General features: G+C 45.2%; 1 protein-coding gene across 1 annotated transcript; it reads left to right on the top strand.

Moving 5' to 3' along the window:
- Nucleotides 1–23,038: 23,038 nt before the first annotated feature.
- On the top strand, nucleotides 23,039–54,385 carry LOC148509395 (prophenin-2-like). Its single transcript, XM_088443118.1, has 4 exons — nucleotides 23,039–23,281; nucleotides 26,621–26,722; nucleotides 42,603–42,656; nucleotides 54,167–54,385. The coding sequence occupies exons 1-4, from the start codon at nucleotides 23,093–23,095 to the stop codon at nucleotides 54,251–54,253; spliced, it is 432 nt and encodes a 143-aa protein (XP_088299244.1). The 5' UTR covers nucleotides 23,039–23,092; the 3' UTR covers nucleotides 54,254–54,385.
- Nucleotides 54,386–72,089: the final 17,704 nt, after the last annotated feature.

The following is a 72,089-nucleotide window of genomic DNA, read 5'->3' as shown; positions in this document are numbered from 1 at the left end:
AAGCCTGCAGAGGTGCAAAGACCTGCTGGTGAACACACTGTCAGCTGAAGCGGAACATGACACGTCAACGGCTCCTTCTTCATTTTCTCCCGCAACTGGGGCTGCCAGGAAAAAACTTAGGTATCCTAAGCAACCCGCTGGCGGTGATGCAGGGCAGGCAGGACCAAGTTTGGACATCTGGTCCGGACTGAAGGACCTGGCAACAATTTCTGACATGTCTACTGTCACTGCATATGATACTGTCACCATTGACAGAATGGTGGAGGATTACATCGGTGACAGCATCCAAGTAGGCATGTCAGACAGTCCATACCTGTACTGGCAGGAAAAAGAGGCAATTTGGAGGCCCCTGTACAAGCTGGCTCTATTTTACCTGAGTTGCCCCCCCTCCAGTGTGTACTCCGAAAGAGTGTTTAGTGCAGCCGGGAACCTTGTCAGCGAAAGGCGTAGGAGGTTGCTTCCACAGAATGTGGAGAAGATGATGTTCATCAAAATGAATTATCAGCTCTTCCAGGGAGACCAGCCTCCAGAAGGTACAGAGGGACCTGTGGTGGTGGATTCAAGTGGGGACGAGTTAATACTTTGTGAGGATGAGGATGTACACACTGAAGAGGGTGAGGAATCGGTGGATGAGGAGGATGAGGATGACATCTTGCCTCCGTAGAGCCAGTTTGTGCAGGGACACATTAATTGCCAGCTTGTTTTGTGGGGGCCCAAACGAACCAATCATTTCAGCCACAGTTGTGTGGCAGACCCTGGCGCTGAAATGATTGATTTGTTAAAGTGTGCATGTCCTGTTTATACAACATAAGGGTGGGTGGGAGGGCCCAAGGACAATTCCATCTTGCACTTCTTTTTTTTCTTTGCATTATGTACAGTTTGGGGCCTAGTTTTTCTAACTGCCATCCTGTCTGCCACTGCAGTGTCACTCCTAGATGGGTCACGTGTTTGTGCCGCCCACTCGTGTCGCTTAGCATAGTCATCCAGCTACCTCGGTGCAACCTTTTGGACATGAAAACACTATTGTGAGGTGTGAGGTGTTCAGAATAGACTGGAAATGAGTGGAAATTAAGGTTATTGAGGTTAATAATAGCATAGGAGCAGAGAAACCAACAAATTCTGTGATTTTAGCTGTTTTTATGCTTTTTTAAAAAAAAATACAGATCCAAAACACAAAACCCAGAACCCAAAACACGGAAGGGTGGTTTTGGCAAAACCAATCCAGATCCAAAACACGAAGAAAGATCCAGATCCAAAACCAAAACACAAAACATGAAAAGTGGCCGGTGCACACCCCTAATTAATTCTAATATTGCGTCTTTCCGAGTGGGCTCCCTCACCAATTGCTGGAGAGAGGCTCCCTGCAATGAATTCAGGATGTCCCTACTTCTAGTGGAACTTGCCACAGACACCTCTCAGTATATATCGGGTAGATTAATATCTCCCATGATTATAACCTCTCCTTTTAATGCCATTTTAGTGATGTCCTGCAGTAGTTTATTGTCCAGTTCCTCTTCCTGACCTGGTGGTCTGTAGATCACCCCAATACGAAGAATCACTTTCTCCCCTGTTCCTATAGTCACCCAAAGGGTGACTATAGGAATTATGTATTAATGTAGTATTTATGCTTTCCTTGACATACATTGCTACTCCTCCGCCTATTCTTCCCATTCTGTCCTTCCTAAATAAAGTATATCCTGGTATAGCTATGTCCCAGTCATGATTTTCATTGCACCATGACTCTGTAATAGCCACAATATCCAGATCATCCCTGGTCATTATTGCAATTAGTTCAGGGATTTTATTTCCTAAGCTCCTGGCATTTGCACACATTGCTCTTATAGTTTTCTTTGTTTGCTTATTTCTCCTGTTCCTAGATATGTTCATCTCTCTGCCTATGTTTATTTGGTTTTGTTCTGAATTTTCTTCTGTTGCTGTGGATATGCTTCTTGTTCCATTTTCCAACAGAAATAATACCTCTTCATTGGATGAGATAGCCAGGTATATACTGCAATGGTCATGCTTCTGTGAGGGAGGGGATGTGCGGCCATTAAAGGGTGGAGGTCAGCCTGGTTGATTTGAATATAGAGTGCTGAAGTAGCACTGACAAGATGACCGCCAGTGTGAAATGGCAGCCGGGCCCACCGCAATAGCAGGGCTCCGTGACCACCTGCAGCCCAGGTCGGTGCCATGCGGTCTGAAGACCGCATGACTTCACGTAAACGCCGGTGGGGGAGTGAGTTAAGCAAAGTGGCGCGCAGAGGGGATAAGTGCTGCCAACATGGCAGAAGTAACATGGCCACCGGGCTTGTCCCAATGGTGGAGCTATGGGCCCATGCCACCCGGGTAGGTGACGCGCAGTATGGAAGGGCGGCGGGGGAGAGAATAATGCAGGGAGGCCAACGGGAGCCACCACTCCCATTGGACGAGAGGGGATGAGCGCAACTGATAGCATGGGAGACCTAGCATAAAAGGGGGGCTCATAAGGAGGAGGGGGACCGAGTGTGCAAAAGACCGCACAGTGAACGAAAACAAATGGCTGAGGGGAGGGGGAGGGGAAGGGAGGGGTAGTCTACATGTGCAGGGCCAAATGAAATAAAGCCAGGTATGGACATGAAGGGAAAAATAGAGCCAGGGACAGCCATGAAGGGAAAAAGGAGTACAAGGGAAAAGAAACAGAAATAGCACAGCTATAACACAATAAAAAAGACAATGGATCAACAGTACTCTAATTTCAAAGACCCATCACCAAAGAGGCTTTCATCATGCAAAAAAGCCAATATATACTGATAAACCGACCACTCCCTCAAGCAATGTCATTGGCTCTACCAAACATCTGACTAGCCAGTACTATAAACTGCCCAGCAACAAGGCTGTCATAGCCAGCCATACAGCAAAAGCACCAGTAATCTTACATATTCTCACGCTTATGCAGCTTTCGCATACTATAGTGTTCCCACTAGGATGATTTAGCAGGGCACTGCACCATGCCCAATTTTAAAGGGGCAAAATGTACCCTGCCCTGTGCCTTCCCCAACCACAGGCCGCAGGGCCCTGCAGGCAGGGCCGGATTAACAATGGGCTAGATGGAGCTGCAGCTCCAGGCCTCCCATCAGAATAGGCCCACAGCAACTGCCGTGTTGTTTATGCTGCTGTACACAGGAAAAAAATGTTCCTGCTGCAGCAGCCTGTCACTGTCAGTGGACATTTTAGGCCATGCCCCCCGGCCGCAAGTCGTAACCTCTTTCCCCGCTCCCAGCCGTGGCACCAACAGATCAAAAAACTGCTGGGGACATAAATTCAATAAACATGGCAGCGCGCACTGCACACGCAGTGACCCGGTGCCTCCTCTGTGTCACCACGTGATGTCAGGACGTGTGACATCACCAAGGTGCCACCCAGCCATTGGCACGCCGCCCTGAAGGAAGCAGCAGCAGCAGCAGCAGCACAGGAGTCCTAGTAAGCCCCATGAAGTTGCCTTGAGCACGGTATGGTGACTGAGCCTCTTGAGGTGAGGTGTCAGTCCTGCTTATTGCCAGCCTGGCTGCTGCTCCTGAAATATTAGGTATATATGTAAGGAAATGCTTTCTCTATATTTTTAATATATACACATACACAACAGCCTGCACTTGCACTGCAGGCTGAGGTGTGTGTATATATGAAAAATATAGAGAAAACATTTTGTTATATATATATTTGTGTTTAAACATACAAGTGTGTGTGAATGTATGTATATATATATATATATATATATGTATATCATAATCCTGTATATATTTCAAATATACAGGGCATGTATGATTTTTCATATATATATATATATATATATATATATATATATATATATACACACACACATACACTGTATATAAAAATGGTCTGCAGCTTATTTAAACCAATGTTTCAATGTTTATAGAATTTTCTTCAGTTTGAACACAAACCCAATAAGCTAAATACCCACACCAAGACTGTCCATGGTACCGCTTCGCCGCAAGACCCCAATCACAATATTTGTTTACAGCTCACTTGTGATGCTCCGTGACGACGAATCGTGTGAGATCTGTGATGTCACCACGCAGTGTGGAAATCTGCGGTAAAGCGGCACCATGGACGGTCCGGTTGCTTGGTAAGGTATTAGATAGCATATAAATATATATATAAGCCACGACTACTGAGTCTTTATTTTGCGTGGAGTGCCACACAGATGAGGGGTTTTTATATATATATAATATTATTATTATTTCATGGGTGGTTTGTTTTCTAATTCTCTTTCCAGAATAGGGTTTATAAATGTAAGTTGTAAATTATACTGAAATTAATATCTCTTGAAATTATTGATTGTATGGTTTACTCTTTAAGGGCTCTATTTATTAACATTATTTTTACTAAAATAAAGTGATAAAGGCTGTTTTGTGTTTTCACACCCTTTTCACATTATTTTAGTATCACCTATAGTTACTATAGGGCAATTGGAGTAGAATTCATAAAATTCTACTCCAACCCATAAGTATCACTTATTTTTAGTAATCAGATCGCATTTCCCATAACTGTAACGGGAAATGTGATCTGACCAGAGTTACTAAAAATAAAATGTGAAAAAATAAATGGGAAAGCCCTGTGATAATAACGCCACCTGGAGGTGGCGTTATTCAGGGTCTCCCACGGTTACCGGCCTCCTGCCCTGCTCTAACGGGGAGAGCAGAGCCGGGAGTCGGTCCCTGTAATCAGCTGTGAGGTCTAAACAGACTGCAAGCTGATTACTTAAAAAAAAGAAAAAATTTCTAGTAAAAAAAAAAATTACTTACCTGACTCCAGGGACCGGTGATCGGGCCTCCGGTGATGTCTCCCCTCCGGTCAGCTGGTCTCCCACAGTGCACTGCGGCCCGGTCATCAGGTGATCGGGCCCCAGCGCAGTATGGGAGATCACCTGACCGGAGGAATGGAGACCATCACCGGAGGCCTGGAGCATGCAGGTAAGTGTAAGAAAGGGAAAGGGGGGTCCCGGGGGGTCCGCGATCGCGGGGGTTGGGGCTTAGCGCCGGTGGGGGGTAGCAGCGGCGGGCAGTCGGCGCATGCGTGGGCACTTAATCGCGGTATTTTTTGTGAAAATACCGTGATAACACTCCGAAGGGGATTCGCAGGGACAGAGCTTTATCGCAAGCTCTGTCCCTGCAAGGGATTTGTAGTAAATCCCTGTGATATTGCCTGAATTCGCAATGCGAATTCAGTCGGTAATATCACACTACAATCTGCATTACCAATGCGGATTGTAGTAAATAGAGCCCTATATGTTTTCTATTGTTCTGTTCACAATCAGAATAATGTGCATTTATATATATTAATCATGCTATTGGTGATCTATATGAGGATGCTTCGGTCTTGGGGCCCCTCTAATATCAGATAAATACATACATTTATTTGCTATGTGAGCAAATTTTATTAAGCTAATTAAGTATTAAGCTAATTAAGTATGGAATTGTATTAGTGGTATTGCACCAGATGGGTGTGTATGTATTGTGTATGTACAGTGGCGTTACTTCATCCCAGGTGCCCAGAGGCAAGATAAATGTTGGTGCCCCCCCCAAAAATAAATAAAAATGTACCACCTCCCCAGCACCTATGCCAGCCCCAGCTGCCACCGGCCCCCCTATGCAGTTCCTTCTATACAATGCCCTCAGTAGTGGTCCCCCTATGCAGTGCCCGCCTATGTAGTGTCCCCCAGTAATGGTCCCCATATGCAGTGCCTCTAGTAGTGGTCCCCCTATGCAGTACCTCCAGCAGTGAGCCCCCTGTAGTTGCCCCCAGTAGTGAACCCCCTGTAGTGAGCCCCCTGTAGTTGCCACCAGTAGTGAGCCCCCTGTAGTTGCCCCCAATAGTGAGCCCCCTGTAGTTGCCCCCAGTAGTGAACCCCCTGTCGTGAGGCCCCTGTAGTTGCCCCCAGTTGTGAGCCCCCTGTAGTTGCCCCCAGTAGTGAGCCCCCTGTAGTTGCCCCCAGTAGTGAGCCCCCCACATGCGCACACACAAAAAAACAAACAAACACTTACCTTTATCCCCGCCTCAGTGCTGCTGCCGTCCATCCCTGGCGCCCGTTCCACGGCACTATGGGAGTGAAGTCATGACGTCACTCCCATAGTGCACTGCGGGACCCGGAAGATGGAGGGAGCTCCATCCTCCGGCTGCCGCCGGGGGTTTGAATAGGAGTCGGGCGCCCACAAATAAATAAAAAAAGTAACACACTCAGCGGGCGCCCGGCAAATGGAGTGCGCAGGGGGTGCGACCGCACCCCCTGCACCCTCCGTAGTTACGCCAATGGAGGTGGAGCGCCGATCAGCAGCGCTCCTTCTCCATGCAGCTCCAGGGGACAATGGAGCCAGGTGCCCCCTTCAGGGCTGGCGCCCGGCGGCAAATGACTCCATTGTCTCAGGGAGTTCCGCCACTGTGTATGTATTGCTTTTCTATAGTACCCATTGGAAACAATTCCTGGTTATCTGGCATTAATGGATGGCTGGTAATGGCCACTAATAGATGAACTATATCTTATCCCAAGTACGTTTACAATTGGCTGATAATTGTGTGTAATATACATGGATATAATATGGGCCTGATTCAGAGTCGCGCGCAATGCCGATGTTCACACAGTTGAGTGATTTTCTGCTATAAGGCGTGCAGGAAAATTCCTATAATCTTGTACGGTGCATGTGTTACATCGTGTGTACGCACAAAGGCGCTGTGTGATTGAGACGCTCGCTATCAGAAATCTCATGGAAAAGTTATGAGCATTCCTGGGAGGTGGCTATGAATGCGGGCAAAAATGATCCATCTCATGGGCGTATTATGGGAGAGTCGCTAAAGTGTTTTCATACTCATACACTGCAGCACTCATGCTTCAACTTGTGTGTGTATATATATATATATATATATTTTTTTTTCTATTCAGTAATCAATAATATAACAGGTGGTGTATGCTTCATACATGCAAAGGGGGGAGGGAGATGTATGTTGTCGAAAGTAGGCGGTAGCTATGCCCTCTCCATGGTGCTATTCATACCCTATGTCACAGGCCACACTACCTGTGCAGACCACAACCCCATAGCGGGATGGTGACGCTTACATTCCAGCACCAACATCCCGACCGCCAGGATGCCGATGGTAAGTAGCGGGGTGGGGAGGAGGGTTAGGTTTAGGGGTTAGGGTAAGGTACTATTGGGGGGTTAGGGTTAGGCACTAAGTGGGGAGGATTAGGTTTAGATTGCGGGTAGGGGGAGGTTAGGTTCAGGCACTAGGGGGGGAGGTTAGGGTTAGGCACCAAAGAGAGAGGGTTAGGGTAGGGAAAGGGGGAGGGTTAGCATACCGACCAACAAGTGTCGGTATGTTAACCCTGTCTGGATTCCAGCATCAGAATTCTGACCGACAGGATCCCAACTGTTGGTATTTCATACTGATCTCCCCCATAGCATTGACCCCCACATTACTAGTCACAACCCCGCCGAGCTGGTAACACCTCCTGGAGCAGCACACAATAGGCCCTTCTTAAATGTCAGCTCCAGGCCCATGTAGACCTTAATCTGGTACTGCCTGCAGGTGGGAAGAGCTGCAGTGAACGATCACTGGTGAAAAGGGGGCATGTGCATGGGCGTAGCATCTATTCAACGTAAGAGGACAGCTTGGGGGAAGCCCAGCAACGAGCTGGGCATGAGCTGGGCACGCCCCCAAGTGTGTCAAATTGGGGGAATGTCACAATGACACAATGACAATTTTTTTTAACGAAAATGTCAAATCACATTTAAAAAGCTATTAAACTCCCTATCGCCTGATGAATGCACCCTTCTGACAGTGCAGGGTAAACCTTAACCATAAAATAACGACAATGAGACTTGCGTAAGGGAAAAAAGGTCAGCTTTATTCATTTATTTTAATTTATTTCAATTACAGCTAATAACTATTGAACTATAAATTAAATGGAATAACTAGTAGAAAAAGGAAAGAGACAAAATATGGGCCCTCATTCAGACCCACTCGCAAGCGGGCGCACGTACGTTAGGCGTACGTACAAAATTATTTAAATTCAATGGCTCGCTCGTATTTTCGTTCGCATCTAAAATTCCTCCCTAAACTCAGGCGACCCCTCCTCTAACTAACGAGCGTGCGAAATAACGAGCGTACATCCCCGAAATGGCTTGAAGGGAACGCACGCACAAGTGAAACCGGAAGTGGCCTTGTCAGATGTCGATTACCTGCTCCTTTATTCTGCCTACCTCCCTCAATCGTATCATGCCAATCAATGTATCAATTAGCTTAATTGTTTTTTTTTTTCAACACAATGCAAGAAACTTTAGTCTTGTCCGTGTTTGTGTTTACCCGCAGAATACGTACGGATGGAACATTCGCTTTTATTGTTCAAAAAACATGTGAACCACAATTAAACAATTGTTCTATTGCTGTGGATCCCCGCATATTTCCCGGGGTTCATTTCTTTATTTAAATTTGCAAACGCATGTCACTGCATCAAGCCTATCATAATTTCTGGCCCTGTTGAACACATGACTCATACACTAACCAATAAAATTGCTCCTGTTAATTTCCAAAATACATTAGCCAATCAGTAATTTTTTGCACACTTTATCAAAAATGTTTTGTATGAAAAACTCCATTGCCATCATGAGAGCCTCCGCATTCACCAGGCGCGAGCTGCTGGTGCTTACAGAGGTGATGGATCGCCGTATCACCAGCCAGCCTCCACCCATCACCAACCGGCAGAAGCGCTCCGCGTATGCGGAGGCACGGTCCCGCCTGCGGTCCTTAGGTTCACGCCGCAACATCGGGCAGCTGGAGAGCAGGTGGTCAGACCTGCAACGGCGAACGCCCCGCTTGCTGGCATGCTTTCGCATGCAGATACTGGAAAGTAAGTGTTATGTATTGTGGATTTCATGTTTGTGTTTGTGGGGCAAACTGCGTGTGCATGTTTTCCTGTCTGTCCTATTTATTATTTGTGATCATATCTGCGTGTGCATGTTTTCCTGTCTGTCCTATTTATTATTTGTCCTCATATCTGCGTGTGCATGTTTTCCCTCTATTTCTGTTTTTTTCATTCTACTCCTATTTGCATGTTTTTTGTTGGTGGTTTTTTGTTTTTTGTTTGGGCCCCGGATTTGGCCAGAAACTAACCTCAATTTGTTTGACATATTTTAGGTGGACAGCCAAGACTACGCCGTCACCGTCCGGCCAGACGGCGTTCCCGGCCACTATCCCCAACCCCCAGCCAACACTCCACCCCAAATATTTCCCCTATACCCCACTCCTCCCCAGCCTTCCCAGACCCTCTCCCGGAACTGTCGGGCCTCATTCCCCTCCGTCCCACTTCCCCCTCTCCTCCACCCACCCCTCTTCCAATTACCCCCTCCCCGGAGTCCGTCATTACCCCTCCCCGTTCTTTGTTGAATGAAGGCTCCTCCGAGGAAGAACATGGAGGGACTTCCGGAGCTCCCGTTTTGGCTCCCGGTATTTTTTTCTTTTGCATTTTTTTTAAGCACAAACTGTTTGTATGTAATCATGTGTCGTGCCTTTATTCGTGATTTTTGGGTTTACTTTTGGTGATTTAGCAGTTTGCCTTTACCTCTTCCTGCTGGTTTCAACATACACATATCACACCTGTGGGTATTTCGACATAGGCCTTGTAATTTTTGCAGCACTCCCTTTTTGTTTTGGTTTCTTTTTTTTAGGTTTAGGAGTGATTTAGTTGTGTTATTTTTTTTTTAATGTGGCTTCCCTATTGTTTTATTAATCCACACACTTTTCTCACCCACAGAGGAACAGAGGCGTCGGCAAGAGGTGGTCGAATGTGTTGGCCAGATGCGCCAACATGTCATTGGCATTCTTGTGGCCCTTGACCGGCTGTCTGGCATCCTTCGCCAGTAGTTTTTTTTGTTTTTTTTTCGTTTTATAAATAAATTGTTGATTTCGAATATACGTTGTGGCTCATTCTTTTTTTCAAAAAAAAAAAAAAAATTCCCTGACATAAGTTGACTGTTCCTGCAAGGATTTCCCTTTTTTAAAAGTTAGATTGTGTTTTGTATTTGTATGTAAAACAGCCACAAGAAACACAGAACAGTAACAATGTAATTTCCCTTTTTGGGTGTGGTGTCAATTAGATATTTCTACATTTTACAGGTTCCTAGTTGGTGTGCAAGCTGCTTAGGCCAATCTTCCAAATCCAAAGGTTTGGACAGGCTTCCTTTTGGTGTGGGTTGGGAACCTGAAAACATATTTCAGTTTACATCAACTGGTGTCAGTACTGGATTACCCCTTAGTCAAATGTAAGGTGTGTTAACCTGGTTACACTTGCTGTTAACGTCCAAAAAAAGGAAGACCATTTCACTCTCCAAACATTTATTCACAACATAAATGAGAAATCAAAGTGGTCACTCCCTCAAAAAAAAACACAGTGATAAACTCAAATACAACACATACAAATAAAATATTTAAATTAAAAAAACAATCAAGAACTGGTTGACGAAGGACCATGCCAACATGATTCCACAAACATGGCGTTGCGATATGGGTTTCAGAATATATGCCCCAAATCACCAGATCAAGGTTTGGTAAGGGTAGCAGGAAGTAGTGAGCGTTGGAGTGCCAAAGATTATGTGAACAAACAGAAGATGGTGAAAAAAATACAAATAAATTAGATGTTCGCAAACAAACACAAACACATTAGGTATAAACACTGTAGTTTTGGTCAAACTTACCTAAAAAATCTGGCCACCACATCATCGCGTATGGCCCCCCCACATACTGACCTCCGACCAACCTCGGGGGGGCCATCCTCAGGTAAGGCATCCTCTGGCTGCATTGGGACACCACTCCTTATGGCGATGTTGTGAAATATCCCACACAGGACCACAATTTTCGACACCATATCCGGCAAATACATGAGCTCGCCACCAGAGCGGTGGAGGCATCTGAATCGGCCTTTTAAAAGGCCGATACAGCACTCCACCACTTGCCTGGTGGCTGTAAGTGCGGAATTATACTCACTTTGTGGGCCTGGTGTGGGAGCCAAATAAGGAGTGAGCAGCCAGGACATTCAAGGGTATCCACTGTCTCCTGTGAAAAATAAGAGACAACATCAGGAACACTGTGTATCAAGCTTAACATTGTTATGTACTAAAGGTCTCCACTTACCCAGAAGCCACGCATCACCAGCTTGTAGGTTGGTTAGTTTCTGCCATATCCCTGATTGCCGGATGACGAAGGAGTCATGTGCACTTCCTGGTAATTTAGCATTCAGGGACAGGATCTGGAGGGAGGCATCACATACCACCATTACATTCAGGGAGTGATAGTGTTTCCTGTTTCTAAATATTGCCTCCAGCCATGCTGGAGGCTGAAGTGGTATGTGAGTACCATCCACAACCCCTATGATGTGTGAGAAGCCAGCTATTTGGTAAAAATTGGCCTTGGCCACACTAAGGGCACCCATATCCAAAGGCATTTGAATAAAATGATGGAGGTGCTTGAAAAGTGCCTCCATCACTGCCCTCAGGATCCGGGAAAAGGAGGATTGGGAGATGCCCGCCACTATTCCCACCGTTGTTTGAAACGATCCTGAGGCACAGAAATGTAACACCGCCATAAATTGCGTCAGTGGTGGTATTGCTGTTGGACTGTCAATTTGCCGCTCAAGATCACTTTCTATTAATGAGAGAGTGTCTATGATGATTTTGGGAGGTAGACGGTAGCGTCTTAAAACCTCATCATCGGGCATTCCAAAAAGGGTGACACGTGTTCGAAATATCTGGGGCCTTGCATGCCTACGATGCCTACGCCTGGGATGAGATTGAGGTTGGTCGGCTTCCGGGAGCATGGCCAGAACAATCCGCCCCAGATATACCTGAAATTCAAAGATTTCAAAGTAAGGCTTTTGACCCACCCCAAAACTATATTAAAACAACTTAGCTTGATGATACCATCCATTGCTGCTTACATGCCGGGGTATTGTCATGATACGTCCAAACTGAAAATAAACACCAAAATTACTTGACACATTTCACTCTGTGCATTTTTGTTTATAAATTTTGTGCTAGACCAAAGTTAAAATATGCCAAACACCCATTTAGCAAAACCGCAAAGCGACATTTAACACAGTACATCAAAACGGGTCGTAATGTTGGCTCAAAAAGCGAAAGATAAACCACCAAACAGTTAGAATGATTATTAAGCTGTTTAAAATGCGCTAATTAGTTCGCTAATACAAGTCACAAGAGTAACTACTAAAAATGCGCTAATTAGTTCGCTAATACAAGTCACAAGAGTAACTACTAAATATGCGCTAATTAGTTCGCTAATACAAGTCACAAGAGTAACTACTAGAAATGCGCAAATTAGTTTGCAAATACAAGATAAAAAATGGACTTACCAAGAGCAAATATCTAAGATTCAAAATCAAAAGGTCTTTGGGGTCGAAAATAAACAAAATCTAAAATAGAAGAAATTATGGATCCAAAAATTACAAAATATATGAAACACAATGAAACAACAATTGAACAAAAGTTAGACTTCACAAAACTTACCCAATCAAGAAACGAGGTCCCAAAAATATAAACCAACAAAGATAACGGAAAAAAAAAACGCAAATCTAACCAACAAACGAATCTCCAACCGCCAACTCCTTTCTACGCAATCAATAAACTCCAGCCAAGATAACCTCCAACAATCCAAAAACGCCACCTCGACTTGAGACACACCAAGCCATAAATAGTGTTTCATTTCCCGCACAAATTAAGGAGGGATCATAGGGCCGCACAATCAATGATGCGGCCGCAAAATAAGGACGCATGTATAAATACGTCACGAAAACACATTCAAATTCTGGTGTATTTCTTGTTTGGACCTCAGACATGGTGACAGACCAGGGAAAAAATGCCCAAGAGTCAGGCGGTAAGTCTTTCATGCATTTTGTATCAATGATTAATTTGAAACATAAGATTAGGCAAGTTGTGATTTTGTGAATTCTGTAAATTTACACAAATAGGTGAGGAGGATGACATGGAAGAGGCTGCTGGGCCCAGTATTCCGGCCAAAGCGGCCAAAAAAAAAAGGCAGCCACATTTCACAAGAAAGGAGATGGAGGTTTTGATCCAGAAGTGTGTGGACATCCTGCCACAGGCAGACAGGAATATGAGTCTAAGCCAGAAGTGGAGAATGTGGGAAGAGGTAGCCGTTGCTGTCAATAGGGTGGGTGATTATGTCCGTCTAGCCTGGGATGTCAAACGGCGGTAAGTAAACCCTTGCCCCCCCTAAAAACAAACCCCATTTTAAACCAAAGGATAATGGCTTCCATTTTTCCCCACAGATGGGGCGACTTCAAATATTGCCTAAAGCAAAAACTCGCGGACAGGGCTAGGCATGCAAGGGGGACAGGTGGGGGTCCCACCCCTGTGTCATTGGAGTTGACGGATTTAGAAGAGCTGGCACAGGGGTGTGTGCAGCCTGTGGAGGTGTTTGGCGTGTCCAACATGGATACGGACATGCCAGACTTTGCGGCTCCTCATGTTGGCCCAGGTAAGTATTGTGATGTCACCAACTCTGAAATGCTATTGTGCCAATATGTAGATTCTAATGTGACTCTTTTCTCATTTTTCCAAGCAGAGACACAGGCGGATGAGTCTGCTTCAGAGGGAAGCCTTGGCCGCAGAATTTCTGCTGGCTCTGCAGGGGAGGAACCAGTACATCCGGCTGAGGACCCTGCAGAAGCCAGTCCAGGGCGTGCCCCCTCGCAGGCAGTGGGCCTCCTCACAGAACTCAATTTAAAATCGGATTTCCATACGGAGATTCTGCAGAGGATGGACGCCAGTCTGATACGGGTGGCTGAGGCCCTGGAGCAAAATGCTGCGGCCAACGTGACCATTGGTCAGGCCCTGGCGGAAAATACCAGGGCCAACATCCGCATCGCCGATGCCCTGGAGCAGCTCGTTCGCCAGCACATGGTGGGGCCGACCTCCCTTCCTGCCGGAACATCAGGATCCTCCACCTCTGGCACAACATCAGCCAATCCTCCAAATGTGCCTAGCCCTGTGCCTAGTCCAGAGGCCACAACATCTGCCTCTGGACAGGCCAGCCCGATGGCATCCCGGACCCGGTCTGGCGCCCACCCTCCCCCATCCAAACGGGCGAAAAAACGGTGACAGCAATGGCGACTTTTCCCACACTCCTTCTGTGCTTGGCTCATATTCCTTTCTGGTCAAAACTTTCCTCTCCTTTCTTGTGAAATGTTTTTAATTTATTTTTGTACGTTTATGTTATCAGTTATTGATTATTTATTTTTGTTAAAAAGTATCTTTGCCAGAAAAAAAGAAAACAAAATATTAGGCCAATTGGTTTGTGTTTAAACAATAAATTTATGATAAAAATCTGACATTGCATTGTGACATTATTGTACAAATGGGTTACATTTAATCCTGGCCCTAAAGGCAAAAACTGACAGAAAAAACAATTTCATTTTTTTAACAAAAAGGCCTCTTGAAGGAACGTTTAAAAAATCACATAACGATGCAAATTCCACAGAGAAAAAAAAAAGGGGAGCTAATTAAAACATGATGACATTATTGTCACAATAGGCCATAAACAACAAATTGAGGCCAAAAAAACCCCAAAAAATGTACGCCAATTGATTGTGTAATCCTGACATTAGCAGGAATGATTTCCACCTGCGTACGGTTTTGTGCTATCCCAATAAACTGCTTTCCAAACACATACCAAGCCGGTTTTCAATACAACACTAATTGCTTTTGTGACCACCCGCGATTAATCGCTGCAACATCATGGAGTCCCGGGACGGAGGAGAAGGCCATCGCCAATGTGGTCGAGTAATCCAGACCCTAAACTGTGCGAGCATTTTGAAGGGAAAGAGGATCATCCAGTGACGTATGAGACGGTCCGAACACATTTGATGTTCGCATCTGCTAATGTATGTACGCCCCAAAAACGCCTCGCCACGCCTGCGTTTTTCCATCTCCACCCCCGTCAACACCCAAAAACGCCCTGTTATGTCAATCACATTTGACATGTCACTTCCTGTACGCTATTTTAGGAACGAGAGAAAAAAAGCTCGCAATCTGCCGTATGCACATGCGCAGTGTAACACCGATGCATGCGCGGTTAGTCAACATCGGAACGCAACGAGCGTACTGTTGGTAACGTGAGGCTCTGAATTAGGGCCATGGTGGCAAAGAAAGAACGGCCCCACAATGCAATATCACCAACTGCATACTCACACCACTCTAAGAAAGGGGAGGTGATACGCCAACCTATTATCATGCCCAAGGTATCCTCCCACCAATTATCACAACATAAGGCCCGCCTGGACTGGTGGTGCCGATGACCCCAGTAGGGTACAATCAGCCTAAGACATGTATTGGCAGGGCGAGCACCTCAAGTTGCAAAGGCAAATGGCGACTGCTGCCGTTCTTTCCCGCCACCAGAAAATCTGACACCAAGCAAAGGAGGTCGGGAAACTTTCACCAGAAAAGAACACTTTCAATGGCAGCCCAGCAATGATATCAAAATGACCTCATTAACCTGCCCCTCCATGCAGACCACAAATTAACCCTTTACAGGCCAGAGGCATGCAACCACATGCGCGAGTGTTTAAAATTGAAATAATACGTCTCCCTAAATTACCATTTTTGGGGAGAGTTTTGAAAAAAAATATTACTTATATTTAATATATTTATATAATCATTTTTTAATTGGTGCAGTAGTCATGTGACATATAAAACAGATGCAGAGTTTCATAAGATAAACAATGGTGGTCTTCGTTTTAATTTATCTTTATTCATTCTCGAGTTTTACCATAACGTTTATAGGATATGTTGGTAGTGCTGTCCACCTTGTTGCAGTGTTAAGGTGATTCTCTTTTCCCGTTCCTGATGAATCTTGACTAATATGTCTGGCTGAATCTGAGCACAAGCATCAACAATTCGTTATTGCAGATGATAATGAACTTGTATCTTCACAGCATAGACACATTCCTTCAGGTAACCTCACCGAAAGAAATACAACAGAGGTAAATCTGGGGATCTTGGTGGCCACTGGACTGGACCTCTATGGCCAACTCACCTTTTGGGGAAACTACACATCAAGATATTCCCTGACAATGAGTCTATAATGAGGTGCAACACCATCTTGCTGGTAGAAATTAGGATATGACCCACCCTCTGATGACAATGAGGGAAAGATCTCTTCATCTAAAAGCCTCTTATAACGTGCTGCTGTTAATGTTGCATCAATGAGGAATGGTCCCAGAATACCGGTACCCCACAAATCACATCATACAACTGTTCTTTGAAACAACAACCTTACGGGAATCCATCCAGTGAGGGTTTGTCTCTGGCTAGTACCTGTGGTTCTGTTTGTTTACCTCACCAATGATCAAGAACTTTGCCTCATCACTAAATAATACTTGGTGTGGAAAATGAGGGTTCAGTTGAAGTTGCTGTGTTACCTAGTGTGCAAACTCCACCCGATGGTCTGGGTCATCCTCAGTCAGGTGTTACAACATCTGAATCTTGTAGGGGTGCCATTTATGTGTAGACAAAATTCTCAAAACAGCCATACGACTATCCCCACATTTACAAGACAGATGACCAGTGCTAAGTTGTGGGCTCTTTGAAAATGATGCCGGCACAGCAGCTGGTCATCCACTTTTTGATTTATCTGCAACTGATCCGGTTTCTTTAAATTTGGCAAGGAGTTTGACAACTGTATTGAGAGTAATGGGCGGCCTATTTGGGTGACGTTGGTTGAAATCATTTGCAATAGCACGTGTGCGTCATTCTCCAGATACAGTATCAAGACATTCTCAACACGTTCTGTTTGTGTTAGTGCCATTGTCATTAATGTCACTACCTGCAAAAGAAAACTCAGTTAAAATTCATGTTAAATGTTGTTCAACGTTGTTTTTAATATGAATTTCTGCATGTTTGTTATGTCACATGACTACTTTCCCAATTAAAAAAAAAAGAGTTGAATCCAAGATGGCCGACTTCAAGATGGCCGCCATACTAGTGACATACCCTAAAAAGTTTTTCCCCACTCCAATATCTTAGACACTGTATTAATATTTTCTTACTCATTTCCCTTTTATATGGGTGCCTCCACACTTATGGACCACCGTGTGTGTGTGTGTGTGTGTGTGTGTGTGTGTGTGTGTGTGTGTATATATTATATATTTGATAGGGACCTCAACAAGTATCTCTGGTGCAACTCTGCTATAGACAGAGGCCTTGATTCAGAGCCAGACGCTCTGACAGTGCGCTCGTTCTGAATCAGGGCCGGGCTATTTATTTTTTTTAGAACGGCCTCTGTAATACGAATACCTTGCTTATTATACTGCCACCACCATCAATGGAAGAAGGCCAGCATTCCTCTATTTAACTAACAATTGAGCAGGCTCAGCAACAGGATTCCCTCTCAGGTAATCTGTCAGCTTCTGCTAACAGCAATGAACACAGTTGTAGCATAAACTCTATCATAATTGCGCCGACACAGACGACCACACAGTTCTCTGGCCTCCTGCTCGGCAAATAACAGTTTATAGCATAGCTGTTAGCAGTTTAATACTCTCTTCCCAAGACTGCCTTTGGGATCATATAAAACATAAAGAAAGAATACTTTATTTACAAAAGGAGCACAATGCTTAAAAAAGAATGTTACAAAGATAAATGGTTACAAAGGTTACATGTAGCAATTTAAAATAAAAGAAAGATTACAAAAGAAGGCTAAGCTAATGTGTCCAGAAGGAATGAAAGGAATGCAGGTAAAACTTTAATGCGACATTGATCCTACAGTTTGAACACAGAAGAAAGTACTCTGGGAAGGATTCAGTACCAATCGCAATTGCGATCGCAGCTATGAATCGCACAGAAAGTAGCTGCAAAAATATGCCAATGTCTGCCAAAGCTCAGCTAGCATAAAGACACCCGCTACTGCTTTCTCATATCCGTCCAATGTTGCTCTTCTGCGTAAACATCGGTCCCATCGACACACATCGGCCAGTCTGACCAGTCGCAGAAACTGCAAGTCTAAACGCGCGCAGTGACTTCTCATACTAACGTTTGCAGTCTCGGTGGTTAATTTTTGTATGGCCAGGAAAAGGCTTTTAAATGGACAGACACGCTGCGTTTTTCTGACCACTCCCCTGTCACCACCCCCAAACACTGACAGCCTGTCACTTACTATAAGATGGATTCCGCTGTGTGTCCATAGTCACGGAGTGATCACTGCGCAGTGCGGCTTACACGCATGCGCAAGAAAAGGTCATTGTGCATTTATAATTGCACTTGTATGCGCTACTAAATCTGCCCCCCCAATACCTTTTATCAGCAGAGCATCACACCTAAGATGATGTAATACCAATCTTGCCTGAATGGTGAATTAGTTAATAAGGTCTAGGACCCTCCCAGGGTCTAGTCCCTTTTTAACTTAAAATAATTCTTCATAATATCCCCTGTGGAAGCATAACTGAAAATATGGGGTGTTCACATTAATTATCCTTATTTTAGCTGTCACGTGAACGTTAATATTATGCGTTGTGATGTGGGATTGTAGAGATATCTCATATGTCTGAAACAATACTTCTGAGTGAAATGAAAATGGCACCTAACCTGTCCATAGGTGTGATACCTCTTTATGGAAAGTTTGACATTCCTAGTAATTAGAGAAATATTAATTATTCATACAAAACCCCATAAAATGGTTTAATCTCTGCTGTATGTATAATCACTTGAAGGTCAGACTGAGTGCACATTGATTTGACCAGTCTTTATATATGCCTGCTATGAATGGTTCTACCCCGCATGATGTCTGCTACCTACAGTATCGCTGCAAACACAAAGGGCTGTGCCATCTACATGTTCACAAAATTGCCATAATTGAATGAACATATAGATGGGCTCTACCCTAGACAAATCTGTTCAGAATTTCCTGACTTTGTTAACAAGCTAGTAGCAACTTGGCCTGGCTCTTAATTCTGTTACCTGGGCTATAATGACCAAAAAACCTTCCTGCCCTGTACACTTCAAAAGAATAGTTACGATGTGAATCATATGAAATTAACAGTCTACCACAAGTTCCTATTTTAGTGTGGACAGACTGATCATAGTACATCAAAATAACTAACAAAGATATTTAGGACACGCGCCCTCTGACTTGGCGTCCTAGATCCCAATTCATCTATGATTTTTCTTTTTTTTTTTCAAACACAATTTTTTTAGGAAGAAAGGTGATAAAAATTAAGAATTTACATGCATGAAGTATTACGTAAGGAAGAAATCGAAGGATAATCAAATCATTAGTCAATAAAAACGCAAGGTGATAGAAATCAAATACAAACAACAGTCTGATTAGAGAGATATGGTTATCAAGGGAAACATTTTAACATATGCATATTTCAAAGTATCTCTGGTGTAACTCTGCTATATACAGAGCTCTGTAATATGAATACCTTGCTTATGATACTGCCACCATCACCAATGGAAGAAGGCCAGCGTTCCTCTATTTACAGTAACTAACAACTGAGCAGGCTCAGCAACAGGATTCTCACTCAGTTAATCTGTCAGGTTCTGCTAACAGCAATGAACACAGTTATAGCATAAACGTAAAATGGTTTGAGGTAAACACCAGTCGGAACAGAAGGCCACAGCCTGAGAGAATGTCTGAATGTCCGGGAGACCAAACCCACCTTTGGGCTTTGGTTGTATCAATTTGTTTCTGGCTATTCTGGGCTTCTTGCCCTTCCACACAAATTTCAAGAAAACCTTAGTACATTTAATTTCCTCTGAATGAGATAGATTTAAAGGGAGCATTTGAAAGGGATAAGCAAGTTTAGGGAAAATAATATTCTTAAAATCACAGCAATTCTTTCTAGCAATGACAGAGACAGATTAAACCAATGATGGGTCAATTTAATAATTTTGTCAACAATCGCGTACATACCTAAACACTTAGGCTGGTTACACACGTAAAGATTTTCTGTCCAACCATCCAACTAGTTGATTGGTTGGAATGAAGATCTGGTAAGGTATGGGAGTAACTGATGATCAGCAATTTTCTCCTAAATGCCAGAAAACAGATGAAAATGGCGTCAGACAAGTTAGTTAAATGTTTGATATAAATAATTTGTTCAAACAACAGTTTTTGTCCATTTTCCGGCATTTGTGAGCAAATTGCTGATAGTCATTTACTTTCATCCCTTACCAGATTTTCATTCCAGAAAAAAAGGGGATTTTCCCTCCAGCACACTGCAGCAAAATCAACAAAAATAATTGAATCCTACATGATAATAGAAATTCAGAGGTATTGGTTTACATACATTTGCAAATATATGAATAAGCGCTGGGCCAACGTCAAGGCTCCTCTATACCAGCGTCCCTAACATTATGGGGTTCACGTCCGAGATGCAGGGAACCCCAAAAGAATCCAGCCAAGGACTATCCCCAGGGCATCACACGAAAATTGGAAAAAAGGTGAAAGTGAAGTGTAAAGTATAGTTGTGTAAAGATAAATCAATAAGTGTTAATGGTAAGGGGTTAAAATTACATAAATAATAGACAAACAAATAGAAAGGTGATAAAAAATATCTATGTGAATTAAGTGGTGATGCCCTGAAAAAAGGCCCAGCCAGAGCAACTTCGGGGTCCCCACGCCCAAACGCTCACTCCAAAATAATTGTTGCTACCTAATAGTAGCACCCACTCTGGGTCATATAATTACAAATGAATGTACTGCATAATAACAGCACATGTATAAGCTGAGAACAGACTCACCTAGAAGGTACCCCAGAAACCTCCTAATGGCACTATTCAGACCAACACATCCTCCCAATGCTGGCTCCTTTCATGCCACACAAAACTGCAAACAAAAAGTATGGTGGTCGCTCACATCAAATTAATGACATTGCACAGGTGCTCGTAAAGGGGGGGGGGGGGGGTTTACACTGAGCTACAGAAAAAAAGGGATTTTCCCTCCAGCACAACGCAGCAAAATCAACAAAAATACTTGAATCCTACATGATAATAGAAAACTCTATAGCCAACAGGGCGGCGACAGTCCAGGAAGTTCAAATAGGATCAGCTGCCAATCAGGCAACACTAGGAGGAAACATGTGACATCCTCTGACGTCTGGGTCTCCTAGCAACCGGCAACCTAGAAGCATGGTCAGGAGCAGGAGGAATACTAGCAGGAGACAAGTCCTGGACTGGACTTGTAACAATGTCACACTGTGAAAAAGCCTCTGCAGAGTATCGCACATGCAGTTTTACTCTGTGCCAATTTATCTTCAGTCGAGGTGGGCAGGAACCTTCGTCTGCGTTCTCGGTGCGCCGCGCACCACTGCAGGAGGTCTCTTCCTGCAGACCTCTGGAGCCGGGAAGTGTGTGACCGGTGACCCTGGAGGATTCTGCCCCGTGCGGAGGCATCGGCCGCACCACCCTCCATACGGCCCTGATTCCAAGTGTCAGACCAGTGGTAAATATATATTATATACAGTACATACTCATAATATCTTAGGTAGATAGATATACACACACATACTGTATATACACACTGCCTGGTCGGGAAGCCAATGGACGGAATCCTGACCGTTGGCTTCCTGACTGTATAATCCAGGCAAGGGTCAAATGACAGGCATTGAAATCCCGACACCCGGCTTACTGATCGAAGGGGGGGAGGGTTAGGTTTAGGGTTCCCAAGGAGGACTTAGGGTTAGGCACCCCCCAGGGAGGTTAGGGTTAGGCTAGGGGAAGGGAGGGTTAGCATTAGGCACCCCCGGGGGGAGGTTAGGGTTAGGTGGCGGGGAAGGGGGGGGTTAGGTTTATCCACTTAGAGGGGGGACTAGGGTTAGGCACTTGGGGGGGAGATTAGGGTTAGGGGGGGTAGAATAGGTTAGTCAATACTTACCTTATAACGATCAGGATTTTCACTGCTGCCGGGATACCGCTGTCGGGATTTGAACCGCCGGCCATGCTGAATCCGCCTGATAACTGTGGCCAGCAGTTACCATGCACATGGAGGGAGAGGTGGAGCTGCAGCTGCTGTCTTCTCCTAGTGCAGACACAGCCGCAGAGAAGCCGGAAGAGTGGGGTGGGGGTCCCGCCAGCAGGACACGTCGCAGCAGCTGCGGCTAATAGGAGCCACAACTGCTGCTTTTATTGAAGTGGCTGCTGCCCTGCAGCCATGCCGGGAGGGGGTGCAGCCAGGTACTTAAACACTGAAGGGGGAGTTGCAAGTTGTAGTGGCATCATGAGGGGCGGGGGGCCATACCCGGGTGTCACCTTCGGAGGGAGTGACACCAAAATGCCGGCTCCTCTGCAGTGACAGGAGATGGGTGCTGCAGTGTGACATTCTCCTGTCATAGAAGAGGAGCCAACACTGCAGACTGCCCAGTCACTGGGGACAGCCCAGCCTGTCTGACAATGCTGGGCTGTCCCCGTAGTGATGTTATTGGGATCCCCTGCAAAGTCTCCAGCCCCTTTATTTAGGCCATGACATCCAGAGTTCGCACCAGGTGGCCCCAGACCCAGTGACCCTTATGTCTCTCTGACAAAGGCGGCTGCAGGGAGATTAACTTCCTGCAGCCACCTAGTCAGGGTTTCTGACTGGCATCTGATGCGACCACGCCAGGAAAGTGGATCAAGGGTAAGGTACAGTTACAGATGCTTGCTATCAGGAGCGCTGAGGTGGGTAGCAAGTACCAGGGCCCTTGTCTTGCCCCTAACATGGCATGGCCGTACTACCTTCAGCACCCGCAATTGCTGACATGGCTTTCCCACATTCCTGTCATCAGCATAAATCACAGAAGAGAGAAGTCAGCACTGTGGTCAGATATTTGTATTCTAATTATTAACTGGAAGAGAACTTGAAACTTCTGTACAGCGCAGATTGTGGTGACAATAATAAAGTGGAAGTGACGAGGGAAATCAGTAGCTACATGATATCATATCCTGCAAATATGATGTTACAGGAGGAGGAGGCTGTATATGGTATAAAGGTGCAAAACAGACTCAAAGACCGGAGGATCCCTCTAACCCAGCACAAGATGAGGAGCTGCTGGCTGTCTCTGCTCTTACTCTCTGCAGTCACATTAGACATCTGTCTCTCTCAGGCTCCAGGATGGGACACCTCGGATAAAGCACGGATAATAAAGGCTGTGAAACACTTCAACCAGATGGAAGATGTCCGGTATTTATATAAACCCCTGTATGAGGAGCCCCTTGAACTAGTGGAGGTACAGTATGGGTTTCTTTTCTATTTTATCTCTTAGTGCTAAACAAAATGCAATATATTCAGTGGTTTACAAGTCACTAAATCTAGTTACCATTATAGGGCAGGTCAATATTGTCACTGCCATACATTTCAGGGAACCAAAGGTAGAAAAGAGCATTGCCGGGACATAGGAAAAGTATGGGCCCCTCTCGTGTCTGGGGGCACATAGAGGGGGTGATAGTGCTCTGACCATGTATTGTCTTATGGGGGCAGAGTAGGGAACTCAGGGGAGAGCAGGGACCTCGGAGGCCGGGTATTAGCACGCCCCACTCATCTCCGTGCCCCATAGTGTATGTGACCCCTGTGGTCCTGACCCTGAAGGGAATGATTTATTCTGCGCACATTAGACTTCCTGACTATTAAATGGCAGCAGAAAGGGAGAGAAAATATTAGGCAGCACAGACAGTGTAATGGTTAGCGTTACTGCCTCAGAGCACTGAGGTCATGGGTTTGATTCCCACCTCAGCCCTAACTGTGTGGAATTTGTATTTTCTCCCTGTGCTTACATGGGTTTCCTCTGGGTAATCCAGTTTCCTCCCACACTCCAAAAATATACTGGTAGGCTAATCCCAACAAAAAAATTAACCCTAGTGTGTGTGAGCATGTGATAGGGAATATAGATTGTAATCTCCACTGATGTGAATGCACAAATATGCTCTATAAAAGTGCTGCGGAATATGTGTGCATTATATAAATAACTGATAGTAATAATAATAATAGAGAAAATATTACATACGGTTCCCTAACCTAAATCTTAGCTTCTCTCACAGCGTTGGCACATTATGCAGATCTAGGGATCTATCTATTAAGTCTTAGAGAGTGGATGGAGATAAAGTACCAACCAATCAGCTCCTACTATAACTGTTATTTTACAGGCTGTGTTTGAAACATGACAGGAGCTGATTGCTTGCTACTTTACCTCCGTCCACTTAATCTCTCTCCAAGACTTAGTACATAGACCCCCTAGCCCATTTACAGTATTAGAGAAAATGGAAAATGAGAGACATTCTCTGTGAGCAAACGCGTACAAAGCAGTGTCCAATTATAAGTAATCAGACTGTGCTACTTCTCACTCATAGGGGCCTATTCATCAACACTAAAATAACGTTTTTAAGGACATTTTCCTTAAATAACGTTATTTTGGTATTCATGAACAGACTTAACACAGGAGATATCTGAGATATCTCCTTGCTAAGTTCCCCTGCGTTAATTTCCACACTCCCCATACATTAGTACATTAGTACATTAGTATGGGTACATTAGTACATTAGTACATTAGTATGCGTACATTAGTACATTAGTATGGGTACATTAGTACATTAGTATGGGTACATTAGTACATTAGTATGGGTACATTAGTACATTAGTACGGGGATGTGGAAATTGTGGTATTCATCAAATTCTGAAAATTATAAATTTTCGGAATTTGATGCAGTTACTATTCGCCACTGTGAGGTGGCGAATAGCAGGTGAAACTTACCTGTACCAGCGTGTGCAGGTCCCCCGACGAGTCCCTCCGGCGCTCTGCTCCGTCCTCTGGCTCCGGAGGCTGGTCTGTCATGTGTGCTCCCCAGCAGAGCACAAAAAAGTTTAGAAAAAGAAAAAAAAAATGTTTTTTTTTTCTAATCTGTCATGTGGTCTGCTGGGAAACCACATGACAGACCAGCAGGACGGAGCCGGAGGCTGCTGCACGGACAGGTAAGTCGGGGGGGGGAAGGTGAGCGGAGGGGGGAGGGGGGTGGGGGGGATCGGGGGGGTATGAAACTTAATGCATCTGTAGGCAGTGCTGCGCATGCGCTGGTTTTACAGATGTAACAGCGCATGCGCAGCACTGTTTCCAGATGCGATAAGGTAGTGTAGGCGGGAAAAGTATCTATTTCCCGAAAAGCTTTCATCGCAAAAATGACAGCTTTTCGGAATAGATACTTATGGAGAGGTGGAATGATGAATTCCACCTATAATTAGCTAGAACTCCATGAGAGTTCTAAAGCTAATTATCTCCAGAGAATTTTAATGTTTAATGAATAGGTCCCATAAACAGTTATAGATCATCCTCCAACATTAATAACATATAAGTGAAATGTTTTTTTTTTATTTCAAATAACATCCACTATTATTATATCCAACACTAAAAATAAATGCATATAAACCATAGTACTGCTAATAATAATAATAATAATAATAATAATAATAATAAAAAATAATAATCCATAGTACTGCTAATAATAATCATAATAAAAAATTATAATAAAAAATAATAATCCATAGTACTGCTAATAATAATAATAATAATAATAATAATATTAATAACAATAATAATAATAATAATAATAATAATAATAATACAGTAATGCAGCATAGAATCAGTAACAGGTTATAGAGCTCTCAAAAATGTAAATATAATTTTTACAAATTGTATCCAATAATACCAAATAAATGGTGATATTTTTTATATAAGTTGGAATCTAAATCCATGTATTTGATCATCAATAATATTCTTAACAGTGATTTTTGAATTTATAGGGTATTAATTCAAAAGGGTTTTGTGTAAACAGTCATTATTAGATGGTTCAATTTTGACCTTAGAAAGTCTACAGAAAGTTGTTCAAAATTACGGGCAGTGCATGAACAGGTGGAGAGATATATAATTGGATTGCAGTAAGTGAAGATTATTACTGGGTGACTAGTAATACAGTAGTAGCATTTTAGAACCACTTGAAGTTTGCATAGATTTTTGGACTTTTTAGTTGGATCCTTCCAGCTGATATGTTTGCATCCAACGTGCACATGTGATTAACTCCTTAGGCACTTGGAATCATCTGTTAAGTATAAATCCAACAATTAAGAGATTAAATCCTCCTGACGCATTTCGCAGTAGATAACATCTTTAGAAGCACAATGACTAAGCAATCTGTCTCTCTACAGTCATAGAAATGAATGGGGAGGTCTAAGTACTGCACTATGTATCTCGCAATGTCACAAAACAATTTGTCAATGATACTGTTTGCTAAAACTTTAGTTTTTTTAAACCACTGATTTAGTTTGGGGGAACTGGGAAAATAAAAATGTATCTATAAAGTGCGAACATAAAGAGTAAGTTAAATCAAAATAGCATACTGTAAAAATGTGCCTGGTATACTGAGTATTTAGTTGTTTTAGCTATGTATCATGTACTAAGCTCAGGTCTGAACCAAAAGGAAATCACTGATCTCTTCTGTACATCAATACGTGGATCACAGATCATTATCTTTACATTTATAAGAGATCACATGGTTACATTTTATAAATACTTTCTTTTTAGGAGCAGGAGAATTCTCGCACATTGAGTTTCAGTATAAAAGAAACCATGTGCCCCAAAGGTGCAAGAAGAAATTTATCAAGATGTTTTTATCAAAAAAATGGGGTGAGTATTTAGTAGAAAGTAAATAAAATGTTTAAATTCTAATGACTTGAGTTCTATATTACTGTCAGATGTATATGAAGGTGTCAATTTCCTCATGAATACAAAAATAAAACATCATTAACATATTTCCTGTGTTCTGAAAGATGTAATGCGGCACTTTGTGTTTTAAAAAGTACGTTTTGTAACTATGTAATATGAAGCTTATTTCCTTGACAATCTCCTACTGTATACTTGAAACACTGAACAGAGCGGCAGATTTATGTGCAAGGTACAGTATTTGCATATTGGGGACTAAATTTATAAACCTCAGTTATGCGTTTGTTTCAAAACTGAAATAAACCGAAGGATATGTACAGCGTATTTGAGTCTAAAAAAATGAAAACCAATGGCGAAGTCGGTCGGATTTGTCATCACTTTTGATATTTCCAGTGAAAACAGATCACAAATCTGACCACAAAGAGACCAACACTTACTAGTCGCTTTCTAATAGGGTAAAAGATACATTGTGAGAGGTGATTTGTTAGAGAAGTTTGGTGAATGTAATCCTGTCATTTTCTGTGTAATCTTGTCTGAGAGTAAGGTTTGTCTTATATTTTCTCTGGTATAATTTTTATTTTACATGTAGCCAATGTTTATGTGTGTGTGTCTGTGGTGTGTTAGTGAGGAGTATAGTGTCAGTGTGTATGTGTGTGTGTGTGGTGTGTTAGTGAGGAGTGTAGTGTCAATGTATATGTGTGTGTGTGGTGTGTTAGTGAGGAGTGTAGTGTCATTGTATATGTGTGTGTCTGTAGTGTGTTAGTGAGGAGTGTAGTGTCAGTGTATATGTGTGTGCCTGTGGTGTGTTAGTGAGGAATGTAGTGTCAGTGTATATGTATGTGTGTGTCTGTGGTGTGTTAGTGAGGAGTGTAGTGTCAGTGTATTTGTGTGTGTGTGCCTGTGGTGTATTAGTGAGGAGAGTAGTGTTAGTGTATATGTCTGTGTGTGTCTGTGGTGTGTTAGTGAGGAGTGTAGTGTTAGTATGTATGTGTGCCTGTGGTGTATTAGTGAGGAGTGTAGTGTCAGTGTATTTGTGTGTGTGTGCCTGTGGTTTATTAGTGAGGAGTGTAGTGTCAGTGTGTATGTGTGTGTGCCTGTGGTGTGTTAGTGAGGAGTGTAGTGTCAGTGTATATGTGTGTGTGCCTGTGGTGTGTTAGTCAGGAGTGTAGTGCCAGTGTATATGTGTGTGCCTGTGGTGTATTAGTGAGGAGTGTAGTGTCAGTGTATATATGTGTGTGTTAGTGAGGAGTGTAGTGTCAGTGTATATGTGTGTGTGTGGTGTGTTAGTGAGGAGTGTAGTGTTAGTGTATATGTCTGTGTGTGTCTGTGGTGTGTTAGTGAGGAGTGTAGTGTTAGTATGTATGTGTGCCTGTGGTGTATTAGTGAGGAGTGTAGTGTCAGTGTATTTGTGTGTGTGTGCCTGTGGTTTATTAGTGAGGAGTGTAGTGTCAGTGTGTATGTGTGTGTGTGCCTGTGGTGTGTTAGTGAGGAGTGTAGTGTCAGTGTATATGTGTGTGTGCCTGTGGTGTGTTAGTCAGGAGTGTAGTGCCAGTGTATATGTGTGTGTTCCTGTGGTGTGTTAGTGAGGAGTGTAGTGTCAGTGTATTTGTGTGTGTGTGCCTGTGGTGTATTAGTGAGGAGAGTAGTGTCAGTGTATATGTGTGTGTGCCTGTGGTGTGTTATTGAGGAGTGTAGTGTCAGTGTATATGTGTGTGTGCCTGTGGTGTGTTATTGAGGAGTGTAGTGTCAGTGTATAAGTGTGTGTGCCTGTGGTGTGTTAGTGAGGAGCAGGGCCGCCATCAGGGGGGGACTGCCGGCACTGGAGTCCTCGGCCCGGTCACAGCAGTCACAGAGGGGGGCCCGCCGCAATCCCAGTATCGAACGCATGGGGTTTTCAGTACCCCCTAGCCGCCGATCCATCACCGCTGCTGAAGCGATTTTTTTTTTGTGAGACGGAGAGTCTTGTCTCCATCTCACTGGAGTCCTGAACAGAACCTGTTAGTAGAGGAAGCGGCCAGCATGCGCGGCAGCTCCTCGTAGCCACGGAGATTGCAATATGGGGGGGAGCTGATGCAGTGACACACAGCTCCTCCCAGGCAGTTTCCTGTTATACTCCCAGGCAGTTTCCTGTGCGGTGGTGATTCTGGTGAATCACTGCACTCCAGTCCACCTTCATCCGGAAGGCTGCAGGTAAGACACCTGCAACACCGTTATAACTGTGGCACATGTTGGGGGGGAATCATCTGAACCAGTAACTGTGGAGTGTGTATATATTAGGGGTGTGCACCGGCCACTTTTCGTGTTTTGTGTTTTGGATCTGGATCTTTCTTCGTGTTTTGGATCTGGATTGGTTTTGCCAAAACCACCCTTCCGTGATTTGGGTTCTGGGTTTTGTGTTTTGGATCTGTATTTTTTTGAAAAAAAGCATAAAAACAGCTAAAATCACAGAATTTGTAGGTTTTTCTGCTCCTATGCTATTATTAACCTCAATAACCTTAATTTCCACTCATTTCCAGTCTATTCTGAACACCTCACACCTCACAATAGTGTTTTTATGTCCAAAAGGTTGCACCGAGGTAGCTGGATGACTATGCTAAGCGACACGAGTGGGCGGCACAAACACGTGACCCATCTAGGCGTGAAACTGCAGTGGCAGACAGGATGGCAGTTTGAAAAACTAGGCCCCAAACTGTACATAATGCAAAGAAAAAAAAGAGGTGCAAGATGGAATTGTCCTTGGGCCCTCCCACCCACCCTATGTTGTATAAACAGGACATGCACACTTTAACAAACCAATAATTTCAGCGCCAGGGTCTGCCACACAACTGTGGCTGAAATGATTGGTTCGTTTGGGCCCCCACAAAACAAGCAGGCAATTAATCTGTCCCTGCACAAACTGGCTCTACGGAGGCAAGATGTCATCCTCATCCTCCTCATCCACCGATTCCTCACCCTCTTCAGTGTGTACATCCTCATCCTCACAGAGTATTAATTCGTCCCCGCTGGAACCACAGGTCCCTCTGTACGTTCTAGAGGCTGGTCTCCCTGAAAGAGTTGATAATTCATTTTATGAACATCATCTTCTCCACATTTTGTGGAAGCAACCTCCTACGCCTTTCGCTGACAAGGTTCCCGGCTGCACTAAACACTCTTTCGGAGTACACACTGGAGGGGGGGCAACTCAGGTAAAATAGAGCCAATTTGTACAGGGACCTCCAAATTGCTTCTTTTTCCTGCCAGTACAGGTACGGACTGTCTGACATGCCTACTTGGATGCTGTCACCGATGTAATCCTTTAACAGACAGACGCACGCTTGTCGCTGCTGCTTTGAGGTGCAGCTACAGCCCACACAATTCACAAAGTCAGAAAAAAAAAGAAAAATATTTTTAATGTTTGTGGAGCGCACTTTGAGGGTTACACCACCCTTTAAAAGACAGACGCACGCTTGTCGCTGCTGCTTTGAGGATGCAAGTGCGGCTACAGCCCACACAATTCACAAAAACAGTAAAAAGAAGAAGAATATTTTTATTGTTTGTGTAGCACACTTTGAGGGTGTCACCACCCTTTAACAGACAGACGCACGCTTGTCGCTGCTGCTTTGAGGATGCAAGTGCGGCTACATCGCACACAAGTCACAAACACATTAAAAAAATAGTTTTTTATTTTTTGGAGCACTTTGAGAGTTACACCACCCTTTAACGGACAGACGCACGCTTGTCGCTGCTGCTTTGAGGATGCAAGTGCGGCTACAGCCCACACAATTCACAAAGACAGAAAAAAAGAACAATATTTTTATTGTTTGTGTAGCACACTTTGAGGGTGTCACCACCCTTTAACAGACAGACGCACGCTTGTCGCTGCTACTATGTTGATGCACGTGCGGCTACATTGCACACAAGTCACAAACACATTAAAAAAATAGTTTTTTATTTTTTGGAGCACTTTGAGGGTTACTCCACCCTTTAACAGACAGACGCACGCTTGTCGCTGCTGCTTTGAGGATGCAAGTGCGGCTACAGCCCACACAATTCACAAAGACAGAAAAAAAAGAACAATATTTTTATTGTTTGTGTAGCACACTTTGAGGGTGTCACCACCCTTTAACAGACAGACGCACGCTTGTCGCTGCTGCTTTGAGGACAGTATCATATGCAGTGACAGTAGACTTGTCAGAAATTGTTGGCACGTCCTTCAGTCCGGACCAGATGTCCAAACCAGCCCTTGACTTATGACACAGGCGCACGCTTGGCGCTGCTACTATGTTGATGCACGTGCGGCTACATCGCACGCAAGTCACAAACACATAAAAAAATAGTTTTTTATTTTTTGGAGCACTTTGAGAGTTACACCACCCTTTAACAGACAGACGCACGCTTGTTGCTGCTGCTTTGAGGATGCAAGTGCGGCTACAGCCCACACAATTCACAAAGACAGAAAAAAAAGAACAATATTTTTATTGTTTGTGTAGCACACTTTGAGGGTGTCACCACCCTTTAACATACAGACGCACGCTTGTCGCTGCTGCTTTGAGGACAGTATCATATGCAGTGACAGTAGACTTGTCAGAAATTGTTGGCACGTCCTTCACTCCGGACCAGATGTCCAAACCAGCCCTTGACTTATGACACAGGTGCACGCTTGGCGCTGCTACTATGTTGATGCACGTGCGGCTACATCACACACATGTCACAAACACATAAAAAAATAGTTTTTTATTTTTTGGAGCACTTTGAGGGTTACACCACCCTTTAACAGACAGACGCACGCTTGTTGCTGCTGCTTTGAGGATGCAAGTGCGGCTACAGCCCACACAATTCACAAAGACAGAAAAAAGAAGAATTTTTTTATTGTTTGTGTAGCACACTTTGAGGGTGTCACCAACCTTTAACAGACAGACGCACGCTTGTCGCTGCTGCTTTAAGGATGCAGGTGCGGCTACAGCCCACACAATTCACAAAGACAGAAAAAAAGAACAATATTTTTATTGTTTGTGTAGCACACTTTGAGGGTGTCACCACCCTTTAACAGACAGACGCACGCTTGTCGCTGCTGCTTTGAAGATGCAAGTGTGGCTACATCGCACACAAGTCACAAACACATAAAAAAAATAGTTTTTTATTTTTTGGAGCACTTTGAGAGTTACACCACCCTTTAACAGACAGACGCACGCTTGTCGCTGCTGCTTTTTGGATGCAAGTGCGGCTACAGCCCACACAATTCACAAAGACAGAAAAAAAAGAACAATATTTTTATTGTTTGTGTAGCACACTATGAGGGTGTCACCACCCTTTAATAGACAGACACACGCTTGTCGCTGCTGCTTTGAGGACAGTATCATATGCAGTGACAGTAGACTTGTCAGAAATTGTTGGCACATCCTTCAGTCCGGACCAGATGTCCAAACCAGCCCTTGGCTTATGACACAGTCGCACGCTTGGCGCTGCTACTATGTTGATGCACGTGCGGCTACATTGCACACAAGTCACAAACACATTAAAAAAATAGTTTTTTATTTTTTGGAGCACTTTGAGGGTTACTCCACCCTTTAACAGACAGACGCACGCTTGTCACTGCTGCTTTGAGGATGCAAGTGCGGCTACAGCCCACAGAATTCACAAAGACAGAAAAAATAGAACAATATTTTTATTGTTTGTGTAGCACATTTTGAGGGTGTCACCACCCTTTAACAGACAGACGCACGCTTGTCGCTGCTGCTTTAAGGATGCAGGTGCAGCTACAGCCCACACATTTCACAAAGACAGAAAAAAAAGAACAATATTTTTATTGTTTGTGTAGCACACTTTGAGGGTGTCACCACCCTTTAACAGACAGACACACGCTTGTCGCTGCTGCTTTAAGGATGCAGGTGCGGCTAAAGCCCACACATTTCACAAAGACAGAAAAAAAAAGAACAATGTTTTTATTGTTTGTGTAGCACACTTTGAAGGTGTCACCACCCTTTAACAGACAGACGCACGCTTGTCGCTGCTGCTTTAAGGATGCAGGTGCGGCTATAGCCCACACATTTCACAAAGACCGAAAAAAAAAGAGCAATATTTTTATTGTTTGTGTAGCACACTATGAGGGTGTCACCACCCTTTAACAGACAGACGCATGCTTGTCGCTGCTGCTTTGAGGATGCAGGTGGAATCTAGACGGGATTTGGAACCGGGGACACACTACCTCTATCAATTGTCTAAATCCCACTGCACTAATGGCGGATACCGGACGCATGTCTAACACCAACATAGCAGTCAAGGCCTCAGTTATACGTTTTGCTTCAGGATAACTGCTGTCGTACTTCATCCTCATCGCTAGGGACTGTTGGAGGGTCATTTGTTTAGTAAAAGTAGTGATGTTCCTACTTCCTCTCTGGGATGATGAACAACTCCCAGCAGCAGCAACAGCACTAGGAGGAAGTGGTTCTTGATCTTTCCCTATTTTATTTTTATCGGAGAAAGTTTGTTCCTCCATTTATGTTATATTGATATATACGTGCGGCTAAAAAGCACACAAACACAGAAAATATTTTTTTATTTTTGCTGGAGAGTAGTGCACTTTGTGGGTTACACCACCCTTTAAGAAATGAGCCAGCCGGCTCTTTACTTATGGGACACAGGCGCACGCTTCGCGCTGCTCCTTTGTTGATGCACGTGCAGCCACAGTGCACACAAGTCACAAACACAGAAAATATATTTTTTTTGGTTTGGACTGGAGTGTACTTTGGGGGTTACAGCACCCTTTAACGGTCAAGCCAGCCGGCCCTTTACTTATGACACAGGCGCACGCTTGGCACTACTTTGTTGATACACGTGCGGCTACTGCGCACAGAATTCACAAACACAGAAAATATATTTTTTTTTGGTTTGGACTGGAGTGTACTTTGGGGGTTACAGCACACTTTAATGGTCAAGCCAGCCGGCCCTTTACTTATGACACAGGCGCACGCTTGGCACTACTTTGTTGATGCACGTGCGGCTACTGCGCACACAATTCACAAACACAGAAAATATTTTTTTTTTTGGTTTGGACTGGAGTGTACTTTGGGGGTTACAGCACACTTTAATGGTCAAGCCAGCCGGCCCTTTACTTATGACACAGGCGCACGCTTGGCACTACTTTGTTGATGCACGTGCGGCTACTGCGCACACAATTCACAAACACAGAAAATATTTTTTTTTTTGGTTTGGACTGGAGTGTACTTTGGGGGTTACAGCACCCTTTAACGGTCAAGCCAGCCGGCCCTTTACTTATGACACAGGCGCACGCTTGGCACTACTTTGTTGATGCACGTGCGGCTACTGCGCACACAATTCACAAACACAGAAAATAATTTTTTTTTTGGTTTGGACTGGAGTGTACTTTGGGGGTTACAGCACCCTTTAATGGTCAAGCCAGCCGGCCCTTTACTAATGACACAGGCGCACGCTTGGCACTACTTTGTTGATGCACGTGCGGCTACTGCGCACACAATTCACAAACACAGAAAATATTTTTTTTTTGGTTTGGACTGGAGTGTATTTTGGGGGGTTACAGCACCCTTTAACAGTCAAGCCAGCCGGCCCTTTACTTATGACACAGGCGCACGCTTGGCACTACTTTGTTGATGCATGTGCGGCAACTGCGCACACAATTCACAAACACTGAAAATATATTTTTTTTTGGTTTGGACTGGAGTGTACTTTGGGGGTTACAGCACCCTTTAATGGTCAAGCCAGCCGGCCCTTTACTTATGACACAGGCGCACGCTTGGCACTACTTTGTTGATGCACGTGCGGCTACTGCGCACACAATTCACAAACACAGAAAATAATTTTTTTTTTGGTTTGGACTGGAGTGTACTTTAGGGGGTTACAGCACCCTTAACGGTCAAGCTAGCCGGCCCTTTACTTATGACACAGGCGTACGCTTGGCACTACTTTGTTGATGCACGTGCGGCTACTGCGCACACAATTCACAAACACAGAAAATAATTTTTTTTTTAGTTTGGACTGGAGTGTACTTTGGGGGTTACAGCACCCTTTAACGGTCAAGCCAGCCGGCCCTTTACTTATGACACAGGCGCACGCTTGGCACTACTTTGTTGATGCACGTGCGGCTACTGCGCACACAATTCACAAACACAGAAAATAATTTTTTTTTTGGTTTGGACTGGAGTGTACTTTCGGGGGTTACAGCACCCTTAACGGTCAAGCTAGCCGGCCCTTTACTTATGACACAGGCGCACGCTTGGCACTACTTTGTTGATGCACGTGCGGCTACTGCGCACACAATTCACAAACACAGAAAATAATTTTTTTTTTAGTTTGGACTGGAGTGTACTTTGGGGGTTACAGCACCCTTTAACGGTCAAGCCAGCCGGCCCTTTACTTATGACACAGGCGCACGCTTGGCACTACTTTGTTGATGCACGTGCGGCTACAGTGCACACAATTCACAAACACAGAAAATATATTATTTTTTTAGCACTTGGGGGGAACACCCCTGATGGACAGAGCACCCCCTGGACAACACTACAGCACCCCTTTAGGACTGGGACACTACACAGGACTTTGGAGTGGACACAGCCCCTATGGAGAACTGACTGCACAACACAGTCCAGCCAGCCGCTATGGACTTTGAAGTAGTGGACACAGCCCCTATTAACAACAGCAGCACAGCACAACACAGCCAGCCCCTATGGACTTTGAAGTAGTGGACAACTGCAGCACTACACTACACTACACTACACAGCCCTAACTCCCACCCTCCCTCTTCACTGTCCACAACCGAGTGAGAAAATGGCGCCGACGCGGGTACCTTATATAGGATCCAAAACCCGCGAGACTCGGAAGGCGGGATGATGACGTTTTGCCTCGATTTCAGATCCGAGTCAGACGGGAAAAGTCGAGCCTGACTCGGATCAGACTCGGATCGGGGGGGCTCGGGGGGGTTCGGATTTCAGAAATCCGAACCCGCTCACCCCTAGTGTATATACATATATATATATTTATATATATATTATATAGCAGTATGTGTGTGTATATATATATATATATATATATATATATACAGTATATTTATATGTGTGTATGTATATATATATATATATATATATATATATATACATATACACAGTATTTATGTATATATAAATAAATGTATAAATTGTGTGTGTGTGTATGTATGTATATATGTATATATATATTAGGGGTGTGCACCGGCCACTTTTTGTGTTTTGTGTTTTGGTTTTGGATCTGGATCTTTCTTCGTGTTTTGGATCTGGATTGGTTTTGCCAAAACCACCCTTCCGTGTTTTGGGTTCTGGGTTTTGTTTTTTGGATCTGTATTTTTTTGAAAAAAAGCATAAAAACAGCTAAAATCACCGAATTTGTAGGTTTTTCTGCTCCTATGCTATTATTAACCCCAATAACCTTAATTTCCACTCATTTCCAGTCTATTCTGAACACCTCACACCTCACAATAGTGTTTTTATGTCCAAAAGGTTGCACCGAGGTAGCTGGATAACTATGCTAAGCGACACGAGTGGGCGGCACAAACACGTGACCCATCTAGGCGTGATACTGCAGTGGCAGACAGGATGGCAGTTTAAAAAACTAGGCCCCAAATTGTACATAATGCAAAGAAAAAAAAGAGGTGCTAGATGGAATTGTCCTTGGGCCCTCCCACCCACCCTTATGTTGTATAAACAGGACATGCACACTTTAACAAACCAATCATTTCAGCGCCAGGGTCTGCCACACAACTGTGGCTGAAATTATTGGTTCGTTTGGGCCCCCACAAAACAAGCTGGCAATTAATCTGTCCCTGCACTAACTGACTCTACGGAGGCAAGATGTCATCCTCATCCTCCTCATCCACCGATTCCTCACCCTCTTCAGTGTTGTGTACATCCTCATCCTCACAAAGTATTAACTCGTCCCCACTTGAATCCACCACCACAGGTCCCTCTGTACCTTCTGGAGGCTGGTCTCCCTGGAAGAGCTGATAATTCATTTTGATGAACATCATCTTCTCCACATTCTGTGGAAGCAACCTCCTACGCCTTTCGCTGACAAGGTTCCCGGCTGCACTAAACACTCTTTCGGAGTACACACTGGAGGGGGGGCAACTCAGGTAAAATAGAGCCAGTTTGTAAAAGGGGCCTCCAAATTGCCTCTTTTTCCTGCCAGTACAGGTATGGACTGTCTGACATGCCTACTTGGATGCTGTCACCGATGTAATCCTCCACCATTCTGTCAATGGTGACAGTATCATATGCAGTGACAGTAGACATGTCAGAAATTGTTGCCAGGTCCTTCAGTCCAGACCAGATGTCCAAACTTGGTCCTGCCTGCCCTGCATCACCACCAGCGGGTTGCTTAGGATACCTAAGTTTTTTCCTGGCAGCCCCAGTTGCGGGAGAAAATGAAGAAGGAGCTGTTGACGTGTCATGTTCCGCTTCAGCTGACAGTGTGTTCACCTGCAGGTCTTTGCACCTCTGCAGGCTTGTGTCGGCCGGAAAGAGAGACACCACATAGGCTTTAAACCTAGGATCGAGCACGGTGGCCAAAATGTAGTGGTCTGATTTCAACAGATTGACCACCCTGGAATCCTGGCAAAGCGAATGAAGGGCTTCATCCACAAGTCCCACATGCCGAGCGGAATCGCTCCGTCTTAGCTCCTCCTTCACTTTCTCCAGCTGCTTCTGCAAAAGCCTGATGAGGGGAATGACCTGACTCAAGCTGGCTGTGTCTGAACTGACTTCACGTGTGGCAAGTTCGAAGGGCTGGAGAACCTTGCACAACACGGAAATCATTCTCCACTGCGCTTGAGTCAGGTGCATACCCCCTCCTTTGCCTATGTCATAGGTGGATGTATAGGCTCGAATGGCCTTTTGCTGCAGGGGGAGCAGGAAGAGGAGGAAGGGGAATGAGCTAAGGACCCTCAGGGTGAGAAGAGTAACATGATGTTAGACACTATAAGGAGAGGCCTCTCCTTGGCTCCTTGGTGCATGTAAAATAGCCCTTCCTTCTGCAAATGGTTTAGACACAGTTACATGACATTATTAGGCTTGTAACAATGGCAGGAAGAATGTAACAATGGCAGGAAGAATGTAACAATGGAAGGAAGAATGTAACAATGGCTGGAAGAATGTAACAATGGCAGGAAGAATGTAACAATGGCCGGGAGAATGTAACAATGGCAGGAAGAATGTAACAATGGCAGTGAAAATGTAACAATGGCAGGAAGAATGTAACAATGGCAGGAAGAATGTAACAATGGCAGGAAGAATGTAACAATGGCAGGGAGAATGTAACAATAGCAGGGAGAATGTAACAATGGCAGGAAGAATGTAACAATTACAGGAAGAAAGTAACAATGGCAGGAAGAATGTAACAATGGCAGGGAGAATGTAACAATAGCAGAGAGAATGTAACAATAGCCGGGAGAATGTAACAATGGCAGGGAGAATATAAAAATAACCGGGAGAATGTAACCATAGCAGCGAGAATGTAAGAATGGCAGGGAGAATGTAACAATAGCCGGGAGAATGTAAGAATAACACGGAGAATGTAACAATAACAGGGAGAATGTAACAATAGCAGAGAGAATGTAACAATAACAGGGAGAATGTAACAATAGCAGTGAGAATGTAACAATAACAGGGAGAATGTAACAATAACAGGGAGAATATAACAATGGCAGGGAGAATGTAACAATAGCAGGGAGAATGTAACAATGGCAGGGAGAATGTAACAATGGCAGGGATAAAGTAACAATAGAAGGGAGAATGTAACAATAACAGGGAGAATGTAACAATAACAGTGAGAATGTAACAATATCAGGGAGAATGTAACAATAACAGGGAGAATGTAACAATAGCAGAGAGAATGTAACAATAACAGGGAGAATGTAACAATAGCAGTGAGAATGTAACAATAACAGGGTGAATGTAACAATAACAGGGAGAATGTAACAATAGCAGAGAGAATGTAACAATAACAGGGAGAATGTAACAATAGCAGAGAGAATGTAACAATAACAGGGAGAGTGTAACAATAACAGTGAGAATGTAACTATAACAGGGAGAATGTAACAATAACAGGGAGAGTGTAACAATAGCAGAGAGAATGTAACAATAAAAGGGAGAATGTAACAATAGCAGAGAGAATGTAACAATAACAGGGAGAATGTAACAATAGCAGAGAGAATGTAACAATAGCAGAGAGAATGTAGCAATGGCAGGGAGAATGTAACAATAGCAGGGAGAATGTAACAATAGTAAAGAGAATGTAACAATAACAGGAAGAATGTAACAATAGCAGGTAGAATGTAACAATAGCAGGTAGAATGTAACAATAGCAGGGAGAATGTAACAATAGCAAAGAGAATGTAACAATAGCAGGGAGAATGTAACAATAGCAAAGAGAATGTAACAATAACAGGGAGAATGTAGCAATAGCAGAGAGAATGTAACAATAGCAGGGAGAATGTAACAATAGCAGGGAGAATGTAACAATAACACGGAGAATGTAACAATGGTAGGGAGAATGTAACAATAACAGGGAGAATTTAGCAATGGCAGGGAGAATGTAACAATGGCAGGGAGAATGTAACAATAACAGGGAGAATGTAACAATAACATGGAGAATGTAACAATGGCAGGGAGAATGTAACAATAACAGGGAGAATGTAACAATAGCAGAGAGAATGTAACAATAGCAGGGAGAATGTAACAATAACACGGAGAATGTAACAATGGTAGGGAGAATGTAACAATAACAGGGAGAATTTAGCAATGGCAGGGAGAATGTAACAATAACAGGGAGAATGTAACAATAACAGGGAGAATGTAACAATGGCAGGGAGAATGTAACAATAACAGGGAGAATGTAACAATGGCAGGGAGAATGTAACAATGGCAGGGAGAATGTAACAATAACAGGAAAAATGTAACAATAACAGGGAGAATGTAACAATGGCAGGGAGAATGTGACAAGGGCAGGGAGAATGTAACAATGGCAGGGCGAGTGTAAGCATGGCAGGGAGAATGTAACAATAACAGGGAGAATGCAACAATAACAGGGAGAATGTAACAATAACAGGGAGAATGTAACCATGGAAGGGAGAATGTAACCATGGCAGGGAGAATGTAACAATAGCGGGGAGAATGTAACCATGGCAGGGAGAATGTAACAATGGCAGGGAGAATGTAACAATAGCGGGGAGAATGTAACCTTGGCAGGGAGAATGTAACAATGGCAGGGAGAATGTAACAATAGCAGGGAGAATGTAACAATAGCAGGGAGAATGTAACAATAGCAGGGAGAATGTAACAATGGCAGGGAGAATGTAACAATGGCAGGGAGAATGTAACAATAACAGGGAGAAAGTAACAATGGCAGGGAGAATGTAACAATGGCAGGGAGAATGTAAAAATGGCAGGGAGAGTGTAACAATGGCAGGGAGAATGTAACAATGGCATGGAGAATGTAACAATGGCATGGAGAATGTAACAATGGCAGGGAGAGTGTAACAATAACAGCGAGAATGTTACAATAGCAGGGAGAGTGTAACAATAACAGGGAGAATATAACAATGGCAGGGAAAATGTAACAATAACAGGGAGAATGTTACAATAGCAGGGAGAGTGTAACAATAGCAGGGAGAATGTAACAATAGCAGGGAGAATGTAACAATGGCAGGGAGAATGTAACAATGGCAGGGGGAATGTAACAATGACAGGGGGAATGTAACAATGGCAGGCGGAATGTAACAATGGCAGGGACAATGTAACAATGGCAGGGGGAATGTAACAATTGCAGGGAGAATGTAACAATGGCAGGGAAAATATAACAATAATAGGGAGAATGTAACAATGGCAGGGAGAATATAACAATGGCAGGGGGAATGTAACAATAGCAGCAAGAATGTAACAATAGCAGGGAGAGTTTAACTATGGAAGGGAGAATGTAACAATGGCAGGGAGAATGTAACAATAGCAGGGAGAATGTAACAATAGCATGGAGAATGTAACAATAGCATGGAGAATCTAACAATAGCATGAAGAATGTAACAATAGCATGGAGAATGTAACAATGGCAGGGAGAATGCACAGCATCCACGACCAGAGCTCATACATATCCGATTGCACCTGGCAGCAGCAAACAGTGAGCGGTCAGCAGCGGCACAGCTGGCAGCAGTTTGCGGGGGCAGAGCACTTGGATGGCGGCTAGTGGTTAGTGCCGGCCTGCTCTAAGGCATCACAGAATCAGAATGAGCCTCTGCCCATGTGTAGAGTGAGCTTCTACACATGGGAAGAGGCTCATTTAGGACCATAAGAAAGTGGTCACCGGATGGCAGCTGCATACTGGGCCTTTTCGGAGCTCGGAGTAGTGAGTCACACATCACGGCTCTGGGCTCCGCCTCCAGCGATCACCACACACAGCTGCGGCCTGCCAGCCTAAGACGGGAAATGCGGGTCCACCACCCATGGGTTGCTGTACCTTGAGTCGGTTGGCTCTGCAGGCTGTGCTCAAGTAAATAAAGTTTGGAACTGGGGGAGGGCTGGGGCGCTGTGGCGCTCACTGCTGGGAGAGGGGTGCTCTGCTGGGATAATGGTGATGGGTGAGGGGGGTGCTTATACCGTGCTGTGCTGGCCACATCTCTTTTCAGGGTCACACGGGGATGGGGGCAGCACCCAAAATCTTGCCTAGGGCACTAATTTGGCTAGTGCCACCTCTGCCCACTGGGGGGGGGGGGCAGTAAAGTCTGCAGCCTGTCTTCAAGCTTGAGGGCAGGCAGTGAAACTGGCCAAGTGAAGGAGAAAAGTCTTTCACTTCCGAAAAACTGCTTCATAGAAACAGCAGTTTTCGGAAGTGATAGTTTAGGGCACGTGGCATGATGAATGAGGCATGATGAATGAGGCATGATGAAAGCCTACTAAACTGTGTTTGAACTCACAGTGAGTTCAAACCATAATTATCACATGTGATCAGTGGCAGCTCCAGGGGTGGGGCTGCAAAACATTTCAAAATTCAAATATTGGAGTCACACCAACTGCCAGTGAGTCCCAGCCAGTGATGTTGGCAGTGTGTGATATGACAGTTGGTGTGACTCCCCTATTTTAATTTTGAAATGCGCTGCAGCCTCACCTCTGGATCCGCCACTGCATGTGATAATTATGTTTTGATGAATAGGTCCCATAATGTTTAGTTTACAAATACATTACATCTAATGATATTTAGCAAGTATCATGTAATCTTAATGTATATTTTATTTTTTTAAAATCTCCCCTTTATAGTGCAGTCTGAATAAAAGGCTAATTGTAAGTACAGAATTTATCCTAGTAACCAATGTTGTGAAAAGCAGCGACTAATTTAAGCCCCGCCCTCTGTATCTTGCATGTCCAGTTGTCGCACTAATGTCATGTGATCATTGTGAGTCAATAAATAATAACTATTTCACCACTTCACCAATCGGCACCAGCTAGGTGAGTGCATGTGGTGCTGCCACCCAGGGAGCAAGGCCAAGGAGGTGGCACCATCAATGCCCTGGTGGCACTTGTATTTGGCTTGCAGGGTGCCTGGAACATGCCCAGTGCTCAGCTTCCTAGTCCCTTCTTCCCAAATTATGTAAAATTAACACCCTGCTATGATGCTGGTGGGCATTCACAGAGAGTTGTGAGATATTTCCCCGCAGGAATGTCACCAAGGTGAGTAGGTGCCACTCACATCTGAGACTGGTGCTCCTGGCAATCCAATGTTAATTTGTGGCAAGGGAAAGTGCTTGGGGCAGAAGTACTATGCGCAATAAGCCATTGACCGACTGTTACTAATTATGCTGTATTGTATGTTGCAGAATGTTCAGGACTGCACCATTGTGCTGGGTGAGAAGGATGATATAACATGCCAGGTAAGAGATTGGTGGCAATTGATTATAGTACATAGGGACGCACCCCTGATGTACACGGCTTCTCTCACACTGACACATACACATATAAAGGCTGATGATAGTACATAGGGACGCACTCCTGATGTACACGGCTTCACTCACACTGACACATATAAAGACTGATGATAGCACATAGGGACGCACTCCTGATGTACACGGCTTCTCTCACACTGACACATACACATATAAAGACTGATGATAGCACATAGGGACGCACCCCTGATGTACACGGCTTCTCTCACACTGACACATACACATATAAAGACTGATGATAGCACATAGGGACGCACCCCTGATGTACACGGCTTCTCTCACACTGACACATACACATATAAAGACTGATGATAGTACATAGGGACGCACCCCTGATGTACACGGCTTCTCTCACACTGACACATACACATATAAAGACTGATGACAGCACATAGGGACGCACCCCTGATGTACACTGCTTCTCTCACACTGACACATACACATATAAAGACTGATGATAGTACATAGGGACGCACCCCTGATGTACACGGCTTCTCTCACACTGACACATACACATATAAAGACTGATGATAGTACATAGGGACGCACCCCTGATGTACACGGCTTCTCTCACACTGACACATACACATATAAAGACTGATGATAGTACATAGGGACGCACCCCTGATGTACACGGCTTCTCTCACACTGATACATACACATATAAAGACTGATGACAGCACATAGGGACGCACCCCTGATGTACACGGCTTCTCTCACACTGACACATACACATATAAAGACTGATGATAGTACATAGGGATGCACCCCTGATGTACACGGCTTCTCTCACACTGACACATACACATATAAAGACTGATGATAGTACATAGGGACGCACCCCTGATGTACACGGCTTCTCTCACACTGACACATACACATATAAAGACTGATGATAGTACATAGGGACGGACCCCTGATGTACACGGCTTCTCTCACACTGACACATACACATATAAAGACTGATGATAGTACATAGGGACGCACCCCTGATGTACACGGCTTCTCTCACACTGACACATACACATATAAAGACTGATGACAGCACATAGGGACGCACCCCTGATGTACACGGCTTCTCTCACACTGACACATACACATATAAAGACTGATGATAGTACATAGGGACGCATCCCTGATGTACACGGCTTCTCTCACACTGACACATACACATATAAAGACTGATGATAGCACATAGGGACGCTCCCCTGATGTACACGGCTTCTCTCACACTGACACATACACATATAAAGACTGATGATAGTACATAGGGACGCACCCCTGATGTACACGGCTTCTCTCACAATGACACATACACATATAAAGACTGATGATAGTACATAGGGACGCACCCCTGATGTACACGGCTTCTCTCACACTGACACATACACATATAAAGACTGATGATAGTACATAGGGACGCACCCCTGATGTACACGGCTTCTCTCACACTGACACATACACATATAAAGACTGATGATAGCACATAGGGACGCACCCCTGATGTACACGGCTTCTCTCACACTGACACATACACATATAAAGACTGATGATAGCACATAGGGACGCACCCCTGATGTACATGGCTTCTCTCACACTGACACATACACATATAAAGACTGATGATAGCACATAGGGACACACCCCTGATGTACACGGCTTCTCTCACACTGATACATACACATATAAAGACTGATGATAGCACATAGGTACATACACATATAAATACTGATGATAGCACATAGGGACGCACCCCTGATGTACACGGCTTCTCTCACACTGATACATACACATATAAAGACTGATGATAGCACATAGGGACGCACCCCTGATGTACACGGCTTCTCTCACACTGACACATACACATATAAAGACTGATGATAGCACATAGGGACGCACCCCTGATGTACATGGCTTCTCTCACACTGACACATACACATATAAAGACTGATGATAGCACATAGGGACGCACCCTGATGTACATGGCTTCTCTCACACTGACACATACACATATAAAGACTGATGATAGTACATAGGGACGCACCCCTGATGTACACGGCTTCTCTCACACTGACACATACACATATAAATACTGATGATAGCACATAGGGACGCACCCCTGATGTACACGGCTTCTCTCACACTGACACATACACATATAAAGACTGATGATAGCACATAGGGACGCACCCCTGATGTACACGGCTTCTCTCACACTGACACATACACATATAAAGACTGATGATAGTACATAGGGACGCACCCCTGATGTACACGGCTTCTCTCACACTGACACATACACATATAAATACTGATGATAGCACATAGGGACGCACCCCTGATGTACACGGCTTCTCTCACACTGATACATACACATATAAATACTGATGATAGCACATAGGGACGCACCCCTGATGTACACGGCTTCTCTCACACTGACACATACACATATAAATACTGATGATAGCACATAGGGACGCACCCCTGATGTACATGGCTTCTCTCACACTGACACATACACATATAAAGACTGATGATAGTACATAGGGACGCACCCCTGATGTACATGGCTTCTCTCACACTGACACATACACATATAAAGACTGATGATAGTACATAGGGAAGCACCCCTGATGTACACGGCTTCTCTCACACTGATACATACACATATAAATACTGATGATAGCACATAGGGACGCACCCCTGATGTACACGGCTTCTCTCACACTGATACATACACATATAAATACTGATGATAGCACATAGGGACGCACCCCTGATTTACACGGCTTCTCTCACACTGACACATACACATATAAATACTGATGATAGCACATAGGGACGCACCCTGATGTACATGGCTTCTCTCACACTGACACATACACATATAAAGACTGATGATAGTACATAGGGACACACCCCTGATGTACACGGCTTCTCTCACACTGACACATACACATATAAAGACTGATGATAGCACATAGGGACGCACCCCTGATGTACACGGCTTCTCTCACACTGACACATACACATATAAAGACTGATGATAGCACATAGGGACGCACCCCTGATGTACATGGCTTCTCTCACACTGACACATACACATATAAAGACTGATGATAGCACATAGGGACGCACCCCTGTTGTACACGGCTTCTCTCACACTGACACATACACATATAAAGACTGATGTTAGCAGGAAAGTGCACAGATACAGTAAATAGCGCATTTCCACATGTATGCAGAGCTGTATGCGCACTTCTGTATGTGTACGTCTCAGCGCCATGTGTGCCCATCACCATCATCACTGTGTACTTACAGCTGCCCAGTAGAGGGTACCGAAGATGTGCCTCCTAACTGGTACTGTACATACCTATTACCTGCAGCCCTGATAAAGCTGAATCTGTACATGACCAGGGCCTTACAGAGCTCCCCCTATGTGACAGCGCCCTTCCCTCCCCCATCCTGCCTCTCCTGGCTTAGTTGTGTGTGCTCCTGTATAGCTGTATATGTGTCGCTATCTGAGTGTGCGCTGTGCGATTTCATACACTGCACAGATAGGAAGACATTTATCATTGTACCAGCCCCTGAGTGTGTGGGATTTACCTAGAAATATAATGTACATCACATACAGCTGTCCCTTCTAATTCCTCCGTATAGCCTCACATTCTCCATATTGTCATCTGTCCTCCATACTGACAGCACAGCCAGCATAGCTTCATGTGGTATACATTTAATACGGATGCCAGAATCCCGATGCCTGGCATAATGCAGATGACGATATCCTGAAGATACCCCAACCCCCACCGTCCTGAAGGTAAGTATACGAATAACTATGATACTTCGCCCGGGGATGGGGGGTTAGGCCCCCCTCGGGTAGGGTTAGGTTTAGGGTGTGGGTAGGGGGGGTTTAGGGTTAGGCACCACCGGGGGGAGGTTATGGTTAGGCACAACCAAGGGAGGGTTAGTGTCAGGAGAGGAGAGGGGGAGGGTTAGTGTTAGGAGAGGAGAGGGGGAGGGTTAGTGTCAGGAGAGGGGGAGGGTTAGTGTCAGGAGAGGGGGTGGGTTAGTGTTAGGAGAGGAGAAGGGGAGGGTTAGTGTCAGGAGAGGGGGAGGGTTAGTGTTAGGAGAGGAGAGGGGGAGGGTTAGTGTCAGGAGAGAAGAGGGGGAGGGTTATTGTCAGGAGAGCTGGAGGGTTAGTGTAAGGAGAGGAGAATGGGAGGGTTACTGTCAGGAGAGGGGGAGGGTTAGTGTTAGGAGAGGAGAGGGGGAGGGTAAGTGTTAGGAGAGGGGGAGGGTTAGTGTTAGGAGAGGAGATGGGGAGGGTTAGTGTAAGGAGAGGAGAATGGGAGGGTTAGTGTCAGGAGAGGAGAAGGGGAGGGTTAGTGTTAGGAGGGGAGAGGTGGAGGGTTAGTGTTAGGAGAGGGGAAGGGTTAGTGTTAGGAGAGGAGGTGGGTTAGTGTTAGGAGAGGAGAGGGGGAGAGTTAGTGTTAGGAGAGGAGAGGGGGAGAGTTAGGAGAGGAGAGGGGGAGAGTTAGTGTCAGGAGAGGAGAGGGGGAGGGTTATTGTCAGGAGAGGAGAGGGTTAGGGTTAGTCATAGGAGAGGAGAGGGGGAGGGTTAGTGTTAGGAGAGGAGGAGGGTTAGTATTAGGAGAGGAGAGGGGGAGGGTTAGTGTTAGGAGAGGAGAGGGGGAGGGTTAGAGTTAGGAGAGGGGGAGGGTTAGTGTTAGGAGGGGAGAGGTGGAGGGTTAGTGTTAGGAGAGGAGAGGAGGAGGGTTAGTGTTAGGAGAGGAGAGGTGGAGGATTAGTGTTAGGAGAGGAGAGGGAGAGGGATAGTATCAGGAGAGGGGAGGGTTAGTGTCCGGAGAGGAGAGAGGGAGGGTAAGTGTTAGGAGAGGAAAGGGAGAGGGTTAGTGTTAGGACAGGAGAGGTGGTGGGTTAGTGTCAGGAGAGGAGAGGGGGAGGGTTAGCGTCAGGAGAGGAGAGGGGGAGGGTTAGTGTTAGGAGAGGAGAAGGGGAGGGTTCTTGTTAGGAGAGGAGAGGGGGAGGGTTAGTGTCAGTAGAGGAGAGGAGGAGTGTTAGTGTCAGGAGCGGAGAGGGAGAGGGTTAGTGTTAGGAGAGGAGAGGTGGAGGGTTAGTGTCAGGAGTGGAGAGGGGGAGGGTTAGTGATAGGAGAGGAGAGGGGGTGGGTTAGTGTTAGGAGAGGTGGAGGGTTAGTGTTAGGAGAGAAGAGGGGAAGGGTTAGTGTTAGGAGGGGAGAGGGGAAGGGTTAGTGTTAGGAGGGGAGAGGTGGAGGGTTAGTGTTAGGAGAGGGGGATGGTTAGTGTTAGGAGAGGAGATGGGGAGGGTTAGTGTTAGGAGGGGAGAGGGGGAGGGTTAGTGTTAGGATAGGAGATGGGGAGGGTTAGTGTTAGGAGAGGAGAGGGTGAGGGTTAGTGTTAGGAGGGGAGAGGTGGAGTGTTAGTGTTAGGAGGGGAGAGGTGGAGGGTTAGTGTTAGGAGAGGGGGATGGTTAGTGTTTGGAGAGGAGATGGGGAGGGTTAGTGTTAGGAGGGGAGAGGGAGAGGGTTAGTATTAGGATAGGAGATGGGGAGGGTTAGTGTTAGGAGAGGAGAGGGGGAGGGTTAGTGTTAGGAGAGGGGGATGGTTAGTGTTTGGAGAGGAGATGGGGAGGGTTAGTGTTAGGAGGGGAGAGGGAGAGGGTTAGTATTAGGATAGGAGATGGGGAGGGTTAGTGTTAGGAGAGGAGAGGGGGAGGGTTAGTGTTAGGAGGGGAGAGGTGGAGTGTTAGGAGGGGAGAGGTGGAGGGTTAGTGTTAGGAGAGGGGGAGGGTTAGTGTTAGGATAGGAGATGGGGAGGGTTAGTGTTAGGAGAGGAGAGGGGGAGGGTTAGTGTTAGGAGGGGAGAGGTGGGGGGTTAGTGTTAGGAGAGGAGAGGTGGAGGGTTAGTCTTAGGAGAGGAGAGGTGGAGGGTTAGTGTACTTACTGCCCCTTACAGGATTTTACATGAATGGGCATCCGGCATTGGGATTTCCATACCGATCCCCTTCATGTGACCCAACAGGCCAGCTAGCATGTATCTGTATAACTTATATACCAATATTACACAGACAATATACTTCCATGCAGCGTTACATGTCAGTGGTGCCATACTAGGACGCAGAATCATATCACACAGTTGGCAGTTTTGCCATTGAAGGCAGAGAGCCCCCTTCAATGTTTATATTTATTTTAATGCCAGGACATGGAACCTAGCTCTGCCCGCTGACACACCCTTGAAGCCCCACCCCTTGGTACTGATTGGCCGACAACCACGTACCGTATATACTTGAGTATAAGCCGAGGTACCTACTTTTACCACAAAAAACTGGGAAAACTTATTGACTCCAGTATAAGACTAGGGTGGGAAATGCAGCAGCTGGTAGTGCCCCCAGTAGTAATTCCCCCTGGTTGTGCCCCCAGTAGTAATCCCTCCTGGTAGTGCCCCCAGTGGTAATCCCCCCTTTCAGTGCCCCCAGTAGTAATCCCCCCTGGTAGTGCCCCCAGTGGTAATCCCCCCCTTTTAGTGCCCCCAGTAGTAATCCCCCCCTGGTAGTACCCCCAGTGGTAATCCCCCCTTTTAGTGCCCACTGTAGCAATCACCCCCTGGTAGTGCCCCCTGTAGTAATCGCCCCCTGGTAGTGCCCCCTGTAATAATCGCCCCCTGTAGTCCCCCCCCCCAGTAGAGAGAGAGGTAATAAGAATAAAAAAAAAATCACTTACCTGAAACCCCCGCTCCTGGTCCCGCCGCTAACAGCTCCTCCGGCCGCTTTGCATGGGAGAGACGTCATTACTCATGATGACGTCTCTCCCATTACCCACTGCGGGAGCCGGAAGATGGCTCCGCAGTGGGAGCTGCAGCAGCCGATGAGAGTCTGACAGACTCTCAGCGGCTGCTGATTACACCAAACACACAGCTGCCGGCTCCGGCGGCTATGTGTTTGTGCTGTGTGGCGCTGACCGTGCTCCGTCCGGTCTATGCTACACTTCACTCGAGTATAAGCCGAGGGGGTACTTTTTCAGCACAAAAAATGTGCTGAAAAACTCGGCTTATACTCGAGTATATACGGTATGTCATAGAGCACCCAGCGTATATATACACCTGGTCACTTATCCTCTGCGGTGCCATCTTCCCAGTGACCTCTGTAGAAAATATGGAATTGCGCAGTGAAAACAAAGACTCTAGTACTTTGCCATTGTATGTGCATGTGCCATCTTCCTGAATATCACTGGGAAGATGGTGCCACAGAGGAGAGGGGACCCACTTGCCAGCACCAGGTACTGTAGGATGTGGAGGGGTGGGGGCCCTGCTCAGACGTGGGGCCTGCAGCACAGGGGCATTAATACACCACTGGGGGTAAGAATCACATTGAAAGTCCAACTTCCTCGCACATTAGAACCAGCACTTTTGTTAGGAATGGGATTGTAATGCCGGCGGCTGTTTAGCGACATCTGTCGGGTGACTGTAAGCCTGACAGATGGAAATCCTGACAGCATGTGGTAAGTACCCTAACCCTCCCCTTTCCCCCCTAACCCTCCTTTAGGGGTGCCTAACCCTAACCTCCCCCCTAGTGCCTAAACTTAACCTCCCCCAAGGGGTACCTAACCTCCTCTCCTCACACCCTAAAGCTAACCCTCTCGGGGGGGTGCCTAACCCTGACCTCCCTCCGGAGGTGCCTAACCCTAACCCCCCCTTCCCCCGGCCTAAACCTAGCCCTCCTTGGGGGGTGCCTAACCCTAAATCCCCCCAGGGTGCCCTAAACTTAACCCACCCCTCCCGCGGCTAACAGGTTTGGCTCAACTCGCTCGGGCCCACGTCATCCTGGATTCCTGCATCGCTATTATGACAGGCTTCGGTATCTCGATGCCTGTCATATAGCTCTAGCCAGCATTCTGCTATCGGGATTGTGACCGGCAGTCTTGCGGCCGCTGGTCACATAACTACATACCCTTGTGTTACATATACAGATGTGATCACATAACTAGATACCCTTGTGTTACATATACAGATGTGATCACATAACTACATACCCTATTGTTACATATACAGATGTGATCACATAACTACATACCCTTGTGTTACATATACAGATGTGGTCACATAACTACATACCTTTGTGTTACATATACAGATGTGATCACATAACTACATACCCTTTTGTTACATATACAGATGTGATCACATAACTACATACCCTTGTGTTACATATACAGATGTGATCACATAACTACATACCCTATTCTTACATATACAGATGTGGTCACATAACTACATACCCTATTGTTACATATACAGATGTGATCACATAACTACATACCCTTTAGTTACATATATAGATGTGATCACATAACTACATACCCTTTAGTTACATATACAGATGTGATCACATAACTACATACCCTTGTGTTACATATACAGATGTGATCACATAACTACATACCCTATTGTTACATATACAGATGTGATCACATAACTACATACCATTTTGTTACATATACAGATGTGATCACATAACTACATACCCTTGTGTTACATATACAGATGTGGTCACATAACTACATACCTTTGTGTTACATATACAGATGTGATCACATAACTACATACCCTTTTGTTACATATACAGATGTGATCACATAACTACATACCCTTGTGTTACATATACAGATGTGATCACATAACTACATACCCTATTCTTACATATACAGATGTGGTCACATAACTACATACCCTATTGTTACATATACAGATGTGATCACATAACTACATACCCTTTAGTTACATATACAGATGTGATCACATAACTACATACCCTTGTGTTACATATACAGATGTGATCACATAACTACATACCCTATTGTTACATATACAGATGTGATCACATAACTACATACCATTTTGTTACATATACAGATGTGATCACATAACTACATACCCTATTGTTACATATACAGATGTGATCACATAACTACATACCCTTTAGTTACATATACAGATGTGATCACATAACTACATACCCTTGTGTTACATATACAGATGTGATCACATAACTACATACCCTTGTGTTACATATACAGATGTGATCACATAACTACATACCCTATTGTTACATATACAGATGTGATCACATAACTACATACCATTTTGTTACATATACAGATGTGATCACATAACTACATACCCTATTGTTACATATACAGATGTGATCACATAACTACATACCCTATTGTTACATATACAGATGTGATCACATAACTACATACCCTATTGTTACATATACAGATGTGATCACATAACTACATACCCTTGTGTTACATATACAGATGTGATCACATAACTACATACCCTTGTGTTACATATACAGATGTGATCACATAACTACATACCCTTGTGTTACATATACAGATGTGATCACATAACTACATACCCTTGTGTTACATATACAGATGTGATCACATAACTACATACCCTTGTGTTACATATTCAGATGTGATCACATAACTACATACCCTTGTGTTACATATACAGATGTGATCACATAACTACATACCCTTGTGTTACATATTCAGATGTTATCACATAACTACATACCCTTGTGTTACATATACAGATGTGGTCACATAACTACATACCCTATTGTTACATATACAGATGTGGTCACATAACTACATACCCTATTGTTACATACACAGATGTGGTCACATAACTACATACCCTATTGTTACATATACAGATGTGGTCACATAACTACATACCCTTGTGTTACATATACAGATGTGGTCACATACACACTTGCACTAAATAGCCCCACTTGTTGCCACAAACTTTGTCTGACAGAGACTTTTTTTTTTAGTAAGTATGCATTTCATTATAGTACGTGGCCACTCCCCTGTGATTTACACCACGCCCCCTTATACATGCGCACAAGGAAAGAATGTCGGGACTGCTTTTTAGCCCCTGTCCGTCCTTGCCTGGAGCTGTAGATCCCATATGCTCCATTGTTTATCTGGCCCTGGATTCAAGCACTGACCTGGGTAAAAAGACAAAAGACCGAGGTCTGACATGAGTGACCTGCACCGTGCCTCGCACCTCCCATTGTTGTGCTTAATCTGCGACTTTATACTAAGATGTGCGCCTACCCCCGTGTTTTAGTTTTGAACCCGGATTAATCTTTGTATTTTGCTTTTGGATCTCTATTTAAAAATAAAGAATACAGCTAAAATGATGTCATTTTGACCTGTTAGCATGAATCCAAAACCTGAGTTTGGTTTTTAAATCCGAGTTCTGAACCACAGGAAAATCCGAACTGGAACTCTGTTCAACTCGTTACCCCAAAGTGATTCCGAACTCTGATTTGGTTAAACTTGGAACCCCTAAAATCGGTTGATATCGGTCTCTGAAAACCGGACCCGCGCATCTCTACTTTATACCAATTCCTTTGTGGCAATAATACTAATCCCAAATACTGTACGTAGGACACTATACACATATATGTGAGCTGCTATATTGTGAATAAGATGGAATAAGTATGACAGTACAGGAATTGCTCCCTTTGTCAGTGCGTTCTAGTCTCACCATATGGCGCTAACAGTACAGGTGTATGAGGTCACATCTGTAACCGTTACATTTATTCTCTATATATAGCACTTGGTGATGACCCTTTTATGCCTTTAGTGACCCATGAGGGGGAGGGACATTAGCACGGCCCTAACACCATCTAATACTACACATTCCCATATACATGTGCCCGGGACAGAGCTCATTATACAATAAGGTGACAATTACCCCTAATGTGCCCCCAACTAGCCTTTATTTTATCCTATTGTGTATAAGTCGCAGATGGAGGGGTCCTTTATCCTATATAATGATCCCACATAACTGATTTGTATGCAGCAGGTACATTTATGCCCACAGTCAACACACAGAACATCCTGACCGCCCGGCTCCGTCCCTCAGAGGTGTCTGTAAATGTGGCTATAGGGACCATGATAATAACATTTCATTGTTTAGACCAGTGTTGACTCACCTTGACACTCCAGCTGTTATGGAACTACATAACCCAGCATGCACTGCTACAGTTTTGCTATTAGGGCATGCTAAAACTGTGGCAGGGCATGCTGGGATATATAGTTCCACAACTGCTGGAGTGTCAAGGTTAGCCAACACTGGTTTAGACTAATAATTTTGATAAAAGAATGAAGAATGTGAAACTCCTTCCAGTGTGTATAAACTACAAGTAATGTCTGACTGTAAGGGATATATTTTCCACTTACACATTTTTCATTGTTCTTTCGTAACATCTAATCGGGAATGTAAATTTACCTTATACATCTCTATTTGTTGTACATCAGGGCGATACTGCAGCTATAATGCACATTATAATCTCTTTATTCTCTGTTTCAGCCTTCGATACTCCCTGGAAGATTCAGCGTTTTCCATTCCCTGGAGTCGCCATCTCTTAAATCGAAATCACGGCAGTCCTCAGTGTGAAATGCCATCAGTATCATACATTCCCCTGAGGCTTATAATGAGCGCCCCCTTGTGGTGTATAATGATATATATATAGCAATGAGCTTTACAAAACAAATACTGTTAAAAGAAAAAGTACTAAATGATAGATAAACCAATGAAATTAAATCTCTTGTGTATTTGTTATGGGATTTGCCGTCTGATCACTGAGGAGTGAGATCCTTTATTGCCCATCAGTGGAATTTCTTCTATTTCAAAGATATTACTTCGCACCAATGAGGGGAACATTTAGGGTTGATTTACCTAAGGGTGAATTGCGGGTGATGCCCATGATGTGCCATTGCCACGGCATAGAAACACCAATAACTGCACCCTAAATTTGGCCATAAATCTCAGATTTTAGTTTGCAGACCTATAGGGGTTTATAATTTAGTTTGCAATTTAGACATAGGCTTTTTTTTACAATGGCTTAAGTGTGTGAGTCCCACACTCCACACCCTGACCCAGAGTATAACACCTGGTCAAACTGCAGGGAGGAGTGGCCAGCCATTATAGGAGCATCACACTGTAGTATATAAAGAGGAAGTGTACCTTTCATATAAGGCCATATTATTACTATTAGAGATGAGCGGGTCCGGTTCTCAGAGAACCAGACCCGCCACAACTTCACGATCTGAGCTCGGATCCAAATCCAGCTCGGGTTTTCCCACCTAAATTGGATTCTAAAACAAGGCAAAATGTCATCCTCCCGCTGTTATGGAATCTATAAATGTCCCCGGTTATCGGTGCCATTTTGCTCTGGCTGTAGAGAGTGAAGTGAACAGATGTGCTGTGTCCGGACAGGGATGATGTGCCCATATAGGGGTGCTCTGTCCATCCTGAGGCTGCTCTGTCCATTGTGGCTGCAATATCCATCCAGAGTCTGGTCTGTCTGTCCAGGGGCTGCTCTATCTGTCCAGGGTGCTCTGTTGTCCATTAGGGGCTGCTGTGTCCATCCAGGTGTGCTCTGTTGTCCATCCAGGGGCTGCTGTGTCCACCCAGGGGCTGCTGTGTCTGTCCAGGGGTGCTCTGTTGTCCATCCAGGGGCTGCTGTGTTTGTGTTTTGTTGTCCATCCCGGGCAGCTGTGCCCATCAAGGGACTGCTGTGTCCATCCAGGGCTGCTGTGTCCATCCAGAAGTGCTCTGTTGTCCATACAGGGGCTGCTGTGTCCATCCAAGAGTGCTATGTTGTCCATACAGGGGCTGCTGTGTCCATCCAGGAGTCCTCTATCCATCCATCCAGGGGCTGCTGTGTCCACCAGGGGTGCTCTGTCAGTCTAGGGGTGCATTCATAATATTCATACACATATTGTGACACTGTAAGTGATAGCACAGTGTAATAGTCATAAAAAAATATTGTGACACTGTAATTGATAGTGCAGTGTAATATTCATAAAAAATATTGTGAGACTGTAAGTGGAACCGCAGTGTAATATTATTCATACAAGTATTGTGACACTGTTGGTCAGTAATACCACAGTGGTATATTCATAAAAATTATTGTGATGCTGTAAGTCATTGTTACTGCAGTGTAATATTTAAAATTGGTACAAATTGACATGTGTGCTGTACCCCACTTCGTTCATGTTTGTTGATATGGAGAATGATAAGTTGAGTGGAGAGCAGGAACCACATACTAGTGCTGGAGCTGCTGCCAGTGCCACCAGTCATGATGATACTATTTTGTTTACGTCATCTACTAAAGCCGATGCCCAAAGGCATACAGGGCTTAAGTCAAGGCATCTAAAATCATAGAACCAATCTTTTACAGTGGTAAAGAAATAAAAAATTAAAGGAAAAGTTAGCTGCAGAAAGACATACAATTGGCAATATGCCTTTCACCACACAAAGTGGCAAGGAAAGGCTAAGGCCTAGGCCTTTATTTATAACTGTTGGTCCTGCCTCTTATGATGATGTAAGCCCTGCTCCCTGTAGACTTTTCAAAAAAATAAAAATTGTTACGGCACAGGAACACAAAAATGTCACAAATCCCCGAGGAGAGTCTAAGTGTGCCAGCGGGTGCCATGTGTGAGCCTGACCTTTCCAAAACTGTACTCAGAGGAGCCTCCTTCCTCCACTTGGGCATTCTCTGCAAATGTGTGGATAAACAGCACAAGTGAACATGCTAACATAGAATCGAGGATTCTTCTGTGGAAGTGCACCCGGATGGGGAGGATATTTGTGTAGTTGATGCTACTACGGATGTTGATGATAAGGATGTTGTTGATGAGGATGTTGTTTTTATAAATCAGTCATCAGTGGAAACAGTTGTTGCCTATGATAAGGAAAATCCCATTGTCATGTCTGGGCATAAGACAAAATAATCTTCTTTGAATTATTTCTACTCAAATTTGGACAACAATTCTCTAGCCATCTGTACTTATTGTAGAGGCAGAGTAAGTAGAGGTAGGGACCTTAACCATCTAGGAACCTCTTCCCTGTAACATCATCAAAAGTGTTTGCAAAATTCAGAAACTTTTGCTAAAAAAGTAAAAACAAGCAGTCCAGCGTCAGCTAGCTCCTTTCTCTCTGCTAGATCCAGGCACCTGCCATCTTCACCAGCAACACCTTAATCAACAATATCCTAAATCATTATTGGAAGTAGTCCTGCATCCAATTTGGTAAGGCTAACTCAATCCTCCCCTATCCTGGATTCCTTAGAAGAATCCTTGAGCACTATGCCTGCTGCTGCTGGGAGTGGATCTTCATCCCAGAAGTTGACCAGAAAGACTACTAGTAGTAGTTTTAAAAAAAAAATGACTGTTAAACAATCCTTTGCAAGGGGGACCAAGTATGACAGCAGTCACCCAGTTGCACAGCGGATCACTGACACCATAACATCTATGCTAATATTAGCTTTGCATCCGATATCAGCAATTATTGCAGTGCATTTTAGACAGTTAATTGAGGTCCTGTGTAGCTGCTACCAAATCCCATCTAGATTCAACTTTACTAGCAAAGCAATTCCCAGCCTGTGCAGGGACATTAACATTTTTTTAATTAGTATCCTCCAAAATGCCGTTGTACCCACTGTCCACTTAAAACCAGATATGTGGACAATTGGAACAGGACAAGCACAAAATTACAGAACTGTAACAGCCCACTAGGTGGGTGTATTGTCTTCAGTGGCACCAACAGCAGCATCTAAGAAACAGCAGCTCATGCAGAGGCAGACTACTCTGTGTATCACCGGTTTCACTAAGAGGCATACCACTGACAACCTCTTAGAAAAACTCAGGGAAGTCATTGCAAAATGTCTTACTCCGCTTGGACTCGGGATTTATGATTTCTGACAATACCACCAATATTGTGAGATCATTACAGCTGGGTGAATTCCCACAAATCTCATGTTTCGTTCACACCATCAACATGGTGGTGTAACATTTTTTTTTAAATGACAGGGCCATGCAGGAGATGCTCTCTGTGCCCTGCAAAAATTTCTGGACATTTTTGCCATTCTGCAGGTGCATGTTGAAGAAACTTCACCCTGTATATGCTTCAGCAGGTGAAGGAACAGCAAAAAGTCATCCAAAGCTACACAACATAGGAAGAGGAGGGGGAATGTACCTTACTCAAGATCAGTAGAAAATGTTTTCCGTGTTGTGCAGAAACCCTTCAAAGTAGTCACCTGTGAAGTGAGTTCAGACACTGCACAGCTTGGGTCAGGTAATTCCCCTAATTAGATTGTTGAAAGAGCAGCTTGAGAAACTGAACGAGGAGCTAAAACGTAGTGATTCCTGCAAAGTATGTCGGAGTTGTAGATCAAGTCCTTTATTTGCTGCTCCAAGATCCAAGGGTTGTCAGGCTCTTCCAATCGGATCAATACATTTTGGCGACCATGCTCGAGACAAGGTTTAAGGCATGCATTGTGTATTTCTTCCCAATGGACAGAGTTTTGAAAAGATGCAAAGACCTGTTGGTAAGCAAATTGTCAGCTCAAGCGGAACGTGGTGCAGCAATGGCTCCTCCAGTTTCTCCAGAAAGTGTGGCTGCCAGTAAAAACTCAACTTGCCCCCCCAAAAAAGACCCACTGGTGATGCAGATGAGTCAAGTTTTGACACCTGGTTGGGTCTAAAAGAATTTAATACCGTTAATGAGACCTCTACCATGACTCCATCTGATACGGTCATCATTCAAAGAATGGTTGAGGACTATTTTAATTATAGCATCCAAATAGGCATTTCAGCAATCTGTTTCACTACTGGCAGGAAAAAAAGGCAATTTGGAGGCCCTTGCACAAACTGGATTTGCTTTACTTGAGCTGCCCACCCTTCAGTGATTACTCAGAAAGAGTTTTATGCATAGCCGGAAACCTTGCCACCTTGCCACATTCCTCAAAATGTGGAAAAGCTGATGTTCATCAAAATGAACTACAAATTCCACAAGGAAGACCTTTACCACCAATTACATCCAAAAATTAAAGAGACACCTAAGGCTGTAATGGTGACTTCCTGTGGAGACAAATAAATATTGTGTTAAGATGATGGACACAGCACGAGGAATCTGATGATGATGGTGACAACATCTTGCCTCTGCACGGATAGATCATTGCCAGCAATGTTAGCTGCCAGTTGATATCTCTTTTTGTGGGGGCCCAAACAAACCAATCGCTTCAGCCACAATTGGCAGTCCCTGTCGCTGAAGTGATTGGTTTGTTAAACTGTGCATGTCCTGTTTAATATTTACAACATAAGGGTGGGTGGAAGGGCCCAAGGACAATTCCATCTTGCACCTCTTTTCTTTGCATTATGTGCTGTTTGGGACATTGCTGCCTGACATTTTTAATGTTATAGTTTATTAAACTGCCATCCTGTCTGCCTCTGCAGTGCAATTCTATTTCCTAGATGTGCCATGTTGGTAATGGAACTGCCACAGCCGTTAAAATCTTCGACATGCAGTTGCTGAATGCCGAAAATGTCCAGAAATGTTTATGGCCACAGACAGCATCTCCTGCATGCCCCTTTAATTTTAAAAAATATTCTGAACCACCATTTTGATTTTGTGGGCATGTTCTCTGCTCCTCCCTCATAAATTTGCTTTGGAATCAAAAAATTTAATTAAATTTACTACCAAACAACTCTTCCTTTGTCAGCCTTAAACTACATGCATACTCCATCCTCCTCAGGCCTCTTGATTAATGAAAACATTTGTTTCCTTATGTGCCATGTTGGAAGTAGAACTGCTATGTGTTTATGCCCCCCACTGCTGCAGCTTAGCTTAGTCAGCCAGCTAGCTTGGTGCAAATTTTGGGCCTAAACTTGATAAAAACAAGATTGTGAGCTGTGAGGTGGTCAAAATTGTCTGGAAACGAGTTATTGAGGTTAATAATACTGTAGGAACAAAAAAATCCAAAATTATGTGATTTTAGCAGTTTTTATCAATATTTGAAAAACAATACAGATCCAAAACACGAAGGAGATACAGAACCAAAACACGGGGGTCAGCACACATCCCTAATTAGTATATGTAAAGGAACCACAGAGATGTAATGTCTGTCAATCAATAAACAACCTTTATTAAAACTACAGAATTGCACCGGACCATTTTTGCTGGTTTTGGTTCTAATTCGTCATCCGGTTTTTGTTTTGTGAAAACTCTGTGACTGGTTTTGGTTTTGGATTTTTTCAACAATTAACTAAAAAGCTAAAATAACATAATTTGGGGCTTTTTTCTGTTCCTAGAGTATTATTAACCTCAATAACATTAATGTCCAGTCATTTCCACTCAATGGTGACACTTCACAGCTCACAATATTGTTCACCAATATAAGCCAAAGGCTGGCTGATTAAACTACAGATGGGTCCAGCTAGTTTATTGCTCATAGCGCGCCATTCAGGCCTCTGTGTTGTACCATGGAACGTTAAGTGATGGCTGGACTTTGGCATACCATGATATTCTTCAACAAAAGATATGCTACAGCATGTAATACACCGCTTAAACGCTAGGTGGCGAGTGCTCCACTGATGTCATTTGTAATGAATTCCATACTGATAAATTGGATAGATATCACATTCACTCAGTGTATTTGCATATTGCATGTTCGCACACCCAATCTTTTTAATATCACATAAGCTCTCATACAGTAGCTGTACAGTAGTGTAATTGCCATGTTCTTATGATGGTATAACCAATAGTATACATTAATGAGATGCACGCACAGCTTTCAAAGAGATGGGATGAATTTTTCTGTAATGGTGGGGTACTGTGTATATATGTACTAGTATACTATTTTGAAAGGAAGACATTTTTTATTATTAAAAACAGCAGCAGGTGGGTGGAGTGCACAAGGATGAGCCCACTATTGACATTATACACATTTCCTGCTGTAAGTCACAGATGTCACTCACATCACATACACAACAGGTGTGGTTCTTGACATGGTTGGTGTGCGGGTTAGTGGTTAGGTGATCGCTTTGCAACAGTGCTTGTCCTGGGTTTGAGATCTGGAAAAGAAAATGTTAAATCTTCACTACAGGATTTAGTGATATAGTGGTTTCATGACTTCAGAAACTGGTAGGGGTCTCTGAGAGAGCATGGCTGCCAGATCTGGGGGTTGCAATGGGATTTCTGGTGCATGCCCAGTGGAGCCGCTCCATATGCCAGTCGTGCTATGCCATGGCGTATGGAGGATCACAGCAGTACTCATGCCAAGTGGGTCAGGAGACACACACAGTGAGAGTGTGATCTCTGTATTAGAAACTGACTGTGCGGTTGAAGTTGCACACTTGCGGCACTGTCGGCACTGTCCCAGACTTAGACACTGTAGTGATTTCATGAGTTTAGAAACTAGTAGTGGGCTCTGTTTAAAAGTGAGGTCTCTGTATTAGAAACTGATTGAGCATTTTAAAATGCAAACTTGCGGCATTGTCAGCACTGTCGGAACTTTGTCAGCTGCCAGCTCTGGGTGGTTGCAATGGGATCTCTGGCACATGCCCAGTGGAGACACTCCATAGCCATGTAGCGCCCTGCTAGTTGTGCTATGCTAAGGTGTAAGGAGGCACATACAGCGGTAATGCGCACACTATGCCATGGCATATGGAGGATCATAGTACTGCGCATGCCCTGTGTATCAGGAGTCACACACAATGCATCCCAGAATTACAGTAAACATTATAGTGATTTCATGACTTTAGGAACTACTATAGTAGCGGGATGTTTGGAAGAGGGATCTCTGTATTACAAACTGACTGTGCATTTTAAAATGCACACTTGCGGGCACTGTTGGCGCTGTCCCAGACACTGTAGTTATTTCATGATTTTAGAAACTAGTAGCAGGTTCTGTTTGAAAGTGAGGTCTCTGTATTACAAACTGATTGTGCGTTTTAAAACGCACACTTCCGGCACTGTCCCAGACTTAAACACTATAGTGATTTCATGACTTCAGACACTGGTAGTGGGCTCTGTTTAAAAGAGAGGACACACACTTGCGGCACTATCAGCACATCGACGCTGTGGTGGCTGCCAGCTCTGGGACTTGCACATGGGATCTCCGGCGCATGCCCAGTGGGTCGGGAGTCACACACAGTGCATCAGGTCCCTTCCCCCAAAGCAAGCAAGAGTTCCTTGTGTCCTTATAGGAGTCCCCTTAAATTTAAAACCAACACAAGACCCAAACCAACCGGGGTGTAATGCCACAGCCAGGAGACCCTATCACTGGGGCTCCATGGCCAAAGCATTTGCACCCCAAGCCAGTCAGCCCAAGGCAGGGATCTCATGGGAGGTGGAGACCCCCACAAGAAAGGGTCCCCCCCTCTCCCAAAACCTCAGGCTTAGGCTGAAGCCTGGGGCTCTTCCCCGCACCCCTGGAGTGGTGGGTACAGGGGTAATAATGTTGTATATAGTTCAAAACTATTTTAATTACAGTGGAACTACAGGTGCCAGCATACCTGCCCTTTGGCACTTGTGCAACTGCAAGTTGATGTACTGTACTTTACCTCGGGTTTAGCCCCGTTGGAAGTTGGCCTGCGGGCCTCGTGACCCACTTGTGCCTCTTTGGACCTGGTGCCAAGGTCGCAAGTGAATTAGCTCTGTTTATAAAAAAAGATATGATGATTGAGTATACCCTTTACATTAAGCTTCTATCGTCAGATGATAGATGTGACCCATAAACTTAAACTAAACTTAACTAAAATAAACACAGGAGACTAAGTTACGCCATTTAAATTAATTGGTCAGCTTTATTTGGTTACAAGGTAGACATGGTGGCAGGAAAAAGAATGGCAACTAACCAGCGTCCACTTGTCTTAGGCCAGAAGTAAATCACAACTTGTGAGGGCCAACTATCCCAGACAAGGGTAGGGTGATCTTAAAAACTTGCAAGGGCCAACTATCCCTTTCAGAGCAAGTGATGCGGCCCCAACACCCATGCCAATGCACCATTCATCCTGCTCGGTCGAGAGGTGCCGCTGACCCCAATAGGGTGAAATCAGCCTATCGGTGCATTGAAGGGGTGCGCACCGCTATTACTGCTGCAAGATGGACACTTCAATATTGCCAGTCTTTCCCTGCCAATGAAATAAAGCTGACTCAAGACACAAGAGGGTAGGGAGGGTGGGAGATCAATTCAAAGAGGCAGATTTACCACAGTAGATTCTCTACACCCTCTCACTAACTCCGCCCCTAACCTAACATCCTATCACATCTGCCTACTACTGTCAACAAGCATTTTTAACTTTATTAACCCCTCTATCCCTGACTAGAAGTTTATGTGCCGTCGGCTCTATTCCTAACCTCCGTTATATTAAACTTCTATCGTCAGATGATAGATGTGACCCATAAACTTAAACTAAACTTAACTAAAATAAACACAGGAGACCAAATTATGCTGTTTAAATTAATTGGTCAGCTTTATTTGGTTACAAGGTAGACATGGTGGCAGGAGAAAGAACGGCAACTAACCAGCATCCACTTGTCTTAGGCCGGAAGTAAATCACAACTTGTGAGGGCCAACTATCCCAGACAAGGGTAGGGTGATCTTAAAAACTTGCAAGGGCCAACTATCCCTTTCAGAGCAAGTGATGTGGCCCCAACACCCATTCCAATGCACCATTCAATCTGCTCGGTCGAGAGGTGCCGCTGACCCCAATAGGGTGAAATCAGCCTATCAGTGCATTGAAGGGGTGCGCACCACTATTACTGCTGCAAGATGGACACTTCAATATTGCCGGTCTTTCCTGCCACAGCGGCTCTCAGGAGAGAAGTAGCCTGCCACCATGCTAACCAACCAAACCCTTAAAAACTGCAAAAATATCTTCTAGAAACAAAAAATTACCCTCCTCAGTAAGATGAACTCCATCCCTGCGGAAAAGGTGGGCATCCTGAATCCGAATTAAAGGATGGTGCACCACTAACCCTCCCAATTCCAGCACGTGCCTAGCCACCCATTTGTTAACCTTCCTCCTGGACCTGTCCAAAGCCACACTATTATAGCAATATCACCAGGAAAGCCTGGCGATGATAGGGGACCACACCAAAAGGCAGTTAGGCAATAACCGAACCACCTCTCTCAAGTCACGAACAATCGCATGGCGCAACTCTAAGGAAGTTTGCTGACCCAAATCATTGCCCCCAAGATGGATAATTAACACTAAAGGGGGACCAAATTGAGCTACTGACCTGTGCAAGTTGCTCAACAAAGCTTCCCAAAGCATGCCCCTCTGCCCCAACCACCTAACACTCTCCCAACATGGGAACACGGAGGCATCTTCAGCAAAGCGCGACTGCCCAGCCCAAAAAATAAAAGAGTGACCAATAAACCAAATGGGCCTAGCATCCTGGACACCTGCAAATATACAGAAATAAAATACATAAGTATATATGCAGCATGTAAATCACAAAGGAGGAGTGGGAGGGTGGGAGGGGGGGAGTAAGACTTGACCCAAGGTGAAAACCTACAAAAAACCTGCTGGATCTTTTTTATGCTTCTTTCATTCATATTAATATTATTTTAAGCTAATCGATCAATGTCCAAAGCAGGGCAAAAAACAGGGCAAAATCTCTCGGGACCCCCACCGGAAAGGCAGTGAGTTGGCCAAGGCACTCAAGTCCAAACGAATAAAGTATAACAATTTATGATTCCAGACGAACATAACTTCTGTAGGCATTGGACTTTCATCTTCCGAGAGCCTGGATCTCCTGTGAAGAAAGACCCGAGGAGGCCGCAAAAGTGGCGGCACCTATTCTAAAAGAATGGGTGCCGTAATCCGAAGGGGAAAACCGGAGGTGCCGTATGCAGCAATGGAAGACCGATCTAAATTGGAATTTAGTCAGAGCAGATCCATCCGCATGCATAAGCCAAGCCCCCGGCAGCATTGGCCTGCAAAGAGTATATTGGGAGGCCAAGTGAACCGGACAAATCCCGTCATCAGGACAGGACTTCAGGGACACTCAGCGACCTCTACCCATCTGATCGGTCTTGGAACGCCGAATACATCACAACAGCGTATCACGCAGCAAAATGTGACAACGAAGCAGAGGGGGCTGAGCATGGCGCGAAGACGCTACTAGCTCGCTGATGTGAAAAGCCCCATGAAAGGCCATCGCAAAAGCGAGGCGGAATAACAGAACCTCGAATTGCGAAGAACAAATGCCCGTCAAACTTTCACCTAGACGCACTAACAAATCAGGACCAATAGGACGACGCTGGTCATCCGTGGCAGGCCTGATGCGAGACCAACCCCTAAGGGCCCTCTGTATTAAAAAACCCTTAGTGATGTCTCTCTGCCCCGCTAGGTGCAAAAAGAATGAAATCCCAGCAAGCCTCTGGGCAACATAAGCCCGCGACCTGCTGGAATCGAACAAGAAACAAACAAAAGCAATCATATTAGTATAACGAGAGCTACCTGACGAACTCCGTCCTTGCAAAAATTTCTCCCACTGTTGCCAAGATGTTTGGTAGGCCGTCAACGTCCGTGGGGCCACGGACCTACGTGCGAGATCTTCCATTCTGGTTTGATGATCTGCCAACAATGAAATGGACAAAGCTCACCTTTTAATGCCGCATACGGGGCCAATTCGCGGAACCTCCGCCAATCCTGTCTGGAGAGCGCATCTGCAATGGAATTATCAGTACCCAGCACATGACGAGCTGTGAACTATATATATTAAACTGCAAAGTGCGCAGAACAAGCCAAGCAAGAAGCCGCAACACTGGTAGCGATGACGATCTTTGGTTATTGATCGCATGTACTACCCCCAGGTTATCGCACCAAAAAACTATGGAACGGTCGCGCAACCGCTGACACCATAGCTCTAATGCCACCACTATGGGAAACAGCTCCAGTAGGAGCAAGTTCTTGGTCAATCCTGCCTGCACCCATTCCGCCGGCCAAACTGATAAACACCAATCTCCTCCCAAAATAGATCCGAAACCAAAAAAGATCCGAAACCTGATGATCCAGCAGCATCCGTGAAGAGCTGCAGGCAAGCATTAGGCTGAGGATCCGCAGGCCAGACGCGCACTCCATTAGAATCGCCCAAAAATGTCTCCCAAACCGCCAGGTCCAGCTTTAGTTCAGACGACAGCCGCAGAAAATGGTGCGGTTGACGTAGCCCTACCAAGGCCCTCTGTAGCTTCCGCCAAAAAATCTTCCCCATCGGGATAACTCGACGCACGAAGTTAAACAGCCCGAGCAGAGATCGACCTTGACGAAGTGTTACCTTTCCTCCTGCCAACGCTAGGAGGATAGTATCCTGCAAACGACGAATCTTGTCCGGCGGCAGCCGGCAAAGACCCTCCAAGGTATCAATTTCAATACCCAAGAAAACCAGCTTAGTGGCTGGGCCCTCAGTTTTATCGTGCGCAATAGGTACTCCAAATTCCGAGAAGAGTGCTTGCACTGAAAAAAGGAGACGATTGCAGCATCGCGAACCGGCTGGACCCACGCACAAGAAGTCGTCCAAGTAATGGGCTATGCTCATCTCCCCAGACCCCACCGCGACACACCAATGGAGAAAGGAACTGAAACGCTCGAAGAACGCGCAGGAAATCGAACAACCCATCGGAAGACATTTGTCCAGGTAATAGACATCCGGCAACCGAAACCCCATGAAGCGAAATGATTCTGGATGCAGGGGCAACAATCTGAAGGCGGACTCAATGTCCACTTTTGCCATGAAAGAACCCGGACCCACTGCACGAACTAACGCAGATTCGAATGACTGGTACTGTACGCGGCAGACCTCTACATCTATGGCGTCGTTAACTGACATGCCTGATGGATGTGACAGGTGCTGAATTAAATGGTAACTCCCGGGGGCCTTCTTGGGGACGACACCCACAGGGGAAAGGACCAGATCGGGTATCGGAGGCTGCGGGAAAGGTCCAATCATGCGACCCAGCCCGACCTCCTTCATAACCTTGTCCTTGAGCACGTGAGGCAAATCACAGGCCGAGCGTAAATTCCTAGGGGACCCGGAACCGACAGGCCGTATTATTGGAAGCGAACACCCCTCTGCAAAACCCTTACTCAAAAAGGCGGCGGCGTCCCGCACAGGATACCAGTCTAACCATTTTGCCATGGCATCCAGACGGATGGGAGTTGTCGCTTTACTTCGAAGTCCCGGCCCCAGACCGTTTGGCAGAGGGTGCCGCAGCGGAGGCCTGAGCTCCTCCAGGACTATGGGAGCAGTCCTTACTGGGGTGTGTTGCGCCGCAGCGGAGGCACTGGTGTCGAAAGCGACACCTGTTACCGAGGGTACAATTCCCATTATTGTATGCGTAACACTTCCGCTTGTTTTGCCCTCCACTGGCTGTCCTTGGTGCCGAGGGGGACGAGGGTTGAACTGGCCACCCAGGGAACTGATCAGCAAGGACGCGTGTAGGCTGTGTCACCTCCATCCACACCTCAACATCTTTACAACCCGATCTTGCTTTCGACGAAACTCTTCGTCGTATTGACGCCACGCCGTACTGCGTGAGGCCTTGAATAGGCCATGTATCAGGTGTAAACATCGTATTACATTAAGGTACTCGGAAGGCCTGGTTTTAAGATAGCAAGTTGAGAACACGCAGAACCCAGATAGCCAATTCGTGTAAGACTTAAAGGCCTCCAGACCAATACCCCCTTTTGTCTTTGCGGTCGCAGCAGCTTTTTTCGCCGTAGCTGTAAGGGTGAACATATCTACGTAGCGCCCTTTTTTGATCCACTGCTTAACCCTGGTACGCATACCTTCGAGTGACCGCTGTATTAGCGCAGTGTACAACATCCTTCGGACCCGCTCCACGATCTACACTGGTACTACTGCCAGAGGACCGTTTGCTAGAATGCCTGTGACGACGTGAGCGACGTCTACGAGACCTCCTTGCCCTTTTACGCCTAGCCTTATGCGAACTATCGCTTGAAGAGGAGGAGGAAATGGAAGTAGACCCGCAGTCAGATGTACTGTCACACTCACCAGAAGCACTGGCAAGGGCATTGGTGACTCCAGTGCCTGCGCTAGCTGTGACTTCAGCCGTTGCACTTCTGGTCGGGGCTGCGACCACTGTTAACTCCTCCAGACTGTCGTCTGTAAAAGAAGAGACTGAGGCGGCATCGTGCGCATTTTCAGTGCCCGCAGCCTGATTGGGCTGAGGAAGGGAGATGGCAGAGGGAGAGAAAGAAACAGAAGGAGCTGCGGGCATGGGAGCGAGGGAGAGACCGCAAATCCTGCCTAACTGCTGCACCAGCGGGCCAAGCTGCGTCTGCACGGCGGACGCCGCCGACGCAGAAGGGCCTCCAGTGTCAGCGTTTCCAGGTTGCTGGGTCAAAAGTGGTGTCAGTGCACCCACCACAGACACCAGCAGTCCGGCTATGGCACCAGCATCTAGCAAGGGAGCACTCCCTGGTGCCACAGGCCCTGCAGGCATAGCAGACACCTGAGCAGCTGCCACCCCCGCAGGCCTGGAGGAGCTGGCTGCTGCAGACATGGGGGACCCCATGTCTGAGTCGTCATTATCAGCATAAACAGGGGGCAGCAGAAGAGGGGGAGGATTAACCTGCCTGTCACTATGCAGGCATTGGCTCTGCCCCCTTTGTCTCCGCCCCCCGCCTGTATTCATGTTGGCCTGAATGCAAGCCGGCGCCATGACAGGCATCTGGCCTGCACACTTATGTGGCCTTTTCCGCCGCCCTTCCCCCCGGACTTCAGCTGACTCACTCTGAGCGGCCACTGGGGGAGAAGGGATGGGTGGTGTGACTGCCCGCTGATGGCTGCGGGAATGGCCGGAGCACGCGCCCGCGACTCCCGTGGGCGCTGTAGTACGCCCGGCCACTCCCGATCCCCGCCTGGTCCCTGGTCGCACTAGTACTGGTGACCAGCGGGGAACCAGGGGCAGGCGGAGGCAGTAACTGAGGTGTTTCGCGGCACCGCCGCGGCCGCGTGCCCGGGACCGCAGCGCTTGCTGCGTGAAAGGGGGGCACTTTACCTGACCCTCCCGAATACCGGGAGGGCAGTCCATGAGGAGGGGGGCCCAAATATGGTGCGCCGGATCCGGTACTGTCAGAAAGACGGGCGGGCACTGAGCGCGCACGCTGGGGGCGATGCATAATGGCAGAGTAGGGAAAGAGACAGAACAGAGGAGAGAAGGATAGGTATAGAAATACAAAGGGACTGAGAACAGGGAAAGAATAAGAGAGAGACTGAGAACAGGGATAGATACAGAGAGATAAGAAAGAATAAAGGCAATAAATCCAAGAACAGATCTGACAAGAAAAATACTGAACTTCCCTGGCTGGAGATCAATTCAAAGAGGCAGATTTACCACAGTAGATTCTCTACACCCTCTCACTAACTCCGCCCCTAACCTAACGTCCTATCACTACACCCTCTCACTAACTCCGCCCCTAACCTAACATCCTATCACCACACCCTCTCACTAACTCCGCCCCTAACCTAACATCCTATCACTACACCCTCTCACTAACCCGCCCTAACCTAACGTCCTATCACCACACCCTCTCACTAACTCCGCCCCTAACCTAACATCCTATCACTCACCCTCTCACTAACTCCGCCCCTAACCTAACATCCTATCACATCTGCCTACTACTGTCAACAAACATTTTTAACTTTATTAACCCCTCTATCCCTGACTAGAAGTTTATGTGCCGTCGGCTCTATTCCTAACCTCCGTTATATTATGCAACATTGTATAGCTGCCACGTAACATTATGTACTGTACTGTTGAATTGTAGTGTCACCATTTCACATTGACACATTGTAGTGCCCACAATTCACATAATAAGATACACTATACAGTAATCTGCCTCAGCTAAATATTTTTATTATTTACTGTATATTTTTCGGTTACCATGTTTTAGAATGCACTGCACAGCATTGGACCAAATGTGGGAGTCTGGAGCAGCAGCAGAAGGACCTTGAGTACATTACCTAAATGTGACTGATCCATCTCATTGGCTGATGAACTCTCTGACTCCATAGCCGACTCGTCAATGATTAGCCGGTCTGTGTGTGTTAGGCCTAACCCTGACCAAAAAAATGCAAGGTTAAGGTTTACCAGAATCGCTGCTCTACTCACTCTCCAGCTGCACAACGAGGATATGGAGGTGTTCTATGTAAAGAAAAGAAAAACACAGTAATGTACTCAGTGGTAAAGTCGAGGGTAAACATAACATTACCGTACACTATGGCTGGGAAGCCAGGTACAGTAAGCGAGAAGTAATCAGAGAAGCCTGGACCTGATTCCATTAGTGATGGCACAAGTAGCAAAGCACCAAACATTGGATAATTGGAGAGGGCAGGAGACAGTGTGTTAGGAGACGAGGTTGGAGATGTATGTGTGTCGTCTTTACAGTACAGGAGGAACAGGAAATTCTTCAAAGGAAGAGAAGTACAGTCAGTGGCGGACCAAGACTTTATCTTTAGGGGGGCGTTTAAGAATTAATACTGACTCCTCCCCTTTCTGCTCATTGCTTCTCCCATCCCGTGGGGCTGACAGTAGTGGGATATCGGCGGGCGGGATAGTGCCCGTCGGTATCCTGACTGCATCCCATATGACAGGAGTCCATACCACACACAGCCCTCTGATCCCCAATTCACAGTGACAGCCCATAGTTATTTGTGCAGTACATTGTGTCACATAAAGTATAGACATTGTGCTAATTTCCAGCAAATGCGTACACAGTCATACATACATACACAGTCATACACACACATATACACACACGCACACAAAAACAACAAACTATAGTGATACCATATTCTAAAACGGGTGTAGTAGGTATTACCGCCGGACGCCTGTCACAACAGCGGCAGCCCGGCAAGGGTGAAAATCCCGATTGTCCCTAAGGTAAGTATCTCTAACCTAATTCCCCCCCCCAACCCTCCTTAGGGGTGCCTAACCCTAACCTCCCCCCCAAGTGTCTAACCCTAATCCCCCCTCTAAGTGCCTAAACCTAATCCCCCCTTCCCTGCAGCCTAAACCTTAACCCTCCAGGAGGGGTGCCTAGCCCTAAGTCCCCCTGGGAGCCCTAAACCTAGCCCTCCCCTCTGCGTGGCTGCCCACGCCCAGCTTACCTTCGTTTGGTATGCGGGCGTCGATCTCCTAACATCTGGTTAATGACAGGCGTCGAGTTTTCGACGCCTGTCATTAGTACCATGCAGGGATTAGAAAGTCTGGAAGCTGGTGGTCGGGATTTAGACCATCGGCTTCCAAACTATGGCCCTCATTCAGAGCCACTAGCTAGCGGCAGTACGCTCGTTCCGAGCGATGTTCGCACATCTGCGCATGCGTACGGTTTTTAGTACGCATGCGCGAACCAGTCAGTGCGGCCGAAAATCGTTGGTACGCAATATAGTGAGGGCCTGCTATTTTGAGTGACAGAATGAGGCGTATGTGGGTGGTAACAGGGGAAGGTGCTTGAAAACGGGGAGTGGAGATCCGAACGCAGGCGTGCTTAAAGGTCAAAACGGGCGTTTTAAGGGAGTGCATAATTAATACAGCAGCGTCATTGACCACGTCACTTGGTTTTTTTTAACTCAGAACTGCTCGCAAAATAGCGGTTGAAAAAACCAACCACAAGAATAGCGAGCAGTTCATACGCTGTACGATGTACTCGATTAATCTAATAAATAGCGGACATGAAGTATGGTGCGTGCGGCCAGGGGGCGTTTTTATAAAAAAACGAGCGTATGTTTTGCTCGCTCGTTCAGACTTAGAGGTGGGAACAGACTGCAATTTGCGAACGGATCATTTGAATAGCCACCCCTTGTTTTTGAACGAACGACCACAAATAGCGAACGGCTCTGAATCAGGCCCTATATCCCTTTTAAAACAGGAGCATTTTATTTTAGCATCACCAATGGTATCTGACATTTATATAAACACAGTCACACCCTTGCTGATACCACTAAGCAAGTGATATATGCATGCTGTCCGTAAAACCTACAGCAGCAGAGACTGGTAATTGAAAAAAAAAATAAAAACTTTAACATCACAATTCAGTAACCAATCCCTCTCATTGTTTTCTTGTACAGTCAGTGTTGTATATGATTGCACACATTCACTGTATCCAGAGTCTACCTGCTGCAGACTTGAACTCCCCTCATCCCTCCAGGATCAGCCACTGGGTTGTCCTACATTAGGGGTATATGATCCTTCCTCTTCATGGTCTACCATTCTGCATGTGTAAAACTCAGGGCCTAATTCAGAGATGGGAGTAGAGGGCCTGATTCAGAGCAGGACGCTCTGACAAGAGCGCTCGCTCTGAATCAGAGCCGTCCTACCTAAAATTGGAGCGGCCACCCACAGCTTATGCGAGCGGCCAAAAAGATGGTCGCGATGGCCAAGACCATCACGACCATCGGGCTTGCGACGAGA

The sequence above is a fragment of the Taudactylus pleione genome, unplaced genomic scaffold, assembly GCF_031769625.1.
Source record: "Taudactylus pleione unplaced genomic scaffold, aTauple2 ptg000327l, whole genome shotgun sequence".
NCBI lineage: Eukaryota > Metazoa > Chordata > Amphibia > Anura > Myobatrachidae > Taudactylus > Taudactylus pleione.
Note: the sequence above shows the minus strand (reverse complement) of the source record. Positions and strands in the feature narration are given on the sequence as shown.

Bases quoted from the DNA above. Each gene is read 5' to 3' on its own strand.
- LOC148509395 (XM_088443118.1), top strand. From the start codon at position 23,093: ATGAGGAGCTGCTGGCTGTCTCTGCTCTTACTCTCTGCAGTCACATTA. The intron at 23,282-26,620 runs GTACAGTATGGG...CTTTCTTTTTAG, and splicing joins AGCCCCTTGAACTAGTGGAG to GAGCAGGAGAATTCTCGCAC. The intron at 26,723-42,602 runs GTGAGTATTTAG...TGTATGTTGCAG, and splicing joins GTTTTTATCAAAAAAATGGG to AATGTTCAGGACTGCACCAT.